This window comes from Pseudophryne corroboree, chromosome 5, assembly GCF_028390025.1.
Source record: "Pseudophryne corroboree isolate aPseCor3 chromosome 5, aPseCor3.hap2, whole genome shotgun sequence".
Taxonomy (NCBI): Eukaryota; Metazoa; Chordata; class Amphibia; order Anura; family Myobatrachidae; genus Pseudophryne; species Pseudophryne corroboree.
In genome coordinates, this window is record NC_086448.1 from 184358321 (window position 1) to 184430409 (window position 72089).

Here is a 72089-nt window from a genome sequence, read left to right on the forward strand (position 1 = left end):
CGACTCTTGCGCATGATATGTGTATTTACGGCGGAGTTTGTGAGCGTGTAGCGTGCGACTCGAACGTAGCATATTTAACCCAAATAGTGCATTTTGTGGATAATATTCCCCTAGACCATGTCAGTGAGTATGATTAGTTTAAACAGTTCCTGGACAGAGAGATTCCTCTTTGCATGATAGGAAGGGTCAGATAAAGGTTGAAAGGTGGTGTCTAGTATCCAGCTGTAGGGTATTTTAAGGGTAACATACCGGTGTTAGTTAGGAAAGGATTGCTCGCTCCTGCGTATAGTTATGTACAGAAGTAGATTATGAACATTAACTGTATTTGCTGTAAATTACACATGCGGCGGGAATCCTGAGGATACCTCCCACCAGAGCAGTTGGGGAAAGACACAGCCCACCTGTTCAAATCCACCTATGACCTTTGCTGTAATGTAGAGACACATCCCCGTGTCCAATGAACAATGAGATTACAGGGACCATTGTATTGTGTATGCATGTTGTGTATAAAAAGACCACTGTTGCCTGGCCAGCCTTAAGACTCTGAAGGCTTTCTACCTGAATAGCTGAGGACTTGACATTATCATGGTGTATTTAGATTTTCCAAAAGCCTTCGATACAGTGCCTCACAGGAGACTGATCATCAAAGTAAGGGAACTTGGCCTAGCATATACTATTTGTACATGGATAAGTAATTGGCTGGATAACAGAGTACAATGAGTAGTGGTCAATGGTATGTTCTCCAGCTGGGCACCAGTAGTCAGCGGAATACCGCAAGGGTACTGTCATGGCTGAGGTTATTTGTGAACCCGGACTAGTACTGGATACTGGGTTTAGTTTTGAGCGCAGTGAACAGAATCAGGCTGGCTTAGTGAACGATCCGCTCATCCAGACATGGTAGTCAGGCAGTATACTTTATGGGAAAGGTGACCAGCTATGGGTACTGGAACACTGGTGGTGTAAGCCACCAGTGCAATGGGTAGCTGGGTTGACACCTAATGGAGAGTCACGTGAGAACTGGCGAGTTGACGGAATGCTGGGAGGATCAGCAATGCAGGAAAGTCACAGATCACTGGCTGGAACCAGTGTGATAGCTGTCGACGAGGCTGAGGACAACAGCAGTACTTGAAGACGAAGCTGAGGATGTCAGCGATACTTGTACACGAAGCTGAGAATGTTGGCAATGCTTGTAGCAGAAGCTGAGGACGTCAGCAATACTTGTAACCAAAGCCGAGGACATCGGCAATGCTTGTAGCAGAAGCTGAGGATGTCAGCAACACAGGTTTTCAGATGCTGAGCAGTTGAGGTAGCGCAATGGGGATTCCGTATGCTGAACAGTGCCGTGTTGGCACTGCTTGTTTCCCAGTAGCTGTGATGCGGTGGTTCTACATAATGGATACTGCAATGTTGAAGACAGCAGCGGCAGGTTTTCCGGAAACTATGGTGCGCTACCTTGCTCAGAAGCTGGCAAGAACCAGCAAAGTCTCTAAGGGCACTAGGGATATAGGATTGTCCCTCTGGTTCACTGGAGGACTTCCAGTGAATCTGGAGCTGCCAGGATATAGTGGCAGCGATGGCCCTTTAAATAATCCGGGGAGTCAGACAGTACGGGGGATGGTAACTTGCATAAAGTCTATTACCAGCAGGAGATTCTGGAGCTCACTCCAGGCTGAGAGACACCAAAGCACTGACAGCTTGCTGGTGCTTGAGACCCGGAACTTATAGCCAGTGCTTACAGCTGAGTGGATGAGTGGCTCACATGATGAGGAAGTGAATCCGGATTGGACCCTAGAAGGTCAGCTGACCAGGAACTGTCATAGCGACGTCCATAGCTGGTTTTAGAGGGAACTCCGGCGTGGTGTGTGCATAGACAGGAAATAATGGCCACAGGTCCTGAGAGCATAGGAAGGTATATCTGGTAACCACTGGACTTGTGGATGCAGGCACGGAAGTATAGGACAGCATGAGAATCCTTAGTGATTGCTATGCAGGCACACCATGCAGAGACTTGCTGAGTTCTGAATTCACACTGAAGGTTAATCAATACAGATGCATTCGTTAGCAGAGAGTGAGCTCAGCACACAGAGAACTCATGATACTGGTGAGCTGTTTATCCCAGCCAGCAAAACACATGCAGGTTACAGGACAGATGGCAGAGGTAAGTCACCAAATGATATGATTTTAGTCAGGATTGTGACAGATACGTACTTGGCCCGCTACTGTTCAATATATTTATCAATGATCTAGGAATAGGCATGAAAAACACAGTGTCAATCATTACTAAACTGTGTAAGGTAATTAATTCTGAAAGCGATGTGGAGCCTCTCCAGAATGACTTATTTAAACTTGAAACCTGGGCAGCTAAATAGAGAATGAGGTTCAATATCGCAAAATGCAAAGTTATGCATTTTGGGACAAAAACACACTTCTATCCTACACTCTAAATGGGGAAAATATAGGGGTAACTGTGGTGGAAATTTTTTTTGGGGTGCTCATAGATAATAGGTTTAATAACAGTACACAATGGGGTCAATTCTATTCGGCAACTAAAGAATAGCGCCGGGAATTAGCTCCCGACGCTATTCAATTCAGCTAAAGTTAAGTCGGCGATGTCCCGTTCTCGCCGACTTAACAGGTAGTTTTGTCGGGAGAACGGGCATTCTCCGACTTAACTACCCGGCGCGAGGCTGATTCCCGACAGAATCAGCCTCGCGCCGGCCGCGAGGCAGCACTTTTGTCGGGTTTCTTCTCTCATCCCCCGGGGATGAGAGAAGAATTCCCGACAATTGCGGGCAACTAGTAGCAGAATTGAATAGCGTCGGGAGCTAATTCCCGGCGCTATTCTTTAGTTGCCGAATAGAATTGACCCCAATGTCAAAATGCAGCAAAGAAGGCAAGTAAAGTGCTTGCGTGCATTAAACGGGGCATTTAGACAAGGGACCAGGATGTAATCCTGCCGCTGTACAAATCATTGGTACATTTGCACCTGGAATATTGTGTTCAATTATGGGCACCATATTATAAAAAAGACATCGGGAACTAGAAAGAGTCCAAAGGCAAGCTAGTAAATTGATTAAAATGTTAGAGACACTGTAGTATGAGGAAAGGCTTACTAGGTTAAATATGTATACACTACAAAAGAGGCGTCTAAGAGGAGACATTAGAGGTCATTCCGAGTCGTTCGCTCGGAAAATTTCTTCGCATCGCAGCGTTTTTCCGCTTAGTGCGCATGCGCAATGTCCGCACTGCGACTGCGCCAAGTAAATTTGCTATGAAGTTTGGATTTTTACTCACCGCTTTTTCTTCGCTCAGGCAATCGTAGTGTGATTGACAGGAAATGGGTGTTACTGGGCGGAAACAGGCCGTTTTATGGGCGTGTGGGAAAAAACGCTACCGTTTCCGGAAAAAACGCGGGAGTGGCTGGAGAAACGGAGGAGTGTCTGGGCGAACGCTGGGTGTGTTTGTGACGTCAAACCAGGAACGATAAGCACTGAACTGATCGCAGATGCCGAGTAAGTCTGAAGCTACTCTGAAACTGCTACGAGATGTGTAATCGCAATATTGCGAATCTTTCGTTCGCAATTTTAAGAAGCTAAGATTCACTCCCAGTAGGCGGCGGCTTAGCATGTGCAATACTGCTAAAATCGCCTTGCGAGCGAACAACTCGGAATGAGGGCCATAATATCTTCAAATATGTAAAGGGTCATTACAAGGAGTTAGCAGGGGATCTGTTTATTAAAAGAACTCTGTATAGGACACGTGGGCACTCGCTGAGGCTAGAGGAGAGAAAAATTCCATACACAACGTAGAAAAGGGTTCTTCACTGTTAGGGCAATAAAGATTTGGAACTCCCTGCCAGAGAAGATAATATAATGGCAGATTCTATAAATGCATTTAAAAACGGATAGGACAAATTTCTAACTGGAAAAAGAATCCAGGGCTATAGCCAGAGCCGGCGCTACCACTAGGGATCTGATGGGGCGGCCTGGAAGGAAAAAGAAAGATGTCTCTGAAAGACCAGAATTTTATTGGCAGGTATAATGCAGAGCAGTGTGTGTGACCAGACAGCTACTCAGGGAGTCAGGCAGACGTGACTCCTCAGCACTACGGAGACAGGGCGCAATGCTGACAACTTGTGTGGAGGACAGAGTGCTGAGTGAGGACAGAGCGCATGCACAGAAGCTGTACCCGGCTGGCGCTGTCAGCTTGTAGTTTGCTGAGTTCTCGGCAGTTACCACCAAACAAACATGGTGAAACCGCCCTGACCGGAGCCTCCTACATAGCACGGGATAAGAGCCAGAGCAACCTTGCTGAGGAGAAACTACTCAGAGGTGAGGAAAGACCCCAATCTCCCCCCCCCCCCATGGCTCATACAGTGCTTGACCGCCGGCACAGTGCAGAAGCAGAATCCTATACCCCCCCTCCCTCTGATTTCCCCAGGTCCTCCTGTGTCACCCCCCTCATGTCCCCAGGTACTGTATCCAACCTCCCCCTCTCCACCACCCTCATGTCCCCATGTCCCGTGACAGCCCCTCCACCTTCATGTTCCCAGGTCCTGTGCCTCTCCATCCCCCTCATGTCCCCAGGTCCAGTGCCCCTACTCCCTTCTTCACCCGCCTCATGCCCCCAGGTGTTGTGTACCTCCTCCTCCCAATTTCCCATGTCCGCCTCTTCCCCCCTCATATGCCCCCACCTTATATACAGTGCGTATGTTCATGGGAATAATGCTTCTGTTTTATCTATCAATTTTTATTTATCATTGATATTTTATTCTAAATTCTGAATTTAATTCTTAGAAATGCACAAAGTTACACATTCTAAAGGTTATGCTTATACAGTTCTTGTATGTACTTACTTGTCCATACCATGATCCTGTTATTATTTTAAAGAATACCTTTTTTGTAAGAATGGAATGGGCTGCACCACGCACCACTGCTGCCTTATATTCCCCTTCACACACCGTTACCACTCTATCCTTTCCTGGCTGAAAAATGAGTAGGGGGGGTAGAAGGTTTGGGGCAGTCGACCGAAGTTTTGCAAACCATGCACTGATCCTGGCTATAGCATTTAACATATTGACAATAAATATCTGGGAGTGGTAAGAATCATAGTCGTCAATTGGTACTAAACCATTACTTCAGCAGCCGCATTATAATATGAACCGCTTAACACAGAATACAGGTAGAACCCGATGGGCATTTTGCCTCTTTTCAACCTCACTAACTATGTAACTATGTAATGAACAATCCTATTTCCTTCACAGCAGGTCGTATTTGCTTTCTGCAAATATCTGGAACACATAATTGTAAAACCATACTTACAGTGTTACTTTTGATAAGGATTGTACATTTAGTTTGAGTCTTTGGGGGTCATTGGGGTTTTTGGCAGTCCTGCGTTCGCCGCCAACCAAGGAGTGTATTTTAGCTGTTCAAGTGTGCGATCGCATGTGCAGCCGAGCAGTACAAAAAAAAAACTTTGTGCAGTTTCTGAGTTGCCCAGAATTTACTCAGCCTGTCTGGTCCCGGAATTGACGTCAGACACCCGCCCTGCAAACGCTTGGACACGCCTGCATTTTTACAAGCACTCACTGAAAACGGTCAGTTTCCACCCACAAACTCCTTCTTCCTGTCAATCTCCTTGAGATCGGCTGTGCGAATGGATTCTTCGTAAAACCCAATGCACAGTGCAGTGCTGCAAAAAACGCTAGCAATCGTTCAGGTCTGAATGACCCCCTAAGTCACCTTCTTTGCTTTGTTTAGTTACGATTTAGTTAGTGGATCTAAGTTTTCATATTAGTCAAAATTTTCGTCAACAAAATTTACAATGTGTGGGATCTCCCTTCTAAGATCTCTCTGATTGTAAACTATGGTATTTATATGCACACAAGACAGAAGCAGATTCCGCAAAACGCTATAGTATTGTAAATAGTGTAAAACCCCACCTACAGTATGGAAGCTTTAGTTTAGAAGAAATTAAAGGACTTGTTTTGGAAGATTTGAAATCTCTCAAAATATTCACACCAAACCAAATTCTTTCATCTTTCCATGTACAGTATCTGTCTCCTATATAATAGCCCAGATCTGTGACTCTGTGCCTGTGTGTATAATGCTGGGCGTGGCTAGGAGCTTTCATTGGGTTAGCAGCAGGTCTATCACACCCAGTCTACAGCTGATTGGGCAAGAAACGCCCTCCCACACAGGTTATATCCAATGGCTACTGTGTGTTCCCAGAGCAGGATTAACAATGGGGCTGATGGAGCTGCAGCTCCAGGTCCACACTCCAAAATAGGCCTACTGCATCTGCAGCAACATATCCTACAACAATTTACACATAAAAATCATTACAAATTCTAAAAGGGGGCATGGCCACGGGTAAAGTGGTGCGGCTACGCCCCTTTTCCTATACTTTCAATGGAAGTTTGGAGAGCCAAACATCGGTACAGACCTTAAAAAAAAGGTACTGTACCTGCCAAAAAGGTACAGTTGGAGGATATGCCACTGCATCTGCAGCAAGTCTCTGCGCTGTAGATAGGGAGGGGGAATCCTTTTACTGCAGTGTCCTATGTCCTGCTGCCAGTCCGCCTTTCCCCTCCGGCATCAACAATCCCCACTCCCTAGCCGCGCCGCAGGTGGAACAAAAACTGCTGCGGCCACCACCATAGATGTGTATGAAAGCGCCGCAGAGGAAGGCTTTCATAGTCCTCCCTGCGCCGCATACTCTTTGAGCCCTGGAGCCTCCTCTGCGCGTGATGTCACAGAAGTGCCTCCCCACCACAGCCACGCCCAGATCCCCAGAGGCCCTGACTCTGCAGCACAGCAACTGGGCTGCTGGCCTGGAAGCCCCGAGATGGCTAATGTAACAGATAGAGTGGGTGATATCGCAGAGTGTAATGTCTGGTCGCTGAATCAATGTAAAAGGTGATAGTGCTGTGCAGTGCAGTGGGTGTGCAGTGTCACTGACACTGCACAGCACTCACCTTTTACATTGATTCAGCCAGTTAGCCAGATCAGCCATCCAGTCACTATTGTTAGCGCCGGTGTCCCAACGTGCCGCATTACAGGGAAGTTGATGCAGTAAATAAACTACAGCTTCCTGCAGCCCTTAGCGCTGAAGCATTCCGGCGCTAAGGGCTGCTGGGAGCTGTAGTTTATTGAGTGCATCTTCTTCCCTGTAATGCGGCGCATTGGGACACCGGCGCTAACAATTGTGATTGGCTGCTTGACTGCTGTGCGAGTCTCCGGGAGAGCCACTGCCGAAGGGAGGCCAGCAGCTTAGCTGCTTCCAGGAGGAGAAGCATTAACCACCCCTCCCCCACTCACAGTACCTCCGGGCCCCATCCGCGACACCCCCACACCCCTCCTCCACCACCCATGGTGGCTCCAAACCCCCTCCCCCACCCGCAGCACCGCCAAAACCACACCTCCCTCACCTGCGGTGGCTCTGGACCCCCTTCCCACCCGCGGCACCACTGCACCAACCACTCCCCCACCCACAGCTCCCCCGCAAAACGCCCCTTCCCCACGCGCATCTCCCGTGAACCCCCTCCCTCATCCACATCTCCCCCGCACTCACCGCTCCCCAAACCACAGCACCTACTAGGAGATTCATCAGGCCCTGCATGTGCTGTTCATGCCGTTGCAAGGGGCTATGACCCCTTAACTATCAAACGCCCTTTGTCCATGCAATATTTAACCACTCACACAATTATGATTGGAGGTAATACTCCATATAATAAAAATATTGCATGCCACAAGGGCATGCAAGGGTTAAGGGGGCGTAGCCCCTTATGATGATGTGAAAAGCGCTCTTAGAGCACTATGAATCACCTAGTAGTATATATTGCCCTAGTTCAGAGAAAATAGTCATTCTTCTTGGGCAGTGATATATATGCTCAGATCTACCCAAACCGCACCCACACCACTACAAGGTCATGTCCTTTTCCAGGTCAGATATTCTAGCTAAAATAAGCACTGTTGGGAGATAAGCTTAACTGTAACTATCATTCTATGGGCGGTATTCAATTCTTTTCACCCCATTCCATACCCATTCTGTTTCTGCTGACAGGTGTGGGGTAGCAAGGTGCCCTAACCTTTTACGCAGCTAAAGCTGCTTAGTATGAGTGAGATATGCACGATAACGGGGATCACTTTAGAAAGGAGATTGGGCGTGATATATCATTTGAATACCACCCTATATGTTCTCTGCACACGTTTCACTGTCAAACTTCTGTGTTTAAGTTGGCTGCCACAACTTGTCCTGACATAGGAGAGCTTAGGTTAGCATTACATCAAGGAATTCACCCACTACATTTTATAATCTACAGTCTGATAGTGCTTTATTAACAATCCCAAAAATATTTTGAAGAGAAAGTAAGAGTCACTACACACAGGGTGAGGGATATACTGTATTACTCATATTTTAGGATTCAGTATGATTGACACCCGAACAGGAAGCCGGCGGTGAAAATAAAGACGCTGGACAGATGGGATGCCGGCGGTCCCAATACCAACGCCGGAATCCCAAAGTTTTAAATCCCGACTGGAGGGAGGTAAGTATGGTCCTCCCTCTCCCCTATACCAACTCCTCATTTCCCGCAGCCTAACCCTAATCTCCCCCCCTTAGTGCCTAAACCTAACCTCCACCAGTTGTGCCTAACCCCCAAGTCTCTTCAGCCTAACCCTAACTTCCCCATCCCACCTCCCGCATCCTAAACCCCCTCCCGGGTGGCACCTAATCCTAACCCTCCTGCTATACTTATGTTTGGGATGCAGAATGTCGGATTCCAGCGCTGGTCTCCTAACCTTGTCGGGATTCCGTGGTCTGCATTTTGATGGGTTTGGGGATTCCGTGGTCAGCATTCCAACTGCTGGGATCTCGACAGCCGGCATCTTCTAACGCATCCCATATTTTATATATACAAATGGAGATTAGTTGGCAGATGTAGGATAAAAGCTTGGGATCTAGCGATCAAGCAAGCGTCTTCATTATTTAAAGTATGCTCAAAATTATTCTGTGGAACAGTTGCCATAATTGCACCACCATTTTAATTTTATTATACTTACTGTATATATACAGTAGGGTTTTTATTCATTGCACACATGTTATGGTGGCTACATGCTGATTATATGTGTGTGACGATTTTTATGCAGAGTTGCCTCATCTCATGACAGATTTTCATTTGGATAGTCTAACCTTAATCTAACCAGGTAAAGGAGAGACCATCATTCTCAGTGGAGAGGTTAGAGAATATACACAACATCCCCAGTGGGGAGGTTGCAGGGGCCAGCACCACCAGCAGAGACATCAGAAAGCCCAGCAACCCCAGCAGAGGAATGCACTTTATTTGGACAGGCTGGAGAGACCAAATACCCCTATGCTCCTAGTGGAGACGCAGGAGAAGCCAATGTCCCCATTGCAAATGGTGGAGAAGCTAGCACCCCCTGCAGAGATGCTGGAGAGCCCAGCAACACCAACAGAGAGGCTGCAGTGTAAAGCACTTCCTTTAGACAGACTGGAGAGATCCAGTGTTCCAGGTGCAGAGCCAAGAAAAGCCAGAATTCCAAGTGGAGATGTTGGAGAGGGCAGAAAGATCAACTGAGAGACCAGTACCCCAGCAGAGTGGCTAGAGAGGCTAGGAGCCCCCACTGAGAGGCCACAGCAGCAAACATTCTGCTCAGTCAAAAGTCAACATCACTTGGTCAATATGATTCATGGTTAGATACTTGTTTAAGCGAAGAAGTAGTCCGGGTGAGACTAAGCAAAATTAAGATTAATAAATCACCTGGTCCTGATGGACTTCACCCAAGGGTTCTTATGGAGCTTAGTTCACAACTAGCACGACCCCTATACTTGATTTTCAATAGTTCAATTGAAGATCAGGCATGGTACCGAAGGATTGGCGTATAGCTGAGGTAGTGCCATTATTTAAAAAGGTATCCAAAAATCTTTCGGGAAACTACAGACCAGTTAGTTTAACATCTATAGTGGGGAAAATATTGGAAGGAATTCTAAGGGACGTCATACAGGAGTATCTAAAGTCCGCTAGGATTATTAGCAAGAACCAGCATGGGTTTGTGAGGGACAGGTCATGTCAGACTAACTTAATTAGCTTCTACGAGGAAGTGAGAAATAATCTTGATCAGGGAAAAGCAGTAGATGTGGTCTTCCTAGATTTTGCAAAAGCCTTCGATACAGTTCCTCACAGAAGACTGATGATCAAATTAAAGGAGATTGGCCTAGGAAAAACTATTTGCACATGGATAAGCAGCTGGTTGGATAGCAGGGTACAGCGAGTCGTGGTCAACGGGAAGTCCTCAACCTGGTCCCCAGTAGTCAGCGGAATACCACAAGGGTCCGTACTCGGACCACTACTGTTCAACATATTTATCAATGACCTAGAAATAGGCCTGGAAAGCACAGTGTCAATCTTTGCAGATGATACTAAACTGTGTAAGGTAATTAATTCAGAATTGGATGTGGAGTCCTTGCAGAATGATCTATCTAAACTTGAACTCTGGGCGTCTAAATGGAAAATGAGGTTCAATACAGACAAATGCAAGGTTATGCATTTTGGGACTAAAAACAAACTTGCATCCTACATATTAAATGGGGAACGCCTAGGGGAAACAGAGTTGGAAAAAGATTTGGGGGTATTCATTGATAATAGTCTTAATAACCGTACACAATGTCAAAACGCAGTAAAGAAGGCAAGTAAGGTGCTAGCGTGCATAAAAAGGGGAAGTGAGACAAGGGACTCGGATGTAATCATGCCGCTGTATAAGGCATTGGTACGTCCGCACCTGGAAAATTGTGTTCAATTTTGGGCACCACTGTATAAAAAAAACATCAGTGAACTCGAAAGTGTTCAAAGGCGAGCTACTAAATTGATTAAAGGCCTAGAAGGACTGGACTATAAGGAAAGACTTACTAGGTTGAATATGTATACACTAGAAAAGAGGCGCCTAAGAGGAGATATTATTAATATCTTCAAATATGTAAAGGGACATCACAAAGAGTTATCAGAGGAATTATTTATTAAAAGAACACAGTTTAGGACACGTGAGCACTCGCTGCGACTGGAGGAGAGAAAGTTCTGAACGCAACGGAGGAAAGGGTTCTTCACTGTTAGGGCAATCAGGATGTGGAATTCCCTGCCAGGGAAGGTGGTAATGGCGGACTCTGTAATTGGATTTAAAAAAGGAATGGATACATTTCTGAATAAAAAGCTATCCAAGGTTATAATACTTAAAATATCAACGTGGTTAATCCGGGGGTAACATGAGTTATAGTAGCTAACTAGTCATAAAACATTATTTAGCAAGTATGTAGAATCATCACAACTTAAAACAGGTTGAACTTGATGGGCAATTTGCCTCTATTCAACCCCAAATACTATGTAAGTCACTATGTAAATATGCACTAGGGACAAAACTTTGACAGAGTTAAAGGATCGACAGATGAATGGCCGACAGTGCTTAAAGTCAACAGGTTTGACAGGTCAACATGGAAATGGCAGCTAGCGTTTGTGGGCAGTAATGGGGGTGTGTCACGGCCATTACGTGAGCTTGTCATATCTTGCAACTATGATCCCATATGCAGTTACAATGGCTGCGGCGTCTTACTTCCAACGGCCATGCTGCACCATCATAAGGTTACTCAGAAGGTTTATGACCAACCAATGTGCGTTCAATGCTTACGTCTAAATAGAGAAGAAGACAGATCACAGACTCCTCCAGTAGGCGTCTGAATACAAAGCCTGACGGCTGTAACATTTGCTTTTTTCACCCAGCTGCTGCTTACCGAATTACAGCTGTGAAGGCATTTGTATACATCTCTACTTACATCTCTGCAAACATACAGTACTGTGCAACAGTTTTAGGCAGGTTTGTAAAAAATGCTGAAAGTAAGAATGCTTTCTAATTTAGAAGTGTTAATGGCTTATTTGATCAATTAACAAAATGCAAAGTGAATGAACAGAAGAGAAATCTAAAATTAAAATTTAGTGTGACCACACTTTGCCTTCAAAACAGCATATCAGCATCAATTCTTCTAGGTACACTTGCATACAGTTTTTGAAGGAACTCAGCAGGGAGGTTGTTCCAAACATTTTGGAGAACTAACCACAGATCTTCTATGGATGTAGGTTTGCTCAAATCCTTCTGTGTCTTCATGTAATTCCAGACAGCCTCAATTATGTTGAGATCAGGGCTCTGTGGGGCCATATAATCACTTTTACAGTTTCACTCTTTGTTCTTCTTTATGCTGAAGATAATTCTTACTTCTTAGTGACACTGGCTCTATGTTTGGGACATTGTCCTGCTGCAGAATAAATTTGGACCCTATCAGACGCCTCCCTGATGGCATTGCATGGATAAGTACCTGCCTTTTATTTCTAAGCATTGAGGACACCATTAATCCTGACCAAATCCCTAACTCCATTTGCTGAAATGCAGCCCCAAACTTGCAAGGAACCTCCACCATGCTTCAATGTTGCCTGCAGACATTCATTAATGTACGGCTCTCCAGCCCCTCAGCGAACAAACTGCCTTCTGCTACAGCCAAAATTTTCACATTTTGACTCATCAGTCTAGAGCACCTGCTGCCATTTTTCTGAACCCCGCTTCCTATGTTTTCATGCATAGTTGAGTCGAAACAAGACCAAGCGACTCATTTATGCACAATAACATTCATTGATCAAAATAAACTGTTGACACTTCAATTTTTTTTTAAATTCTTACTTTGCAGCATTTTTTCCACACCTGCCTAAATCCTTTGCACAGTACTATACATCTTTGCGTCCATCTCTGCATACATCTCTCTATTTCTCTGCGTTCATCTCTGCTTACATCTCTCCATACATATCTACATTTATCTCTGTGTACATCCTTGCTTACATCTCTGCATACATTTCTGCATACATCTCAGTGTACATCTCTGCTTACATCTACGAATATCTGTGCGTACATCTCTGTTTATATCTCTGTGTACTTCTCTCCGTACATCTCTGCATACATCTCTGCATACATGTCTGCGTACATCTCCGAGTACACGTCTGCTTACATTTTCATGTACATTTCTGCATACATCTCTGCTTACGGCTCCGCATACATCTCTCTGGCATAAATCTCTGCGTACATTTCTGTGTACATCTAGGCATACATTTCTACGTACATCTCTGCATATATCTCTGCGTACAGCTCTGCATACAGCTCTGAATCAGGGCCTTTGATCCAGTAATTTATATTCTATTAATAGCCCTTAATAGCCCCATTTCCAAATGACAACTCCACCATAAGGTGAAAGCACATAACTGTTCTTTGTAAAGCTTTATACCCAAAATATTTCATAGGCAAACTTTGACTCATATTTATAACAAATATCCCAATTTTGGTTAATATTTGTTTTGGATTTTTTTATGCGCAGAAATATAGTTTCCAATATTATTCTTGTATTTCAACCGTACACAACATTACCATTTCTGACCACTATACCCAACTACCACAATAATATTACGACAAATCAACACTTGCATACCTGCAAGGAGCAGTTAATATATGGTTTAATTAAGATAATTATACCATTTGTTTTAGTATTAATATAAACTTAAAAGCACTCGTAGAGTTACAGTCTCTTTATTAATAGTTTAATATGTGTTTTTAACCAATGTTTACTGCCTATATATCTACTAGAGCACCAACATTTGAATAAGGACTACTCCAATATAAGTAGATGTCTCTGCTTCGCCTTTAGTATGCTTTTTGAAGCCTTAATGCTCCACTGTATCATCTATATATTTAGTTGTGAAGCTGAATTAATTCTTATAACCAGATTTAGGGAGAAAGCAGCAAACTCATATAAGAAATTAATAAAATAGACATCTCTCAAAGTTTTCAACGCATTTCCAGGATGTGCTGTTCACTTCCTCAGGCAAGTACTAGTCCTCTATGTCCTGGAAGTGCACAGCACACTGCGAGCAAATGAAGATTATATTATAACCTTCTTTCATGTTTTTCCATACTTTCCAGTCCTGTATGCATTCATTGTTTTGTTTTGTTTTTTAAGTTTTATTTTGGAATAAATAATTATATTTTTTATATATGTCATAAATCCTGTTTTTTGCTCTATGAATACTTAAATATTTGATACTTTATTTGGAGGTGTTATAACTTTATGGGAATTTATTGCTTAAAAGCACAACACATAACTCTAATTTTCTTTCTGCATACACAAAGATATGCAGATAAAAATATATGCAATCTGCCTGGGTGAACCTCTCTTAATCAGGCTCAATAATGATCCATATCACAGATACCCACTACTGACTGACATAGGGAGTACAAATCAATGTTCAATACACATTTCAATCTATTTAATGGTTAATGTAATACTATACTTACAACCCACACTCATACCCGTGGAAGTTAGGATAACAATATGTTTCCCCCCTTTAATTTGTATATCTGGGATTCAGAGGATATACCCACCAGAAGAACAGACACCAATAAACTATCCTTCAAATCCAGTAATGGTGGACAGCAGTGTTAAAGCTGTTCACTTATAATAGGTAAATTTGACTATATAATAATGATACATATTGACTTTCAAATATTTTTTATCTAATACATACAGTTTACCTTTTTTCTTTCATTTTTGGTACATGCTTGGAGACAAAACCCCTAACTTACTTTAAGATTCAGACAATGCCAGATCTAAACCACTTTGCCATGCATTAAACAGAATAAATTGTTTCCTGTTAAAAATACATAAATAAATAATATATTATGTATAATTTGGCTTGGACAAATAGGAAAGATATACTAAATATGGCAACTGCATGGTAGAACTCACCAGACACTCCACATCTGGCCAAGATCATGAAGACCTATGGAAAGTATAATTTGTATGAGCATAGAATGGCAGTGTCAAATGCAGTAGACAAGCCAAGGTGAATTGGAAGTGGGCAGGGTAGAGACTAGATCCCCCTCTGTTTCAGTAACTGAAGAGGAACTAGACTATTTAGTATGAGCCTTCTATTTCCTCATCTGTTTATGTAAGTTTTTACGAAAGGGGAACTAGACACTATTAAAGTAAAGACTAGATCCCCCTCTGTTTCAGTAACTGAAGAGGAACTAGATTATTTATTATAAACCCTCTATTTCCCCTTCTGTTTATGTAAATTTTTGCTCCCTGCTGTTCAGATAGGTTATTTCTTTTTGTCTGTGCACCAATGGACTCTCGCGGGCTCGCTTCACTCGCCACGCTTCGGGCTCGGTGTCTCACTCCGCTCTGCTTCGCTCGCCACAGGTTACTATTCCAAATAGTTTGTGACATGGCTTATGGGAAAGGTCCTCTCCACGAAGGGAAACTAGAAGCTGCCATGTTGAAGTACACGCGTAAAACAGACCATCACATGGTCTGGTCACATGGCCTGTGATGTCACTGGCTAACATTTACGGAAGGGGAACTAGACACTACCAAGTGGGCAGGGGTTAAAGTGAGCTGGAACGGGGCGGAACTGCGTTCCGTCAGTTCCACTTGGAGATGGAACGCAGTTCCGTCTCCCCCGGCTCACATAACCTGATGTCCCGGCACTGCAGGGAGATACCGGGCGCCCGCTGAGATTGCGCCCGTCTCCCTCTCCACAGTGGCAGCCGGAGCCAGGAGCTCACTACTGAGCTCCTGCTTCCGGCTCTGTCAGTGCGCGCTATGGGAGAGATGTCATGACGTCTCTCCCATATTGCCGAGGAGCGGACGCCCAGAGAGGACTGTGGCAGGAGCGGGGCTTGGTAAGTATTGTGCCTCCCCCCCCCTCCCATGTGTACCACTAGCGGCGCTTCTACTGGGGGCTAGTTACTGGGGGGCTTTACTACTGGGGCAAACTACAGAGGGGCAAATTACTGGGGGGCTTTACTACTGGGGCAAGCTACAGAGGGGCAAACTACTGGGGGGCTTTAGTACTGGGGCAAACTACATGGTGCAAAGCTACAAAGGGGTAAGCTACTGGGGGCATTACTACAAGGCGGAAAACTACAGGGGGGCTAAACTACTGGCAGCATTACTACTGGGGGCTAAACTACAAGGGGGCATAACTACAGGAGCTAAACTACTTCTACTACTACTTCTACTATTGTCTTCCGGAAGACAATCGGGTCAGCCTCGTTAAAGCTATACAGCGAAACGTGCACGTCAGCGTTTCAGCGGTTTACCACACTCCATAATAATGTATACAATGGTGTAGATTTTAAATAGATAGAAAGTTTGAACGGACATCCACTGTCACCCTCTTATATTGAGGTCATTTGAATTAAGTCATAGTGACAGCGGCGGTCATTAAGGAGCAACATGAGAGTGATAGGGGAATGCATATAATCTACCCAGATATCACATCTTTTGAATAATTGACCTCCACGTGGCGTTGTCATTAGCAACAGCATTGTGTGGCTGCTTGATGGTTATCAGTTAATGTGTCAGAATTAGCAGACAATTCAGTGTCATAATAATTCTACTCTGCTTAATGATAGCTGCATACGAATACTGTGGTCTGTTTATTAATTCAATCAGTGATAAGTAATACAATTGCCAGCTCTCGAACACAAGTCAGTGACACGCAAGAGAAGGGAACTGGCCAGTATAACTTGGATACATTGTATGAAGCTGAGCACAGATGTAGCCAGAGAAAGAATACTAATGTAGCTCAAGAAAGAACTTTAATGTAACAAACACTATCCTCACATCACAGTAAGGCAAATACAGGCCGCTACAGCAATACAGTGGGAATAATAGTGTTCAACAATTACTGGCAATTGTATGACTGATTGATTTGTTACTCTTACAACTAAGGGCTGCAAGATAATTATGTGACCTATCTCCTGATTATCAACAAATTTTATAGTAGGGATATTAACCTTTGGTTCCCTCAATAAACATCAGTGATACTCAGTGTTTGATGAATATGCGGAGTATACCAGTGTAATAAACTCCTTACTGTTTATTACTTTCACAGTGGGGACATTAACCCTTGGTTTATGAATATGTGGAGTTGACTAAAACAATAAACAATAAAGATCTGTATTATATATGAACACACCGGAGAAAAAAACACACATTATTTTTGCAGTAGCAATTTATTTTGAATAACAAATCTTCAGATTTGCACTGTATAACATCAGGCAATTATAAATACAAATATAATATATGAAATGACAACTCTTTGAATTGGGAATATTAACCTTGAGTGACAATAGCCTAAGTGAATTGGTGGATTTGGTTAATTGATACATCCCAGACTCCCAGGGGCTCCATCAAATATCATATTTCTACACCTGGTTGGAGTAATCAGTGGTAGTACCGCCTTTTAAATCTATTTACACTTATATCTATTTCTTCTCACTTATATGTTTGTATATGTCCAAAAAACTTTTTAACCTCTATGTTTTGCTGTGTAATCCCCAGATAAGGGGGAGTTTTAGAAGGTATAAGCAATAAAAGCTAAGTTTTAAAAGTATCACATCAATAAAAATTTCATTAGTGCGCCCAACTAGGAAACTACTTTTTGGTTCTCTTTTGTTATATATTAGATTAGAGTTGCAATCGGGCCGCACCCCCGCAAAGTTATTCCTACTATTAGACTGAGAAATTTCAATGGGGTTTAACTGCTTGATCAAACCTTAGTAGTTCATTGACTCGAGAAGTGTGCAGATACATCTCCTTTTTCTATCCATCTAGGAGTGGCACTGCAGTGTCAGACAGGGTGGCACTTCCAAAAATAGTCCCCAAACAGCACATGATGCAAAGAAAAATGAAAGAAAAAAGAGGTGCAGGCATCGCAACCGACACAATTGGACTCTCCTTGGGGATTTGTGATTTAGAAGAACGCACAGTTCTTTGCTGTGCCTTTGCCATCTTAACTCTTTTAAGTTTTCTAGCAGGAGGATGAGTGCTTCCATCCTCACGTGAAGCTGAACCACTAGCCTTGAACATAGGCCAGGCCCTCAGCCGTTCCTTGCCACTCCGTGTCGTAAATGGCACATTGGCAAGTTTACGCTTCTCCTCAGACGATTTTGATTTAGATTTTTGGGTCATTTTACTGAGCTTTATTTTTTTGGATTTTACATGCTCTCTACTATGACATTGGGCATCGGCCTTGGCAGACGACGTTGATGGCATTTCATCGTCTCGGCCATGACTAGTGGCAGCAGCTTCAGCACGAGGTGGAAGTGGATCTTGATCATTCCCTATTTTAACCTCCACATTTTTGTTCTCCATTTTTTAATGTGTGGAATTATATGCCAGTAATATATCAATAGCAATGGCCTACTACTATATACACTGCGCACAACTGAAATGCACCACAGGTATGGATGGATAGTATACTTTACGACACAGAGGTAGTTAGAGCAGTGGCCCACTGTACCGTACTGCTATATATTATATACTGGTGGTCAGCAAACTGTGCAAAATTGAAATGCACCACAGGTATGGATGGATAGTATACTTGACGACACAGAGGTAGGTAGAGCAGTGGCCTACTGTACCGTATTGCTATATAGTATATACTGGTGGTCAGCAAACTGTGCAAAACTGAAATGCACCACAGGTATGGATGGATAGTATACTTGACGACACAGAGGTAGGTAGAGTAGTGGCCTACTGTACCGTACTGCTATATAGTATATACTGGTGGTCAGCAAACTGTGCAAAACTGAAATGCACCACAGGTATGGATGGATAGTATACTTGACGACACAGAGGTAGGTAGAGCAGTGGCCTACTGTACCGTACTGCTATATAGTATATACTGGTGGTCAGCAAACTGTGCAAAACTGAAATGCACCACAGGTATGGATAGATAGTATACTTGACGACACAGAGGTAGGTAGAGCAGTGGCCTACTGTACCGTACTGCTATATATATAGTTATACTGGTGGTCAGCAACATTCTGCACTGTCCTCCTACTATATACTACAATGCAGCACAGATATGGAGCGTTTTTCAGGCAGAGAACGTATAATACTGGTGGTCACTGGTCAGCAAAACTCTGCACTGACCTCCTACTATATAATACTGCTGGTCCCCAGTCCCCACAATAAAGCAATTAGCACACTGAGCACAGATATTTGCAGCACACTAAGCACATTCAGATATGGAGCGTTTTTCAGGCAGAGAACGTATAATACTGGTGGTCACTGGTCACTGGTCAGCAAAACTCTGCACTGTCCTCCTACTATATAATACTGCTGGTCCCCAGTCCCCACAATAAAGCAATTAACACACTGAGCACAGATATTTGCAGCACTCTGAGCACAGTCATATATGGAGCGTTTTTCAGGCAGAGAACGTAGATATTTGCACTTGCAGCACACTGAGCACAGATATTTGCAGCACACTGAGCACAGATATTTGCAGCACAATTTGCAGCCCACTGAACATAGAAACTGAGAGGACGCCAGCCACGTCCTCTCACGGTCATCTCCAATGCATGAGTGAAAAATGGCCGCGACGCGCGGCTCCTTATATAGAATACGAATCTCGCGAGAATCCGACCGCGGGATGATGACGTTCAGGCGTGCTCGGGTTAACCGAGCAAGGCGGGAGGATCCGAGTCTGCCTCAGACCCGTGTAAATTGGGTGAAGTTCGGGGGGGTTCGGATCCCGAGGGTCCAAACCCGCTCATCACTACTCAGAATATGAAGGATTAAACTGCCATCCTCCGTATATGAAGGTGTAACCTAAAGCAAGAAGTACGAGATGTTACATTGAAAGGGGAGGTATCCTCATTTATTTAGTAAGAAAATTTGTAGAATCTGTAATATATTATAATAAGAGTAAAAACCTGTATCCAACTACAATTTTCCATAGTGAAAAGGATTGGTAACTAGGATATCACTTATCATTCAGACAAAAGGCTTAGTGTTGGCAAGTATTATACGGCTCCTATAACTGTTAGGTTCCAATATGAAATCTTCTGATGAAAAGTCTAATGGATTAAATGTGTTCTGTGCCAACTGTTTCCTTACTTCCAGGTGTCATTGTGCTGCTGAGAAACAGCCCAACTTCATTATTGCCTAACAGCTGCGTATAAATAACAAGATGGCTCCCTAGTAAGCCTGATGAAGAGCAATCAGTAAGCAGCTTCTTATGTGAAGTTTTTACATATTTTGGGGTATTTGTGCTTATTGATGTTACTAAATTTTTAATCTCTGCACTGGAAAGATGGATTAGCATGAAACTAAATACTGTTCAATGTATATAGGAGGTCTTCTATTATTAGTTAGTTTTTGGCATGCATTGCTGGAAAATGGAAAAGTTCATTGTTTTAGTCAATTAATAATGGGCCTGATTAGGTTTGTAAGCAAAGCAAAAAGACACACATCTGGGCAAAACCATGTTGCGCTGCAGGTGGAGCAGATCTAACATGGGCATAGAGATTTAGATTTGGGTGGGGTATGTTCAAACTGAAATCTAGCTTGCAGTGTAAAAATAAAGCTGTTGAACATTTGTGGGCTTCATGCAAAAGCAGACAGTATTATTTACCCTGCACAGAAACAATATAACCCACCCAAATCAAAATCTCTGTGCACATATATCTGCCCCACCTGCAGTGCAGCATGGACTTGCCAGTTGTGTGCTTTTTTGCTTTGCTTAAGGCCAGTACTCACGGCCCGATTAGGGAGAGATGTATGCTGAGCGAACCGCTCAGCACCCATCTCTCCCACCGCTCAGCACAGGGCGATGTGTGCTGAGCGTGCAGGGGGATACGGGGGGGGGGGGGGGGCGCTCATTTCACCCAGCGGGTGAAATGAGTGACCTGCTAGATTGGTCTGCACGGCAGGCCAATCTAGCACCAGTGATAGCGATGCGCTGGGCTGCGCATCGCTATCGCTGTGGGGGGTACACACGGAGCGATCATGCTTAAAATCTAAGCGATCTAGTCAGATTGCTTAGATTTTAAGCAGCGATCGCTCCGTGAGTACCCCCCTTAACAAACCTGAATGAGGCCCAATGTGTTCAATGTATGAATTTTTGTTCCTCCAGTAACACATACATACTTTAAATATCATCATATCTTTAGTCTGGAGAATGTGATCAGCGGGTATAGGAGTAAAATGACTTACACTTGTAATTTGGTACTTCCAAATGACCTGGGACAAAAGTCTAAATTTAGTTTCAGAGAAATATAAAGTAATAATGGATTTACTGGAGTGTAGCAAATAAAATCAATGTTAACTGAAGAAAAAGTTAAATCAATTGAAGGATTAATTAGAACAAAACTTCATAGCACTTTTAATTGTAAAAAAAATACAGGAACCACAGAGTAAAAGGTGTATACTGACACATGAAAGAAGGCCACTTAGGATAATGGTCATTATAACCCATTCAGCTTCCAATCAGATAATCAATTTTGAGATTTTGAAATACTTTAATTAAAGTAAATATCATACTGGAGCATGGGTAGTTTTAGTACTATAGACAGTCAATAGGTCAACAGATGAAAGGTTGATGTGCTTAAGGTCAACAGGTACTAAAGTTCAATGGGTTCAAAAGGTCGACATGACAATCGTCGACACACAAATGGTCTACACATTTTTTCAGGTTTTTTTCATGGTTTCCCAACATTTTCTTATCTGAGAACGAATTAACCATTTTGTGTGCATTACTACATTTTAGGTACCATAGAGAAATAAATATTATTTTAAGTGCATATTACATTTAGAAAAGGCAGAGGTAGCAAAAAAGATAACTTTTCCATTACTCATTTATTAAATGGCTACTTCTCCCAAGCTATTTGATACAAAATATGAGTACAGTATGTTATGATGCTATAAGTTTATTAGTATACCTGTTAGTTACCCATAAACTGTTGGATACTCCTGGTGCTCACCCAATCACGTTGTAATGCCTGTGCTGTATTTTGCTTGTGGATCCGGAGTTGAGTCTCAGGCTTGAATGGAGTCCAAGACAAGTCGACGTTTAAGCTGGATGGTCTTGGAACACAGGTTCTCAAACTCGGTCCTCATGACCCCACATGGTTCATGTTTTGCAGGTCACCTGTACATGTTTTAAATGTGACAGTTGGTGACACACAGTGCAGCAGCTGGGAGACATGGAAAACGTGAACCGTGTCGAGTTTGAGAACCACTGTCTTAGAATATTCCGTTCTAGTACCGGAAACGTGAGTACTTTAAAACAGTGGATGCTCAGTGGCCTTGGATGGGACACTGTAGAATCGATGGAGCAGTAACTAGACTTTTGGTGGAAGCTGAATGCTATAGGAGTAGCGGTACTACAATTAGGCTTTGGACTGACACAGTAATTCTGGACACTGTGATAGCAGTGGAACTGTGGCTTGCCTTTGAACTGGTAATGGAGTTTCCAGACACTGTGATAGCAACAAGATACGTAGTATTAGACTGTACTGAGGCCAGGCTAGAGCTAGTGTTAACAGAATCCGTCCTGGTACCGCAATGCTCAAGAATCGGACTTGAGCTGACAGGAACTGACAGTGCAGCTTGGATGATAACTGCACTGGAATGTACTATTGAGGTTAGCACTGCGTATCTCAGGTAATACTGGACACAGTAAGAACTGTGATAGATTTTATTCAGACTGATTATAGCTGACTCTAGAAAGAACTGGAATGATTGCTGAATACAGGTGGTAGGAGTTAAGACTTGCTGGACGCTGAAACAATGGCTGGAAATATAGATGAGTACTTGTTGTATCGAATGTAACTGCTGGGAATCCATGAGTTAACAGCATGCCAGGGTTCAAGATCTTGCTACATGCACTTGCTTGAAGGTCTGTAATTAACACTGCAGTTAGGATCAGTCAGGCTGGAGGCACAGATGCATTCACTGGAAGATAATTAGACTGAAGTGAGAGTGGGGCCCTACACATTTTACGATGCGCCGCCGAGGTGCCCGACGGCCGATACGGCCGACGAGCGACCCGGCGGCGGGGGGGGGGGGCAGTGACGGGGGGAGTGAAGTTTCTTCACTCCCCCCGTCACGCGGCTGCATTGAAGTGCAGGCAAATATGGACGAGATCGTCCATATTGGCCTGCATGCACAGCCGACGGGAGACCAGCGATGAACGAGCGCGGGGCCGCGCATCGTTCATCGCTGGAGTCTCCACACTGAAAGATATGAACGAGTTCTCGTTCATTTATGAACGAGATCGTTCATATCTTTCAGAAAATCGGCCAGTGTGTAGGGCCTATAAGCAGAAAAGACACAGGCACAGGCTAGGGCCCAGCTTACTGCAGATTTGGAACTTTGGTGAACTCTGCAGGTTACTGAATTCAGAGAGTAATGATTGAAGTCAGAATACAATACTGTTGCTGAAGCAGGATCCTGTGGTTTCAGGGAACTGAAAAACCACATTCAGGAGACAAGGTTTGCTGAACAGCTTGCAGTGAGCAGAAGCTGGGTAGTAGGATATCCATACTTGCCTACCTGACCCTCTCCATGAGGGAGAAAATGCTCTGTTCCTGGACTTTCCTGGTAATGTATGATTGCCATCACCTGTGGTGAAACACCTTTCTTATCAATTAACTAGCTCACCACAGGTGATGGCAATCATACATTACCAGGAAAGTCCAGGAACAGAGCATTTTCTCCCTCATGGAGAGGGTCAGGTATCTCTCTCAGGGAAGATACTTGTTGCTTTGGCATGGGTTGATTTTAGGAAAGAGTCCTTACAAAAGAAATTTCAGGTCACCGATTGGTTTTTGATGTCAGATGGGGTGAGAAGCACTCTAACTGGAGGATTGCAGTCAGCTGACATGCTGCAAGCTGGTGATTTATGTGCATCAGACTCTCAAATAGGAATAAGCAGGAATCCTGACCTGCAAGACGGGTGGCAGAGGCAAATCACAAGACAATTACTTAGTACCTGAGAGAAATACTGTAAGTCAGGATCGTGACACATGTGTCTTTTATTTAACAAAGAGCAGCAAATCACCATGTGCTCCTTGGGAAGAGCATATTCTGGGAGAGGTCTTGGCTCTAGACCTGGGAGCCTTAGGAGTATAATAGTCTTGGGAGTAGCATCAAATAAAAACGAATGTGAAAATTCTACTTTTATCAGAGTACACCTTATCAAAAATAATAATGGTTTGCCAACCATCTCTTTGTCATTTCAGGGATAGAAATAAAAATGTGTGGGATTCCCACAAAGTGGTACATAATGTAATATTGCAGAATAGACACATACAGTATTTATGAGAACATACGTAAGATGTCTATTTATGAGCTACAAACCTACAACAAAGCATATATTCTAATATATAAGAAAAAGTACAAAAGATAAAAAAAATTGCTTTTCTAGTAGAAAAAAGAAACAGATTTTAATGTTTATTTTGTAAATCTAAGATTAAATACTGTATGCCAAGAGTTTTAAAGGATGGTAATCCAAGCTTTCATAAAAATCTATGTGGCATTGTGACAACCTTACACATGTGAGGAAGGACAGTGACAAAAATATTGTACTTATGAACCTCAGATATACTGTGTAAACTGAACACTGACAATCAAATACACAAAAAAATGTATCATGATTTAAATCTAGCCTATTTAATAGATTTATATCTCTTCTCAATCCTCCCACCCCAAATCTCCTGACCACCATCACTAATCAAAATATTGCTTCCTATAATACCTCTTGGAAAAGATTAACAAGATCTGACACAAAGTGGTGTCCCCTACCCTGCTCAACAACCTATTATAATTCCTTTACCACACCTACTGGCACCTCCTCTATATTTTATCCAAGGGAAGAATAGAAAAATAGGATTTTAAATACCTACCGGTAAATCCTTTTCTCGTAGTCCATAAAGGATATTGAAGACAGATTAGTACGATAGGGTATAGATGGGTCCAAAGGAGCCAGTGCAATCTAAATTTCTTCAACTGGATGTGCTGGCTCCTCCCCTCTATGCCTCCTCCTACAGGTCAGTTATAGCATTGGCGGAACTAGTGAGCGGTGGGCTCATGTGCGACAAAATGCTTTGCCCCCCCCCCCCCCATCTAAGTCCACCGCCTCACCCCTGGAGAGGATCTGGTGAGGGGGACCTGTTCAGGGCCAGGGAAATGGATACCTAGCAACAGTGCCATAATTAGTCATTTTAGTGCTGTGTGCAAGAAATGGCATCGGAGCCCCGCCCCTCTATGTAAAACAGGGGCAGTGTGCGCCGCAGGCTCGCGCAAAAAATAGGGGCGTGGCTTCATGGGGAAGGGGTGTGGCCACAAAATAATACCAATTCATATAACGGTGCACAGTAGTGTCGATTATTCAAATTACGCCGCACGGTAGTACCACTACACCAGGTAGAGACCCTTTTACACATTATGGCGGACAGCTTCCCCTTTTTTACACATTACGGCAGACAGCGTCCCCCTTTTTACACATTACGGCAGACAGTGTCCCCTTTTTACACATTACGACAGACAGTGTGCCCTTTTTACACATTACGACAGACAGCGTCCCCTTTTTTACACATTACGGCAGACAGCGTCCCTTTTTTACACATTACAGCAGACAGCGTCCCCTTTTTACACATTACGGCAGACAGCTTCCCATTTTTTCCACATTACGGCAGACAGCGTCCCATTTATTACACATTACGGCAGGCAGCGTCCCATTTTTTGCATATTACGGCAGACAGCGTCCCATTTTTTGCATATTACGGCAGACAACGTCCCATTTTTTGCATATTATGGCAGACAGCGTCCCATTTATTACACATTACGGCAGACAGCGTCCCATTTATTACACATTACGGCAGACAGCGTCCCATTTTTTACACATTACGGCAGACAGCGTCCCATTTATTATACATTACGGCAGACAGCGTCCCATGTTTTGCACATTATGGCAAACAGGATAGATAGATAGATAGATAGATAGATAGATAGATAGATAGATAGATAGATAGATAGATAGATAGATAGATAGAATAGGTATACTTACTGTTTCCGCTGGCTCAGGCTCCTCATGCAGCTTCTGTTCTGGCAGGGGAGAAGAAGGAGGAGGGGGGTGGAGGAGGGAGCCGCAGCAGCGCTATGTCATTGGTAGAAGCGCTGCTGCTGCTGCTGGACCTCTCCTTTACCATAGGCTGCCCTCGGCCGCTGTGAATGCTGGGATGCGGAGGGCAGCCTATGGTAAAGGAGAGGGCCAGCAGCTGCAGCGCTTCTACCAATTACACAGCGCTGCTGCGGCTCCATCCCCCCCCCCCCCCCCCGTAGCCGGTGCGCATCCTCTCCTCGGCGGCGGCGGAACACAGCGGCAGACAGGCGGCATGTAATGAGTCAGTTTGACTCTTTACATGACGTTCTGGCTGCGGGCCCATTGACAGTTGCGGGCCACAGTGCAAGGCACTGCCTGCACTGGCGCTAGTTCCGCCTCTGAGTTATAGGTAAAACAGTGCGTGAAGGAGAATGACATACTTGAGAAAAGGAACATAACAATAAGTGTGGTGATATTTACACACCAGCACACCATAACATAACCGGGCCAGTAACGGCTGACAACAGGAACAGCAACAGCTGAACAGGTAACACATAACAGAGAACCTGCAGAAAGCCATTGCACAGAGGCGGGCGCCCAATATCCCTTATGGACTACGAGAAAAGGATTTACCGGTAGATATTTAAAATCCTATTTTCTCTAGCATCCATAAGGGATATTGGGGACAAATTAGTACGCAGGGGATGTCCCAAAGCTTCCAGAATGGGCGGGAACATGCAGAGACATCTGCAGCACTGCCTGCACAAACTGGGTATCCTCTTTGGACAGGGTATCAAACTTGTAGAACTTCACAAAAGTGTTCTTCCCCGACCAGGTAGCAGCTTGGCATAGTTGCAGGGCCGAGACTCCACGGGCTGCCGCCCAGGAAGACCCCACTGATCTCGTAGAGTGGGCCTTCAGAGACTGTGGAACAGGTAAGGCTGCCAACACATATACCTGTTGGATTTTAAGCCGAATTCAATGAGCGATAGACTTCTTTGAGGCAGGGGAACCGTTTTTATGCGCATCATACAGCACTAACAAGGAATCAGTCTTTCTGATCCGAGCCGTCCTCTTGACATATATTTTCAAGGCTCGCACTGCATCCAATGCCTCTGGAGGAGCAGAAGTGCCAGAACTGGATGGAATCACAATAGGTTGATTCAAGTGAAACGCGGAGACCACCTTCGGCAGGAACTGCTGTCTAGTCCAGAGCTCCGCTCTGTTCTCGTAAAAGACCAAGTAGGGACTTTTACACTATAAGGTCCCCAATTCTGAGACACGTGTAGCAGAAGGCAGGGCCAATAACATCACCATCTTCCACGTGAGGTACTTGTCTTCTACCATCATTAGAGGTTTAAACCAGGAGGACTGTAGAAAGCGTAACACCACATCCAAATCCCAAGGTTCCGTAGGCGGCACAAACGGAGGTTGTATGTGAAGCCCCCCTTGCAAGAAGGTCGGAACTTCTGGCAGCATAGCCAACTTCTTCTGGAAGAACACAGAAAGAGCTGATATTTGGACCTTAAGGGATCCAAGATGTAAGCCTTTATCCACTCCAGTCTTCAGGAAATGAAGGAATCTTGCCAAGTAGAATTCTGCAGACAGATATGTGTGTTCCTTGCACCAAGAGACATATCTCCGTCAGATATGATGATAGTGTTTTGACGTCACAGGTTTTCTGGCTTGCACCATAGTGGCAATGACCTTTTTGGAAAGCCCTTTGTGAGCTAGGATGTTCCGCTCAACTTACACGCCATCAAACGAAGCCGCCGTATGTCTGGGTAGACGAACTGTCCTTGCTGAAGATCTCTTCTTAGCGGTAGAAGCCAAGGGTCCTCTATGGACATGTCCAGTAGAGCTATGTACCACACTCTTCGGGGCCAATCTGAGGCAATCAAAATTGCTTGCACTCTTTGATGCCTGATCTGCTTGAGCACCCTTAGGATCAACGGAATCGGAGGAAATAGGTAGACCAGCTGGTAAGGCCAAGGTGACGTCAGCGCATCCACTGCACTTGCCTGGGGGTCCCTGGTTCATGAGCAATAGCAGCAAAGCTTCTTGTTGAGGCGAGAGGCCATCATGTCGATCTGTGGGCAGCCCCACCTTTCGATCACCTGTTGAAACACCTGAGAGTGTAGTCCCCACTCCCCTGGATGGAGATCGTGGCGACTCAGGTCCGCTTCCCAGTTGTCCACTCCTGGAAGATTGCGGACAGTGCTCTTGCATGTCTTTCTGCCCAGAAGAGTATTCTTGACACTTCTTGCATGCAGGCTCTGCTTTTTGTCCCTCCTTGTCGATTGATGTACGCCACAGCCGTGGCGTTGTCCGACTGAACCTGGATCACCCGATCCTGGAGCATAGGGGAGGCCTGAATGAGAGGATTGTAGATGGCCCAAAGTTCCAGGATGTTGATGAGAAGTAGGGCCTCCTGGGCAGCCCATCTGCCCTGGAACTGCGCACCCTGGGTGACAGCTCCCCATCCTCTCAAACTCGCATCTGACGTGATAAGGATCCAATCCTGAATCCTAAAGCATCAACCTTCCAGCAGGTTGGAAGACTGTAGCCACCACAGGAGTGAAATCCTGGCCTGGGGTTACAGCCGAATAATTCGGTACATCTAAAGATGGGAACCAGACCACTTGTTCAGGATGTCCAATTGGAAAGGTCTGGCATGAAACCTTCCAAACTGTATCACCTCGTATGAGGCCACCATATTTCCCAACAATTTTATGCAAAGATGAATGGATACTCGAGCAGGTTAGAGAACCATGTGAACCATCTCTTGAAGTGTTCTCACTTTGTCCTCTGGGAGGAACACTTTCTGTGCTACCGTATCTAGTGACATCCCCAGAAACAGGATCCACTGAGACGGTTCTAGTTGGGACTTCTGCAGATTGAGGATCCATCTGTGGTGAGTCAGAAGTTGGATAGTGCAATCTATGTGGAGCAATAGAAGCTCCCTGGAACTCGCTTTTATCAGGAGGTCGTCCAGGTATGGAATTACGTTGACCCCCTGGACCCTGAGCTGAAACATCATTTCTGCCATCACCTTCGTGAACACCCTTGGAGCTGTAGACAGGCCAAAGGGTAACGCCTGAAACTGGTAGTGATCGTTCAGTAGGGCAAAGTGCAGATAGGCCTGATGAGGAGGCCAAATGGGGATATGGAAGTAAGTGTCCTTGATAGCCAGGGACACCAGGAATTCCTGTTGCTCCAGGCCCGTGATCACTGCTCTCAAAGATTACATCTTGATTTGAAAACCTTCAGGTAAGGATTCAAGGACTTCAAATTCAGATTGGGTCTCACAGACCCGTCTGGTTTTGGTACCACGAACAGACTGGAGTAGTAACCTTATCCTTGTTGTTGCAGGGGTACTGGAACAATGACCTGGGACTGGAACAACTTGTTTATGGCCAGTAGTAGTGTACCACGCATATTTTCCAAAGCTGGTAAGCCTGATTTGAAAAATCGTTGGGGAGGAGCACCATCGAACTCCAGCTTGTAACCCTGAGAGATAAGGTCCCTTACCCATGCATCTTGGCAGGAACTGTCCCAGATGTGGCTGTAGTAACCAAGCTCCCACCACGACATCCCCTCGGGGTGGGTGGGCACGTCATGCTGAAGTGTTTGTGGAAGCCAAACTGGTGCTCTGTTCCTGGGAACCGGTAATGGCTGGTTGTTTAGGCTTACCACTGGTGCCTCTAGCTGCATTGGAGGCCCCCCTGGCCCTAGGTCAAAAGCCCCCGAAGGGAGAAACATGGATTTCCCAGCAGTAGCAATGGAGATGTATGCATCCAATTCACCTACAAAAAGCCAGTCACCTGTGAAAGGAAGAGATTCCACATTACATTTGGAGTCAGCATCAGCAATCCACTGACACAACCATATGGCTCTGCGCGCAGACACAGCCATAGCCATGGTCCTAGCATTAATATTGACAATCTCTTTAAGGGAGTCACAGAGGACCCTAGCCCTGTCCTGAATGTGTTTTAGGAAAGTTACAGTAGTAACTAAGGTCACATCACCCGAAAGACCTTCCTGAATTTGAGTAGCCCAGGAATGAATGGCATGTGTCATCCAGCAACCTGCAATGACTGGTCTTTGAGCTACACCTGCAGCAGTGTATATAGATTTCAGAGTGATCTCAATTTTCCTATCTGCCGCATCCTTTACCGTAAAGGAGCCCGGAGTGGGAATTACCACCTTTTTAGAAAGGTGAGAGACTGAGACGTCTACTGCTGGAGATTCTTCCCAGAATTTCTTGCCTTCGATGGCAAAGGGGAATGTATGCAAAAACCGTTTGGACACCTGATATTTTTTTATCTGGATTTTCCAGCCTATTTTAAATAAATCATCCAACTCCTTGGAGTCAGGAAATGTGACTGTCAGTTTGTCTTGTGGGAGGAGAAATGACTGCTGATTATTAGCATCATCCAGGGGGAGCTTTAACACATACCGAATAGCCAATATGAGGGGTTCAATACCCTGTGTAGGGGTGGAGTCCCGCTTATGGGGTCCCCATCATCCCCATCATCCTGTATATCATCATCAGTATCTGATAGAAGTGCAGGTAAAGCACATTTTTGTGCACCTGTAGTGGACAGGGGGTGATGTTTAGCAGCTAGATTTGCCACTGCTTGTTGCAGTTCCTGAGTTTTATTGGCATTTGCAGTGAGCTGAGATGACATATCATAGACTTGATAGCTCCCAGCCAGAAGGGCTCTGGACTCTTCCCCCATAGTGTTATCAGCATTTTGTGATGACTAACTACACTGCTCACATGATATTGAGCCAGATGAGCTAGGGGAAAATCTAGCATTACACACACTGCATAACTTCTGTTTTACCATTGTGAAGAAGAAAAACAGGTATAATACACATACAACTAGAGATGAGCGGGTTCGGTTCTCAGAGAACCGAACCCTACCGGACTTTGCCTTCCGAGTTCAGTTCCGAGCCTGGCTTGGGTTTTCCCGCCTGACTCGGAAACCCGAACGCGGCAAAACATCATCATCCCGCTGTCGGTTTCTTGCGGGATTTGGATTCCATATAAGGAGCCGCGCGTTGCGGCCATTTTCACTCCAGTCTCGGAGAGTGTATTGAGAGGACGTGTCCTCAGTGGTCAGTGTCTGTGTGGGGGCGGGAAAGTGGGGTGGCGAGTCTTGTGCTGTGTTGTGCTGCTCAGTCCAGTCCAGTGTAGACAGTGTATTGTGCTGCATCAGTCACAGTGTTGGTGTCCTCTCCTGCCAGTGTAGCTGTATAAAGTGGTGCTGTGTTGTGCTGTCCAGTCCAGTGTAGTCAGTTTATTGTGCTGCATCAGTCCAGCCAGTCATAGTGTTGGTGTTCTCTGCTGCCATATATCCAGTGTAGCTGTATAAAGTGGTGCTGTGTTGTGCTGTCCAGTCCAGTGTAGTCAGTGAATTGTGCTACATCAGTCCAGCCAGTCACAGTGTTGTTGTTCTGTGCTGCCATATATCCAGTGCATAAAGTGTTGTTGTGTTGTGCTGCATCAGAACAGTGGTAGTGTCCTGTTCATCAGTCATTCCAGTGACGATATACGCTGCTACTATATGTCCACTGCTGCCGTATAATAATTATAACAACAACCACAAGTCCCTTACAGTGTTGTTGTGCTTTGCTGCATCAGACCAGTGGCAGTATCTTGTCTCATCAGTCATTCCAGTGACGATATACGCTGCTGCTATATGTCCACTGCGGCCGTATAATAATAATAACAACCACCACAAGTCCCTTACAGTGTTGTTGTGTTGTGCTGCATCAGACCAGTGGTAGTGTCCTGTCTCATCAGTCGTTCCAGTGACGATATACACTGCTGCTATACGTCCACTGCTGACGTATAATAATAATAATAATAATAACAACAACCACAAGTCCCTTACAGTGTTGTTGTGTTGTGCTGCATCAGACCAGTGGTAGTGTTCTGTCCATCAGTCATTCCAGTCATTCCTGTGCCGCATATTGGGGGTAATTCCAAGTTGATCGCAGCAGGAAATTTATTAGCAGATGGGCAAAACCATGTGCACTGCAGGGAACGCAGATTTAACATGAGCAGAGAGAGTTAGATTTGGGTGGGGTGTGTTCAATCTGCAATCTAATTTGCAGTGTAAAAATAAAGCAGCCAGTATTTACCCTGCACAGAAATAAAATAACCCACCCAAATCTAACTCTTTTTGCACATGTTATATCTGCCTCCCCTGCAGTGCACATGGTTTTGCTCTACTGCTAAAAAAAAATTCCTGCTGCGATCAACTTGGAATTACCCCCATTGTCTCATAATTGAGACAAAAATTTGGAGGATAAAATAGGGAAAGATCAAGAAGAACCACTTCCTCCTAGTGCTGAAGCTGCTGCCACTAGCCATGACATAGATGATGAATGCCATCAACGTAGTCTGCCAAGGCCGATGCCCAATGTGATAGTAGAGGGCATGTAAAATCCAAAAAGCCAAAATTCAGTAAAAAGAACCAAAAAAAAAGAAATTTAAATCATCTGAGGAGAAACGTAAACTTGCCAATATGCCATTTATGACACGGAGTGGCAAGGAACGGCTGAGGTCCTGGTCTATGTTCATGGCTAGTGGTTCAGCTTCACATGACGATGGAAGCGCTCATCCTCCAGCTAGAAAAATTAAAAGAGTTAAGCTGGAAAAAGCACAGAAAAGAACTGTGCATTCTGAGATGGTATCACAAATTTCCAAGGAGAGTCCAAGTGTGTCGGCAGTTGCAATGCCTGACTTTCCCAACACTGGACGGGAAGAGGTGGCTCCTTCCACCATTTGCACACCCCCTGCAAGTGCTGGAAGGAGCACCCACAGTCCAGTTCCTGATGTTCAAATTGAAGATGTCACTGTTGAAGTACACCAGGATGAGGATATGGGTGTTGCTGGCACTGAGGAGGAAGTTGACGATGAGGATTCTGATGGTGATGTGGTTTAAGTCAGGCACCGGGGGGAGACACCTGTTGTCCTTGGGACGAAGAAGCCCATTGTGATGCCTGGGCAAACTACCAAAAAAGCCACCTCTTTGGTTTAAAATTATTTCTCCACAAATCCGGACAACAGGTGTCAAGCCATCTGTTGCCTCTGTCAATCTGTAATAAGTAGGAGTAAGGATGTTAACCACCTAGGAACATCCTCCCTTATAAGTCACCTGCTGCGTATTCATCAGAAGTCAGTGTCAAGTTGTGAAACTTTGGGTAAGAGCGTAAGCAGTCCACTGACACCTAAATCCCTTCTTCCTCCTGTACCTAAGCTCCTGCAAGCCACACCACCAACTCCCTCAACGTCAACTTCCTCCTCAGTCAGGAACGTCCGTAGTCCTGCAGGCCATGTCACTGTCAAGACTGAGGAGTCCTCTCCTAACCAGGATTCCTCCGTAGGATTCTTGAGTGGTACGCCTGCTGTTGCTGCCGCTGCTGTTGTTGCTGCTGGGAGTCGATCGTCATCCCAGAGGGGAAGTCGGAAGACCACTTGTACTACTTCCAGTAAGCAATTGACTGTCCAACAGTCCTTTGTGAGGAAGATGAAATATGACCGCAGTCATCCTTTTGCACACTTTAACAAACCAATCATATCAGCGACAGGGTCTGCCACACGACTGTGGCTGAAATTACTGGTTTGTTTGGGCCCCCACCAAAAAAGAAGCAATCAATCTCTCCTTGCACAGACTGGCTCTACAGAGGCAAGATGTCCACCTCATCCTCATCCTCCGATTCCTCACCCCTTTCACTGTGTACATCCTCCTCACAGAGTATTAATTCGTCCCCACTGGAATCCACCATCACAGGTCCCTGTGTACTTTCTGGAGGCAATTGCTAGGAAAGGTCTTCCCGGAGGAATTTGTAATTAATTTTGATGAACATCATCTTCTCCACATTTAGTGGAAGTAACCTCCCACGCCGATCGCTGACAAGGTTACCGGCTGCACTAAACACTCTTTCGGAGTACACACTGGAGGGGGGGCAACTTAGGTAAAATTAAGCCAGTTTGTGCAAGGGCCTCCAAATTGCCTCTTTTTCCTGCCAGTATACATACGGACTGTCTGACATGCCTACTTGGATGCTGTCACCCATATAATCCTCCACCATTCTTTCAATGGTGACAGAATCATATGCAGTGACAGTAGACATATCAGTAATCGTTGGCAGGTCCTTCAGTCCGGACCAGATGTCAGCTTTCGCTCCAGACTGCCCTGCATCACTGCCAGTGGATGGACTAGGAAATCTTATCCTTTGCCTTGCCGCCCCGGTGGCGGGAGAAATTGAAGGAGGAGCTGTTGACGAGTCACGTTCCGCTTGAGTTGACCATTTACTAACCAGCAGGTCTTTGCACTTCTGCACACTTGTGTCTGCTGGAAAGAGAGATACAATGTAGGCTTTAAACCTAGGATTGAGCATGGTGGCCAAAATGTAGTGCTCTGATTTCAACAGATTGACCACCCTTGAATCCTGGCATCCACAAGTCCCTCATACTTTGTTGAATTGCTCCATCTTAGCTACTCCTTCAATTTATCCAGCTGGCAGTGTCTGAACTGACTTCACGTGTGGCAAGTTCGAAGGGTTGGAGAACCTTGCACAAGACAGAAATCATTCTCCACTACGCTTGAGTCAGGTGCATTACCCCTCCTTTGCCTATATCGTAGGTGGATGTATAGGCTTGAATGGCCTTTTGCTGCTCCTCCATCCTCTGAAGCATATAGAGTGTTGAATTCCACCACGTTACCACCTCTTGCTTCAGTTGATGGCGGGGCAGGTTCAGGAGTGTTTGCTGGCGCTCCAGTCTTTGGCACGCAGTGGCAGAATGCCGAAAGTGGCCCGCAATTTTTCGTGCCACCGACAGCATCTCCTGCACACCCCTGTCATTTTAAAAAAAATAATGCACCACCAAATTAATTGTATGTGCAAAACATGGAACATGCTGGAATTTGCCCAGATGTAATGCACGCACAATATTGGTGGCGCCGTCCGATATCTCAAATCCCCAGGAGAGTCCAATTGGGCTAAGCCATTCTGCGATGATGTTCCTCAGTTTCCGTAAGAGGTTGTCAGCTGTGTGCCTCTTAAGGAAAGCGGGGCTACATAACGTAGCCTGCCTAGGAAGAAGTTGCTACTGGTGCCGCTGCTGTTGTTGCTGCGGGAAGCCATACATCTACCCAGTGGGCTGTTACAGTCATATAGTCCTTAGTCTGCCCTTTTCCTCTTGTCCACATGTCCGTGGTTAAGTGGACACTGGATACAACTGCATTTTGTAGGACACTGGTGACTCTTTTTCTGACGTCTGTGTACATTCTCTGTATCACCTGCCTATAGAGAAGTGAAACCTAGATAGGATTTGATACCGGGGACACAGTACCTCAAAGAATTCTCTAAGTCCCACTAAACTAATGGTGGATACCGGACACACGTCTAACACCAACATAGCTGTCAAGGCCTCAGTTATCCGCTTTGCAAAAGGATGACTGTTGTTATATTTCATCTTCTTCACAAAGGACTGTTGGACAGTCAATTGCTTACTGGAAGTAGTACAAGTGGTCTTCCAACTTCCCCTCTGGGATGACAATCATCGACTCCCAGCAGCAACAACAGCAGCAACAGCAGGTGTACCACTCAAGGATCCTACGGAGGAATCCCAGTTAGGAGAGGACTCCTTAGTCTTGACAGTGACATGGCCTGCAGGACTACGGACTTTCCTGACTGAGGAGGAAGTTGACATTGAGGGAGTTGGTGGTGTGGCTTGCAGGAGCTTGGGTACAGGAGGAAGAAGGGATTTAGGTGTCAGTGGACTGCTTACGCTCTTACCCAAAGTTTCACAACTTGACACTGACTTCTGATGAATGCGCAGCAGGTGACGTATAAGGGAGGATGTTCCTAGGTGGTTAACATCCTTACCCCTACTTATTACAGATTGACAGAGGCAACAGATGGCTTGACACCTGTTGTCTGGATTTGTGGAGAAATAATTCCACACCAAAGAGGTGGCTTTTTTGGTAGTTTGCCAAGGCATCACAATGGGCTTCTTCGTTCCAAGGACAACAGGTGTCTCCCCTGGTGCCTGACTTAAATAAACCACATCACCATCAGAATCCTCATCGTCAACTTCCTCCTCAGCGCCAGCAACACCCATATCCTCATCCTGGTGTACTTATATTTGAATATCAGGAACTGGATTGTGGGTACTCCTTCCATCACTTGCAGGGGGCGTGCAAATGGTGGAAGGAACCACCTCTTCCTGTCCAGTGTTGGGAAGGTCATGCATCGCAACTGCTGACACACTTGGACTCTCCTTGGGGATTTGTGATACCATCTCAGAACGCAGTTCTTTTCTGTGCTTTTCCAGCTTAACTCATTTAATTTTTCTAGCGGGAGGATGAGGGCTTCCATCGTCATGTGAAGCTGAACCACTAGCCATGAACATAGGCCAGGGCCTCAGCCGTACCTTGCCACTCCGTGTCGTAAATGGCATATTGGCAAGTTTACGTTTCTCCTCAGAGGATTTAAATTATTTTTTTTGGTTCTTCTTACTGAACTTTGGCTTTTTGGATTTTACATGCCCTCTATCACATTGGGCATCGGCCTTGGTAGACGACGTTGATAGCATTTCATCGTCGATGTCATGGCTAGTGGCAGCAGCTTCAGCACTAGGAGGAAGTGGTTCTTCTTGATCTTTCACTATTTTATCCTCAAAATTTTTGTTCTCCGTTATTTTTTGGGAGTTATACAAGACAATGGTGGTCATTCCGAGTTGTTCGCTCGTTGCGGTTTTTCGCAACGGAGTGATTAGGTGGAAAATGCGCATGCGCATGGTACGCAGCGCGCATGCGTTCACTAATTTAACATAAAACTTTGGAGATTTGCACAAGCTCAAGCGACGTTTTTTCATCGCTCAAGTGATCGTAGTGTGATTGACAGGAAGTGGGTGTTTCTGGGCGGAAACTGGCCGTTTTCAGGGAGTGTGCTAAAAACGCAGGCGTTCCAGGTATAAAACGCAGGAGTGGCTGGAGAAACGGGGGAGTGGCAGGCCGAACGCAGGGCGTATTTGTGACGTCAAACCAGGAACTAAATGGACTGAGGTGATCGCAATCTAGGAGTAGGTCTGGAGCTACTCAGAAACTGCAAGGAATTATTTAGTAGCAGTTCTGCTAATCTTTCGTTCGCTATTCTGCTAAGCTAAAATACACTCCCAGAGGGCGGCGGCCTAGCGTTTGCAATGCTGCTAAAAGCAGCTAGCGAGCGAACAACTCGGAATGACCACCTATATGCGGCACAGGAATGACTGGAATTACTGATGGACAGGACACTACCACTGGTCTGATGCAGCACAACACAACAACACTGTAAGGGGCTTGTAGTTGTTGTTGTTGTTATTATTATTATTATACGTCAGCAGTGGACATATAGCAGCAGCGTATATCGTCACTTGAATGACTGATGGACAGGACACCACCACTGGTCTGATGCAGCACAACACAACAACAACACTGTAAGGGGCTTGTGGTTGTTGTTATTATAAGTATACGGCAGCACTGGACGTATAGCAGCAGCATATATCGTCACTGGAATGACTTATGAACAGGAAACTACCACTGGTCTGATGCAGCACAACACAACAACACTGTAAGGGACTTGTGGTTGTTGTTATAATTATTATACGGCAGTAGTGGACATATAACAGCAGCGTATATCGTCACTGGAATGACTGATGAACAGGACACTACCACTGGTCTGATGCAGCACAACACAACAACACTTTATACAGCTACACTGGATATATGGCAGCAGAGTACACGAACACTGGGACTGGCTGGACTGATGCAGCACAATACACTGACTTCACTGGACTGGACAGCACAACACAGCACCACTTTATACAGCTACACTGGATATATGGCAGCAGAGAACACCAATACTGTGACTGGCTGGACTGATGCAGCACAATACACTGACTACACTGGACTGGACAGCACAACACAGCACCACTTTATACAGCTACACTGGCAGGAGAGGACAGTGGACACCAACACTGTGACTGGCTGGACTGATGCAGCACAATACACTGACTACACTGGACTGGACTGAGCAGCACAACACAGCACAAGACTCGCCATCCCACTTTCCCACCCCCACACAGACACTGAACACTAAGGACACATCCTCTCAATACACACTCCGAGACTGGAGTGAAAAACGAGTTTTATGGTAAGAACTTACCTTTATTAAAACTCTATCTGCGAGGTACACTGGGTTCCACAAGGATTGGACAATGGGGTGTAGAGTAGGATCTTGATCCGAGGCACCAACATTCTCAAAGCTTTGACTGTTCCCAGAATGCACAGCGCCGCCTCCTATATCACCCAGCCTCCCAGCACAGGAGCTCAGTTTTTAGTTATCCAGTCCAATGCAGTAGCAGGAAAAGAGACGACAACAGTTAGTAGCCACATACACCACACTCTCATGACAAGAGAAGTGTCAGCGGCTAATGCCATACCAACCCAAAGAAGCTAAGTGCGTCAGGGTGGGCGCCTTGTAGAGCCCAGTGTACCTCACAGAAAGAGTTTTAACAAAGGTAAGTTCTTACCATAAAACTCGTTTTCTGCTGCGGGGTACACTGGGCTCCACAAGGATTGGACAATGGGGATGTCCTAAAGCAGTTCCTTACGGGAGGGGATGCACTGTAGTGGGCACAAGAACCCGGCGTCCAAAGGAAGCATCCAGGTAAGCAGCAGTATCGAAGGCATAGAACCTCATGAACGTGGTCCCGGAAGACCACGTAGCCGCCTTGCACAATTGTTCAAGGGTCGCACCACGTTGGGCCGCCCAAGAAGGTCCAACAGACCGAGTAGAATTGGCCTTAATGTGAACAGGAGCAGAGAGACCAGCCTTCACATAAGCATGTGCAATCACCATTTTAAGCCATCTGGCCAGGGTCTGCTTGTGAGCAGGCCAGCCACGTTTGTGAAATCCAAACAAAACAAAGAGAGAATCGGATTTTCGGATAGAAGCAGTTCTCTTCACATAGATACGGAAAGCCCGTACCACATCCAAAGACCGCTCTTTGGGAGACAAATCAGGAGAGACAAAGGCCGGAACCATAATCTCCTGATTAAGGTGAAACGAAGAAACCACCTTAGGTAAATATCCGGGACGAGTCCTAAGAACCGCCCGATAACGGTGAAAAATCAGATATGGGGAACTACAAGACAAGGCACCCAGATCCGACACTCTTCTAGCTGAGGCAATAGCCAGCAAGAACACCACCTTAAGGGTAAGCCACTTAAGGTCAGCTGAACCAAGGGGTTCAAACGGAGGCTCTGTAACGCCTCCAAAACCACCAACAAGTCCCAAGGAGCCACAGGCGGGACATAGGGAAGTTGGATACGCAACACACCCTGAGTGAAAGTATGAACATCAGGCAAAGTCACAATTTTTCTCTGAAACCACACCGACAAGGCAGAAATATGAACCTTTAGGGAGGCCAGACGCAGGCCCAACTCTAGGCCTTGCTGCAGAAAAGCCAAAAGCTTGGCTGTACTAAACTTGGAAGCGTCATAATTGTTAGATGCGCACCAAACAAAGTAGGAATGCCAGACCTTATGGTAAATCCGAGCAGAAGCCGGTTTGCGGGCCCGCAACATAGTTTTAATGACCTCTTCAGAAAAACCCTTAGCCCTCAAGACGGAAGCTTCAAGAGCCATGCCGTCAAAGACAGCCGGGCTAGGTCCTGGTAGACACAGTGGCCCTGAACGAGGAGGTCTGGGCGTTATGGAAGAAGAATTGGACGCTCTGACGATAGGCCCTGCAGGTCTGAGAACCAGTGTCGTCTGGGCCACGCTGGAGCTATGAGAAGCAGATTTCCTTTTTTTTGCTTGAACTTCCGAATTACCCTGGGCAGGAGTGACACCGGAGGGAACACGTACGGCAGCCGAAACCTCCACGGCACTGCCAGCACATCCACGAATGCTGCTTGAGGATCCCTTGTCCTTGCTCCAAAGACCGGAACCTTGTGATTGTGTCGAGACGCCATTAGATCCACGTCTGGAAGACCCCACTTTTCCACGAGGCGTTGAAACACTTCTGGATGGAGGCCCCACTCACCGGCATGCACGTCCTGACGACTGAGAAAGTCCGCTTCCCAATTCAGGACTCCCGGAATGAATATTGCCAATATGGCCGGTAGATGGCGTTCCGCCCAACGTAGAATCCGTGAGACTTCCTTCATTGCCAAACGGCTTCGAGTGCCACCTTGATGATTTATGTAAGCGGCGTTGTCCAACTGTACTTGAACAGGATGGTTCTGAATTAAATGCTGGGCCAGGTTCAACGCATTGAAGACCGCCCGCAATTCCAGAATGTTGATCGAGAGGAGAGATTCCTCCTTGGTCCACCGACCCTGAAGGAAGTGTTGCTCCAGCACCGCTCCCCAACCTCTTAGACTGGCATCTGTCGTCAACAGGACCAAGTTGGATATCCAGAAGGGACAACCCCTGCACAATTATTGGTTCCGGAGCCACCGGTGTAGCGACAGACGGACCTCCAGAGTCAAGAAGATCATTTGAGATCTGATCCGGTGAGGCAGGCTGTCCCACTTGGCTAGAATCAGCCTCTGGAGCGGGCGAGAATGAAATTGAGCATACTCCACCATGTCGAATGCTGATACCATTAAGCCCAGCACCTGCATTGCCGAATGTATCGACACTTGCGGACGAGAAAAGAAGCAACGAATCCTGTCCTGAATCTTCAGGACTTTCTCCTGAGACAAGAACAACCTCTGGTTGTGAGTGTCCAACAACGCACCCAGGTGCACCATGCTCTGAGCAGTGACCAGGGAGGATTTCTTCAAGTTGATGAGCCACCCGTGGGCTTGTAGAAACTGGACCGTCATATCCAGATGACGCAGGAGAAGATCTGGGGAATTTGCCAGGATTAACAAGTCGTCCAGATACGGTAGTATTCTGACCCCTTGACGGCGGAGTACCACCGTCATCACCGCCATAACTTTGGTGAAGACTCGCGGAGCCGTTGTTAAACAAAAAGGTAATGCCCGAAACTGATAATGTAGGTTGCCAATAGCGAACCTCAGGTATTGTTGATGTGACACTGCTATAGGAATATGCAGGTAAGCATCCTGTATGTCCAGGGAGACCATGTAGTCCCCAGGTTCCAAGGCCAGAACTATAGAGCAAAGGGTTTCCATGCGGAACTTGGAAACCTTCACAAACCTGTTCAATGCCTTGAGGTTGAGAATGGGCCGGGAGGACCCATTCGGTTTCGGGACTAGAAACAGCAGAGAATAGTACCCCCGGCTCCTCTGAGCAAGAGGCACCTGTACGACGACTCCTGTATCCAGGAGGGTCTGTACCACCGAGTATAGAGTTTTTGCCTTTGTCTGGTCCAAAGGGACGTCTGTCTGGCAAAATCGATGAGGGGGTCGGTATTTGAAGGCTATGGCATAACCTCGAGTGACGACTTCCCGTACCCAGGCATCTGAAGTGGTCTTCAACCATTCCTGGGTATACCCTAGAAGCTGGCCTCCCACCCTGGGATCCCCCAGGGGGAGGCCCACCCGTCATGTGGCAGGCTTATCGGTCTTGGCAGCTGGCTGACAGGCAGCCCAGGCTCTTTTGGGCTTCGGCTTACCAGGTTTGGAAGTGCGGGCCTGCTTATGGTACGCCTGACCTTTTGCTTTACCTGAAGGACGAAAGGACGAACCTTTAGCCTTCGACACAGAAGGAGCGGTATTAGGCAGACATGCAGTTTTGGCAGTAGCCAAGTCAGCCACAATCTTATTTAAGTCCTCCCCAAACAGAATATCTCCCTTGATAGGGAGTACTTCCAGGGTTTTTCTAGAGTCCAGATCCACAGACCAGGATCTCAGCCACAATATCCGGCGAGCCAGAACTGACGTAGTAGAGGCCTTGGCTGCTAGGATACCGGCATCAGAAGCTGCCTCTTTAATATATTGAGAAGCTGTGACAATATATGACAAGCATTGTCTAGCATGGTCAGAAGAGATTTCAGCTTGTAACTTCAAGGCCCATGCTTCAATAGCCTCTGCAGCCCATGTAGCTGCAATAGTGGGCCTTTGTGCAGCACCCGTGAGGGTGTAAATCGCTTTTAGACAACCCTCCACATGTTTATCCGTAGGCTCTTTTAGAGACGTGACGGTAGTGACAGGTAGAGCTGAGGAAACCACCATTCTAGCCACATGTGAGTCCACTGGAGGAGGCGTTTCCCAATTTTTAGACAGCTCTGGCGCGAGGGGATAGCGAGCCAGCATCTTCTTTTGAGGCACAAACTTCGTACCCGGGTTTTCCCAGGGTTCCTGACGTATATCCACTAGGTGGTAAGAGTGAGGTAAAACTTGCTTAACCACCTTCTGACGCTTGAACCTATCTGGTTTCTTAGGAGGGACGGATGTCTCGGGATCATCCGTAATCTGCAGAATTAACTTAATAGCCACCAAAAGATCAGGAACATCCACATGTGAACTACCCTCCCCATCAGCCGTATCTGAGTCAGAACCTGAGGGGTCAGTATATGTGCCGTCTTCATCAGACGAGGTGTCAGTGACAGCAGTGGATTGTGAGGAGATAAGCGCTCGCTTAGAGGACCTCTTGGACTTAGGCGAGCGTTGGTCAGACTTTTTAGTAGTCAAGGACTGGTTCAACTTCTTTAATTGAGCAGATAAATTGTCCGCCCACGGCGGGTTAGCTGCAGGGACCACATACGATTGGACCGGCATTGGGGGTCCCATAGGGGGAGTTAGTTTATGAACTAGCATATGCAGAAGCGTGGAAAAAGCGGCCCACGGTGGGTCAGTATGTGCCTCCGTTGCCACAGTCCCACTAGGGGGCAAGGAGCCCCCAGAACCAGAGCCCACAGCTGCTATATTCTCCTCATATGGCCCCGTGGTGTCAGCAACACCGGCAGTGTGTTCAGCCCCAGAACCGTTACCCTCAGAAGCAGACATGATATAACTTGCAGTATGAGGTTAACACAGTACAATTATCAGCAGCACTATACCTCTAAACCCAAACCCCTGCGCAGTGTAGTCAGCACTAGCAGAAATAAAGGAGAGATATGGTCAGGGCTGTTTCTAGCCAATTTGGCTCCCAGTGCGAGATTTAAAAAATGCGCCCCCCCATGACATTAAAAAATCCTCCCCCCACACACACCTAGATAAAAAAACAAACTTGCGCGCGCACCCGGCAAGGGTGCGTGGCCTCATCTAAATGGGTGTGGCCTCGTCTGTAAAGACTACCTCTCAATCCAATTTTTGACCCTGCTCCAACAGATCACGACCACCACAGGAAAAAAAAATTCTACCATATTATGCCACACACCGCAATGCCCTTGATACATTAAATCCCCACACTACGGCAGGCAAGAGTCCCCATTTCACACATTACGGCAGGTGTCCCCATTTTACACATTGAGAGAGAGAGAGAGAGAGAGAGAATACTTACAGAGGCGTTTACCGCTTTTCGGCCCGCCTCACCAATCGCTCCTCGCGCCGGCCTTTCCCTCTTCCTAACTTGGATCCCCCTCTGTACTCCGCTCGGGGGAGGGGTGAGTTTCGCGGAGTGACGTGGTTGAGTCGTGACGTAACGACGCAACCGAGTCATTCCGTGAAACTCCGCCCCCGAACGGGTTACTCGGGGAGAAATAGGAGCGGGAAGCAGGGAGCCACAGTTAGTGCCGCGACGGGCGCCCAGTGCGGTTGCACTGCTCGCCTGCCCCAAGAAACGGCCCTGGATATGGTGACTAAATCACAGAGAAAAATACGTAATACAGTATATCTTTGTGAAAATCCTATATTAGATAACACCTGACGAACCAAGCCCCCTCAGGTTATGGAATATAGGGATAGCAGGTTGAGTGAAAGACACGAAATGGACACCACTCAGCTATCAAATGCACACACAGAAAGTCACAGTTTGTACAATTCAGAGGTTATTACTGACAATAATACTGGACTGGACTAGCTTACACAGCTATATAACAATAGATATAACAGTACACAGTAAGAACTGGATGTATATCACAGGGTAATTGTACTATAAAACTAGAGATGAGCGGGTTCGGTTTCTCTGAATCCGAACCCGCACGAACTTCATGTTTTTTTTCACGGGTCCGAGCGACTCGGATCTTCCCGCCTTGCTCGGTTAACCCGAGCGCGCCCGAACGTCATCATGACGCTGTCGGATTCTCGCGAGACTCGGATTCTATATAAGGAGCCGCGCGTCGCCGCCATTTTCACACGTGCATTGAGATTGATAGGGAGAGGACGTGGCTGGCGTCCTCTCCATTTAGATTAGGAGAGAGAGAGAGAGATTGACCTGAGGCTGATACTGTAGAAGAGAGTGCAGAGTTTAGTGACTGACCACAGTGACCACCAGCAGTGCAGTTGTTTTATTTAATATATCCGTTCTCTGCCTGAAAAAAACGGTACACACAGTGACTCAGTCACATACCATATCTGTGTGCACTGCTCAGCCCAGTGTGCTGCATGCCTGCATCATCTATGTATATATTATATATCTGACTGTGCTCAGCTCACACAGCTTATAATTGTGGGGGAGACTGGGGAGCACTGCAGTGCCAGTTATAGGTTATAGCAGGAGCCATGAGTACAAGACAGTCACATACCATATCTGTGTGCACTGCTCAGCCCAGTGTGCTGCATCATCTATGTATATATTATATATCTGACTGTGCTCAGCTCACACAGCTTATAATTGTGGGGGAGACTGGGGAGCACTGCAGTGCCAGTTATAGGTTATAGCAGGAGCCAGGAGTACATATTATATTAAAATTAAACAGTGCACACTTTTGCTGCAGGAGTGCCACTGCCAGTGTGACTGACCAGTGACCTGACCACACTGACCACCAGTATAGTTAGTAGTATACTATATTGTGATTGCCTGAAAAAGTTAAACACTCGTCGTGTGACTTCACTTGTGTGGTGTTTTTTTTTTTATTCTATAAAAAACTCATTCTGCTGACAGACAGTGTCCAGCAGGTCCGTCATTATATAATATATATACCTGTCCGGCTGCAGTAGTGATATATATATATTTTTTATATCATTATTTATCATCCAGTCGCAGCAGACACAGTACGGTAGTTCATGGCTGTAGCTACCTCTGTGTCGGCACTCGGCAGTCCATCCATAATTGTATACCACCTACCCGTGGTTTTTTTTTCTTTCTTCTTTATACATACATACTACTACATCTCTTTATCAACCAGTCTATATTAGCAGCAGACACAGTACAGTACGGTAGTTCACGGCTGTGGCTACCTCTGTGTCGGCACTCGGCAGTCCGTCCATAATTGTATACCACCTAACCGTGGGTTTTTTTTCTTTCTTCTTTATACATACATACTACGACATCTCTTTATCAACCAGTCTATATTAGCAGCAGACACAGTACAGTACGGTAGTTCACGGCTGTGGCTACCTCTGTGTCGGCACTCGGCAGTCCGTCCATAATTGTATACCACCTAACCGTGGTTTTTTTTTCTTTCTTCTTCATACATACATACTACGACATCTCTTTATCAACCAGTCTATATTAGCAGCAGACACAGTACAGTACGGTAGTTCACGGCTGTGGCTACCTCTGTGTCGGCACTCGGCAGTCCGTCCATAATTGTATACCACCTAACCGTGGTTTTTTTTTCTTTCTTCTTTATACATACATACTACGACATCTCTTTATCAACCAGTCTATATTAGCAGCAGACACAGTACAGTACGGTAGTTCATGGCTGTGGCTACCTCTTTGTCGGCACTCGGCAGTCCGTCCATAATTGTATACCACCTAACCGTGGTTTTTTTTTCTTTCTTCTTCATACATACATACTACGACATCTCTTTATCAACCAGTCTATATTAGCAGCAGACACAGTACAGTACGGTAGTTCACGGCTGTGGCTACCTCTGTGTCGGCACTCGGCAGTCCGTCCATAATTGTATACCACCTACCCGTGGTTTTTTTTTCTTTCTTCTTTATACATACATACTACTACATCTCTTTATCAACCAGTCTATATTAGCAGCAGACACAGTACAGTACGGTAGTTCACGGCTGTGGCTACCTCTGTGTCGGCACTCGGCAGTCCGTCCATAATTGTATACCACCTACCCGTGGTTTTTTTTTCTTTCTTCTTCATACATACATACTACGACATCTCTTTATCAACCAGTCTATATTAGCAGCAGACACAGTACAGTACGGTAGTTCACGGCTGTGGCTACCTCTGTGTCGGCACTCGGCAGTCCGTCCATAATTGTATACCACCTAACCGTGGTTTTTTTTTTCTTTCTTCTTCATACATACATACTACGACATCTCTTTATCAACCAGTCTATATTAGCAGCAGACACAGTACGGTAGTTCATGGCTGTAGCTACCTCTGTGTCGGCACTCGGCAGTCCGTCCATAATTGTATACTAGTATCCATCCATCTCCATTGTTTACCTGAGGTGCCTTTTAGTTGTGCCTATTAAAATATGGAGAACAAAAATGTTGAGGTTCCAAAATTAGGGAAAGATCAAGATCCACTTCCACCTCGTGCTGAAGCTGCTGCCACTAGTCATGGCCGAGACGATGAAATGCCAGCAACGTCGTCTGCCAAGGCCGATGCCCAATGTCATAGTACAGAGCATGTCAAATCCAAAACACCAAATATCAGTAAAAAAAGGACTCCAAAACCTAAAATAAAATTGTCGGAGGAGAAGCGTAAACTTGCCAATATGCCATTTACCACACGGAGTGGCAAGGAACGGCTGAGGCCCTGGCCTATGTTCATGGCTAGTGGTTCAGCTTCACATGAGGATGGAGGCACTCAGCCTCTCGCTAGAAAAATGAAAAGACTCAAGCTGGCAAAAGCAGTAGCACCGCAAAGAACTGTGCGTTCTTCGAAATCCCAAATCCACAAGGAGAGTCCAATTGTGTCGGTTGCGATGCCTGACCTTCCCAACACTGGACGTGAAGAGCATGCGCCTTCCGCCATTTGCACGCCCCCTGCAAGTGCTGGAAGGAGCACCCGCAGTCCAGTTCCTGATAGTCAGATTGAAGATGTCAGTGTTGAAGTACACCAGGATGAGGAGGATATGGGTGTTGCTGGCGCTGGGGAGGAAATTGACCAGGAGTATTCTGATGGTGAGGTGGCTTGTTTAAGTCAGGCACCCGGGGAGACACCTGTTGTCCGTGGGAGGAATATGGCCGTTGACATGCCTGGTGAAAATACCAAAAAAATCAGCTCTTCGGTGTGGAACTATTTCACCAGAAATGCGGACAACAGGTGTCAAGCCGTGTGTTCCCTTTGTCAAGCTGTAATAAGTAGGGGTAAGGACGTTAACCACCTCGGAACATCCTCCCTTATACGTCACCTGCAGCGCATTCATAATAAGTCAGTGACAAGTTCAAAAACTTTGGGTGACAGCGGAAGCAGTCCACTGACCAGTAAATCCCATCCTCTTGTAACCAAGCTCACGCAAACCACCCCACCAACTCCCTCAGTGTCAATTTCCTCCTTCCCCAGGAATGCCAATAGTCCTGCAGGCAATGTCACTGGCAATTCTGATGAGTCCTCTCCTGCCTGGGATTCCTCCGATGCATCCTTGCGTGTAACGCCTACTGCTGCTGGCGCTGCTGTTGTTGCTGCTGGGAGTCGATGGTCATCCCAGAGGGGAAGTCGTAAGCCCACTTGTACTACTTCCAGTAAGCAATTGACTGTTCAACAGTCCTTTGCGAGGAAGATTAAATATCACAGCAGTCATCCTGCTGCAAAGCGGATAACTGAGGCCTTAACAACTATGTTGGTGTTAGACGTGCGTCCGGTATCCGCCGTTAGTTCACAGGGAACTAGACAATTTATTGAGGCAGTGTGCCCCCGTTACCAAATACCATCTAGGTTCCACTTCTCTAGGCAGGCGATACCGAGAATGTACACGGACGTCAGAAAAAGACTCACCAGTGTCCTAAAAAATGCATTTGTACCCAATGTCCACTTAACCACGGACATGTGGACAAGTGGAGCAGGGCAGGGTCAGGACTATATGACTGTGACAGCCCACTGGGTAGATGTATGGACTCCCGCCGCAAGAACAGCAGCGGCGGCACCAGTAGCAGCATCTCGCAAACGCCAACTCTTTCCTAGGCAGGCTACGCTTTGTATCACCGGTTTCCAGAATACGCACACAGCTGAAAACCTCTTACGGCAACTGAGGAAGATCATCGCGGAATGGCTTACCCCAATTGGACTCTCCTGTGGATTTGTGGCATCGGACAACGCCAGCAATATTGTGTGTGCATTAAATATGGGCAAATTCCAGCACGTCCCATGTTTTGCACATACCTTGAATTTGGTGGTGCAGAATTATTTAAAAAACGACAGGGGCGTGCAAGAGATGCTGTCGGTGGCCAGAAAAATTGCGGGACACTTTCGGCGTACAGGCACCACGTACAGAAGACTGGAGCACCACCAAAAACTACTGAACCTGCCCTGCCATCATCTGAAGCAAGAAGTGGTAACGAGGTGGAATTCAACCCTCTATATGCTTCAGAGGTTGGAGGAGCAGCAAAAGGCCATTCAAGCCTATACAATTGAGCACGATATAGGAGGTGGAATGCACCTGTCTCAAGCGCAGTGGAGAATGATTTCAACGTTGTGCAAGGTTCTGATGCCCTTTGAACTTGCCACACGTGAAGTCAGTTCAGACACTGCCAGCCTGAGTCAGGTCATTCCCCTCATCAGGCTTTTGCAGAAGAAGCTGGAGACATTGAAGGAGGAGCTAACACGGAGCGATTCCGCTAGGCATGTGGGACTTGTGGATGGAGCCCTTAATTCGCTTAACAAGGATTCACAGGTGGTCAATCTGTTGAAATCAGAGCACTACATTTTGGCCACCGTGCTCGATCCTAGATTTAAAGCCTACCTTGGATCTCTCTTTCCGGCAGACACAAGTCTGCTGGGGTTGAAAGACCTGCTGGTGAGAAAATTGTCAAGTCAAGCGGAACGCGACCTGTCAACATCTCCTCCTTCACATTCTCCCGCAACTGGGGGTGCGAGGAAAAGGCTCAGAATTCCGAGCCCACCCGCTGGCGGTGATGCAGGGCAGTCTGGAGCAACTGCTGATGCTGACATCTGGTCCGGACTGAAGGACCTGACAACGATTACGGACATGTCGTCTACTGTCACTGCATATGATTCTCTCACCATTGAAAGAATGGTGGAGGATTATATGAGTGACCGCATCCAAGTAGGCACGTCACACAGTCCATACTTATACTGGCAGGAAAAAGAGGCAATTTGGAGGCCATTGCACAAACTGGCTTTATTCTACCTAAGTTGCCCTCCCACAAGTGTGTACTCCGAAAGAGTGTTTAGTGCCGCCGCTCACCTTGTCAGCAATCGGCGTACGAGGTTACATCCAGAAAATGTGGAGAAGATGATGTTCATTAAAATGAATTATAATCAATTCCTCCGCGGAGACATTGACCAGCAGCAATTGCCTCCACAAAGTACACAGGGAGCTGAGATGGTGGATTCCAGTGGGGACGAATTGATAATCTGTGAGGAGGGGGATGTACACGGTGATATATCGGAGGGTGATGATGAGGTGGACATCTTGCCTCTGTAGAGCCAGTTTGTGCAAGGAGAGATTAATTGCTTCTTTTTTGGGGGGGTCCAAACCAACCCGTCATATCAGTCACAGTCGTGTGGCAGACCCTGTCACTGAAATGATGGGTTGGTTAAAGTGTGCATGTCCTGTTTTGTTTATACAACATAAGGGTGGGTGGGAGGGCCCAAGGACAATTCCATCTTGCACCTCTTTTTTCTTTTATTTTTCTTTGCGTCATGTGCTGTTTGGGGAGGGTTTTTTGGAAGGGACATCCTGCGTGACACTGCAGTGCCACTCCTAAATGGGCCCGGTGTTTGTGTCGGCCACTAGGGTCGCTAATCTTACTCACACAGTCAGCTACCTCATTGCGCCTCTTTTTTTCTTTGCGTCATGTGCTGATTGGGGAGGGTTTTTTGGAAGGGACATCCTGCGTGACACTGCAGTGCCACTCCTAAATGGGCCCGGTGTTTGTGTCGGCCACTAGGGTCGCTAATCTTACTCACACAGTCAGCTACCTCATTGCGCCTCTTTTTTTCTTTGCGTCATGTGCTGATTGGGGAGGGTTTTTTGGAAGGGACATCCTGCGTGACACTGCAGTGCCACTCCTAAATGGGCCCGGTGTTTGTGTCGGCCACTAGGGTCGCTAATCTTACTCACACAGTCAGCTACCTCATTGCGCCTCTTTTTTTCTTTGCGTCATGTGCTGATTGGGGAGGGTTTTTTGGAAGGGACATCCTGCGTGACACTGCAGTGCCACTCCTAAATGGGCCCGGTGTTTGTGTCGGCCACTAGGGTCGCTTATCTTACTCACACAGTCAGCTACCTCATTGCGCCTCTTTTTTTCTTTGCGTCATGTGCTGATTGGGGAGGGTTTTTTGGAAGGGACATCCTGCGTGACACTGCAGTGCCACTCCTAGATGGGCCAGGTGTTTGTGTCGGCCACTAGTGTCGCTTAGCTTAGTCATCCAGCGACCTTGGTGCAAATTTTAGGACTAAAAATAATATTGTGAGGTGTGAGGTATTCAGAATAGACTGAAAATGAGTGGAAATTATGGTTTTTGAGGTTAATAATAATATGGGATCAAAATGCCCCCCAAATTCTATGATTTAAGCTGTTTTTTAGTGTTTTTTTTAAAAAAACACCCGAATCCAAAACACACCCGAATCCGACAAAAAAAATTCGGTGAGGTTTTGCCAAAACGCGGTCGAACCCAAAACACGGCCGCGGAACCGAACCCAAAACCAAAACACAAAACCCGAAAAATTTCAGGCGCTCATCTCTGTATAAAACCCTGACTAAGTGCACTCTTTCTTAACTATCACTGTCTAAAAAGGCAGGTAAAATACTTAAGTTTCATGTAAAGGCACAGCGCTGACAACCAGGCGGCTTTACATAGGAGGATTTGTCCAAGCAGTCCCAGGAACAGTGAGCTGAGGGATAATGGCGCCGCAGACACTGACAGGGAGTGAGGAAAAGACAGATATGCAGCTCCAGGGTGGGAACACTTGCTAGAAATGGCGCCCTGGGGCTGGGGGAGGGGCTTCAGGTCTAAGCCTTATCCCCTCTGCTGACAAAACCACCGGGTGCTGTGGGCGATATAAGAATTGGTTTAGAGAGAAAACTGACCTGCACCCATGCCCTGGTGATCTAGTGGGATTGCCTGTACTGCCACAGTGTCCACCGCCAGCGTGCGCGGCCCGCCTCCCACTGACCGCACCGGATCGCAATAAAGACCGGGTCCCGCAAGCGGGACCCACTTACCACCTCCTGAAGTGCGGCCACGCGATCCTGGAGAGCCCCAGCCGTGTGTGTCTAACGTGAAGAAAACCGGAGACTCCGCTGTAGGTACCCGGCAACCAGGGCTCGGAAGTGTACAGCGCCGCTAGGGAGAGCTGGAGCTGCAGCAGTGAATGTCACAAGACATTTACCACTGCTGCTGCCCTTGAAGTCTTCACTTTTTACCTCATAAAAAGCTTTTCTAAGGGCTGCTTGGAGCAGCCCCTCTGTTCAGTGCCTGCTTACTGCAGCACCAACTTACAAAACTGAGCTCCTGTGCTGGGAGGCGGGGTGATATAGGAGGCGGCGCTGTGAATTCTGGGAACAGTCAAAGCTTTGAGCCTGTTGGTGCCTCGGATCAAGATCCTACTCTACACCCCATTGTCCAATCCTTGTGGAGCCCAGTGTACCCCGCAGCAGAAATGGCCGTGACCCGCGGCTCCTTATGTGGATTCCAAATACCGCTAGAGTCCGACAGCGGGACAATAACGTTTTGCCACTTTCGGGTTTCTGAGTCAGGCGGGAAAACCCGAGCCTGGCTCGGAACCAAACTCGGAAGGTAAAGTCCAGTAGGGTTCGGTTCTCTGAGAACCGAACCCGCTCATCTCTAACTATAATTGTGTCCTGTGATTTGCACAGTATGGGGACAATCCTATTACCTGCAAATACATTGCTGTACTTCACACTTACAGTACTGCTGACTCACAGGCTTTATTCCCCAGCTCCATAGGGCTGTGAGCAAAAATCTGAGAGCTGGGCACTAAAAGGGGGCCATGAGGAGCGTGAGATGAAGTGCCGTAGCCGACATTTACACCCCGCGGTAACAGCACTTTGCACCCTTTTTCACGTTACACTGTACAGTATTGTCCGTCAGTCACATTACACCACTCAGTAGTGTCTGCCAGTCACAGTATAGTGAAGGTACTGATTATCTGCGCTCACCTTGTGCTTTAATGTTAAGTATGCAATGAGAGTGTCACCACTGAATTTAAATGCGATATGTTTATTGCCTTTGAATGAGACACAATGCTCAGGCTACAAACAATACAGGTACTGTATGTGCAAATACAATGTGATATTATCTTTGCACTAACCACATAAGTTAATTGGAATGAACATGTAGAAATCGGACTTGTGCGGTATTGTAAACAGTTCAAACAGATATTTTGAAGATGCCTGGTTCGGATATCCGTATCAGTACCCGATCACTGATTAGTCTCTGTTGTGGTGATCCTGTGAACCAGGGTCCCTCTTGTTGTGGTCCATATAAGTCCGCCTTTAATGGGTACAGTGCAATGGTAGGTATGTGGTGTTGTGTAGGAGGGCTGCGTGTGGGGGTCCGGCATCCTGACACTCCCGGGGCACTTTACTTACCATCCATAGTCTCAACCCTGGGAGCTCCCGCTCTTCGTCACAATCCTCGTGGCGCCTGATGTTTCTAGTGTGCGATTGCCAGTCACAGTACACTGCACCGTAATGTCTGCCAGTTACATTACACAGCACAGTAGTGTCTGTCAGTCACATTACACTGTACAGTGGTTTCCGTCAGTCACATTGCACAGTACAGTAATGTCCGTCAGTCACATTAAACCACACAGCAGTACCACATTAAGCCAGGCATGTCCAAACTGCGGCCCTCCAACTGTTGTGAAACTACATATCCCAGCATGCCCTGACACAGTTTTGCAGTCAGAGAATGCTAAAGCTGTGTCAGGGCATGCTGGGATATGTAGTTTCTCAACAGCTGGAGGGCCGCAGTTTGGACATGCCTGCATTAAGCCATGTTAGAGCCCCTTACAAACATTATATCATAGTAGAGCAGAGTTCCTTATACACATCACGGCCAGGTAGAGCCCCTTATACATGTTACATCAGGTAAAGCCCCTTTTATACACATTATGCCAGGTAGAGCCCCTTATACGCGTTATGCCAGGTAGAGCCCCTTTTATATGCATTACACCAGGTAGAGTCTTTTTATATGTATTACGCCAGGTAGAACCCCTTTTATTCGCGTTACGCCAGGTAGATCCCCTTCTATACATGTAACACCAGTTAGAGCCCCTTATACGCATTATGGGGTCATTTCGAGTTGATCGCTTGCTAGCTACTTTTTGCAGCGCTGCAATCAGATAGTTGCAGCCTATAGGGAAGTGTATTTTCACTTTGCAGGTGTGCGAACGCCTGGGCAGCTGAGCTCTACAAAAACATTTTGTGCAGTTTCTGATAGTGATGAGCGGGTTTGGTTCCTCGGAAACCGAACCCCCCCGAACTTCACCCATTTTACACGGGTCCGAGGCATACTCGGATTCTCCCGTATGGCTCGGTTAATCCGAGCGCGCCCGAACGTCATCATCCCGCTGTCGGATTCTCGCGAGATTGGGATTCTATATAAGGAGCCGCGCGTCGCCGCCATTTTCACTCGTGCATTGGAAATGTTAGGGAGAGGACGTGGCTAGCGTCCTCTCCGTTTATTAATGTTAATGCAAATATTTGTGCTTATTGCTTAATTGTGGGGACTGGGGACCAGCAGTATTATATAGGAGGAGTACAGTGCAGAGTTTTGCTGATCAGTGACCACCAGTTTTATCCGTTCTCTGCCTGAAAAACGCTCCATATCTGTGATCAGTGTGCTGCATATATCTGTGCTCACACTGCTTAATTGTGGGGACTGGGGATCAGCTGTATTATATAGGAGGAGTACAGTGCAGAGTTTTGCTGATCAGTGACCACCAGTTTTATCCGTTCTCTGCCTGAAAAACGCTCCATATCTGTGCTCAGTGTGCTGCATATATCTGTGCTCACACTGCTTTATTGTGTGGGGACTGGGGACCAGCAGTATTATATAGGACAGAAGAAAAGAAACAACAAATGAAGCGCTGTACTACCAGAATCTTTAAATTAAAATTAAATTTATTTATCCCACCACATCCTATAACAAAAAATACATACAATAAAAACAAAAAAGACAAAAAACACACACGGCCGGTGTCAATAATTAAAATGTTACAATAAAACACCAACAATGAATTATTAGTCATATAGTTGGGGAATTACAGACTTCTATATAGGAAATAATTAATTTATATTTAATCAGGGTAAAATGATCACCCCAAATTCAACCATTGAAAAAGAATCCAATCTTAATGACTAATATTCACTGCCACCATTTCAAATCTAGGATACTTAATTGAGCTTTTAAGCGTAATTAATGTCAGACAAGTTAAAAATACATAATACCCCTACTGTTATTGGTCAAATTACGATTCTTAGAACAGTGATTCATCCAAAATTGAACTGCAATATTAATCTTTATTGATTATTTTAATCCTCCGTTTAGCCTGATACTTCCTTAGCTCAAGCTCAATTTACTTCAGAGTATTGTGTTGGTATATATACTTTTGCCACTGTTCTAATTAGTGACTGTGATCCTTAATTAATTCCAGCAATCTTCTCCAATTGGACTTTTTGAAGCACAGTCCCTTCATTAAAATCCAGTCAGCTCTCGCTGGTGGATTTAATCAACACTGATATAATCAGCTCTCACTCAGGTAATTATTGGTCATAAATTAACCTTATTTCATGAGTCCCACAGATGTTAATAAATCATTGATGAGAGTCCATGATTACTGTGTTAGTATTCAATGTATTCAACATTTTCAGCAATTATTATCCATGGTGTTAATGGCTAAGTCTCAAGCAAATCATCACCTCTTAAATAGGGTGTGGGGCACAACAATTCAACGGACCTTATTTTCTTGCCAATGCAGTTAGAGCACTCCCAATGGAACTGGCTGTTCTCACCGTAAGATGTTCCCTCCTTGGAGCCTCAATAAATACGTGCTGCAAGTTAGTCCATCGTGTCCCCTCAGAGTCTTAGCCGTCAGATCCGGACCCGTGTATCCCTTCTCAACGCGTTTCTCCGCCTGTATTCTCGGCGGCTTCCTCAGGAGAAAATAAGGTCCGTTGAATTGTTGTGCCCCACACCCTATTTAAGAGGTGATGATTTGCTTGAGACTTAGCCATTAACAGTTACAGTTCACAGTTACTAATTAGAACAGTGGCAAAAGTATATATACCAACACAATACTCTGAAGTAAATTGAGCTTGAGCTAAGGAAGTATCAGGCTAAACGGAGGATTAAAATAATCAATAAAGATTAATATTGCAGTTTAATTTTGGATGAATCACTGTTCTAAGAATCGTAATTTGACCAATAACAGTAGGGGTATTATGTATTTTTAACTTGTCTGACATTAATTACGCTTAAAAGCTCAATTAAGTATCCTAGATTTGAAATGGTGGCAGTGAATATTAGTCATTAAGATTGGATTCTTTTTCAATGGTTGAATTTGGGGTGATCATTTTACCCTGATTAAATATAAATTAATTATTTCCTATATAGAAGTCTGTAATTCCCCAACTATATGACTAATAATTCATTGTTGGTGTTTTTATTGTAACATTTTAATTATTGACACCGGCCGTGTGTTTTTTGTCTTTTTTGTTTTTATTGTATGTATTTTTTGTTAAAGGATGTGGTGGGATAAATAAATTTAATTTTAATTTAAAGATTCTGGTAGTACAGCACTTCATTTGTTGTTTCTTTTCTTCTGTCTTCTGTGGAGATACAGTGATCTCCTTAGGAAGCAGCAGTACTCTAGAATCGATTAAATCCTAAAGAGAAAGACCAGACTGTCCCTGAAATAGTCAGCGCCCGGCACTTGTTTATATTTTTTGTATTATATAGGAGGAGTACAGTGCAGAGTTTTGCTGACAGTGACCACCAGTATATACAGCAGTATGGTACGGAAGGCCACTGCTCTACCTACCTCTGTGTCGTCAAGTATACTATCCATCTAGATTCTATACCTGTGGTGCATTTTAGTTTTGCAGTTTGCTGACAGTGACCACCAGTATATATAGCAGTACGGTACGGAAGGCCACTGCTCTACCTACCTCTGTGTCGTCAAGTATACTATCCATCCATACCTGTGGTGCATTTCAGTTGTGCGCAGTATATATAGTAGTAGGCCATTGCTATTGATACTGGCATATAATTCCACACATTAAAAAATGGAGAACAAAAATGTGGAGGTTAAAATAGGGAAAGATCAAGATCCACTTCCACCTCGTGCTGAAGCTGCTGCCACTAGTCATGGCCGAGATGATAAAATGCCAGCAACGTCGTCTGCCAAGGCCGATGCCCAATGTCATGACCCAAAAATCAAAATTGAAAGCGTCTGATGAGAAGCGTAAACTTGCCAATATGCCATTTACGACACGGAGTGGCAAGGAACGGCTGAGGCCCTGGCCTATGTTCATGGCTAGTGGCTCAGATTCACATGAGGATGGAAGCACTCATCCTCTCGCTAGAAAAATGAAAAGACTTAAGCTGGCAAAAGCACAGCAAAGAACTGTGCGTTCTTCTAAATCACAAATCCCCAAGGAGAGTCCAATTGTGTCGGTTGCGATGCCTGACCTTCCCAACACTGGACGGGAAGAGCTTGCGCCTTCCACCATTTGCACGCCCCCTGCAAGTTCTGGAAGGAGCACCCGCAGTCCAGTTCCTGATAGTCAAATTGAAGATGTCACTGTTGAAGTACACCAGGATGAGGATATGGGTGTTGCTGGCGCTGGGAAGGAAATTGACAAGGAGGATTCTGATGGTGAGGTGGTTTGTTTAAGTCAGGCACCCAGGGAGACACCTGTTGTCCGTGGGACGAATATGGCCATTGACATGCCTGGTCAAAATACAAAGAAAATCACCTCTTCGGTGTGGAATTATTTCAACACAAATGCGGACAACAGGTGTCAAGCCGTGTGTTGCCTTTGTCAAGCTGTAATAAGTAGGGGTAAGGACGTTAACCACCTAGGAACATCCTCCCTTATACGTCACCTGGTCCGAATTCATCAGAAGTCAGTGACAAGTTCAAAAACTTTGGATGACAGCGGAAGCAGTCCACTGACCACTAAATCCCTTCCTCTTGTAACCAAGCTCCTGCAAACCACACCACCAACTCCCTCAGTGTCAATTTCCACCTTACACAGGAAAGCCAATAGTCCTGCAGGCCATGTCACTGGCAAGTCTGACGAGTCCTCTCCTGCCTGGGATTCCTCCGATGCATCCTTGAGTGTAACGCCTACTGCTGCTGGCACTGCTGTTGTTGCTGCTGAGAGTCGATTGTCATCCCAGAGGGGAAGTCGGAAGACCACTTGTACTACTTCCAGTAAGCAATTGACTGTCCAACAGTCCTTTGCGAGGAAGATGAAATATCACAGCAGTCATCCTGCTGCAAAGCGGATAACTCACGTCTTGTCAGCCTGGGTGGTGAGAAACGTGGTTCCGGTATCCACCGTTAATTCAGAGGCAACAAGAGACTTGTTTGAGGTACTGTGTCCCCGGTACCAAATACCATCTAGGTTCCATTTCTCTAGGCAGGCGATACCGAAAATGTACACAGGCGTCAGAAAAAGAGTCACCAGTGTCCTAAAAAATGCAGTTGTACCCAATGTCCACTTAACCACGGACATGTGGACAAGTGGAGCAGGGCAGACTCAGGACTATATGACTATGTGACAGCCCACTGGGTAGATGTATTGCCTCCCGCAGCAAGAACAGCAGCGGCGGCACCAGTAGCAGCATCTCGCAAACGTCAACTCGTTCCTAGGCTGGCTACGCTTTGTATCACCGCTTTCCATAAGAGGCACACAGCTGACAACCTCTTACGGAAACTGAGGAACATCATCGCAGAATGGCTTACCCCAATTGGACTCTCCTGGGGATTTGTGACATCGGACAACGCCAGCAATATTGTGCGTGCATTACATCTGGGCAAATTCCAGCACGTCCCATGTTTTGCACATACATTGAATTTGGTGGTGCAGAATTATTTAAAAAACAACAGGGGCGTGCAAGAGATGCTGTCGGTGGCCCGAAGAATTGCGGGCCACTTTCGGCATTCAGCCACCGCCTGCCGAAGACTGGAGCACCAGCAAACAGTCCTGAACCTGCCCTGCCATCATCTGAAGCAAGAGGTGGTAACGAGGTGGAATTCAACCCTCCATATGCTTCAGAGGATGGAGGAGCAGCAAAAGGCCATTCAAGCCTATACATCTGCCCACGATATAGGCAAAGGAGGGGGAATGCACCTGACTCAAGCGCAGTGGAGAATGATTTCAACGTTGTGTAAGGTTCTGCAACCCTTTGAACTTGCCACACGTGAAGTCAGTTCAGACACTGCCAGCCTGAGTCAGGTCATTCCCCTCATCAGGCTTTTGCAGAAGAAGCTGGAGACATTGAAGGAGGAGCTAAAATAGAGCGATTCCGCTAGGCATGTGGGACTTGTGGATGGAGCCCTTAATTCGCTTAACCAGGATTCACGGGTGGTCAATCTGTTGAAATCAGAGCACTACATTTTGGCCAACGTGCTCGATCCTAGATTTAAAACCTACGTTGTATCTCTCTTTCCAGCAGACACAAGTCTGCAGAGGTTCAAAGACCTGCTGGTGAGAAAATTGTCAAGTCAAGCGGAACGTGACCCGTCAACAGCTCCTCCTTCACATTCTCCCGCAACTGGGGGTGCGAGGAAAAGGCTAAGAATTCCGAGCCCACCCACTGGCGGTGATGCAGGGCAGTCTGGAGCGAGTGCTGACATCTAGTCCGGACTGAAGGACCTGTCAACGATTACTGACATGTCGTCTACTGTCACTACATATTATTCTGTCACCATTGAAAGAATGGTGGAGGATTATTTGAGTGACCGCATCCAAGTAGGCACGTCAGACAGTCCGTACGTATACTGGCAGGAAAAAGAGGAAATTTGGAGGCCCTTGCACAAACTGGCTTTATTCTACCTAAGTTGCCCTCCCTCCAGTGTGTACTCCGAAAGATTGTTTAGTGCAGCCGCTCACCTTGTCAGCAATCGGTGTACGAGGTTACTTCCAGAAAATGTGGAGAAGATGATGTTCATCAAAATTAATTATAATCAATTCCTCCGTGGAGACATTCACCAGCAGCAATTGCCTCCAGAACGTACACAGGGATCTGAGATGGTGGATTCCAGTGGGGACGAATTAATAATCTGTGAGGAGGGGGATGTACACAGTGAAAGGGGTGAGGAATCAGAGGATGATGATGAGGTGGACATCTTGCCTCTGTAGAGCCAGTTTGTGCAAGGAGAGATTGATTGCTTCTTTTTTGGTGGGGGCCCAAACCAACCAGTCATTTCAGTCACAGTCGTGTGGCAGACCCTGTCGCTGAAATGATGGTTTCATTAAAGTGTGCATGTCCTGTTTATACAACATAAGGGTGGGTGGGAGGGCTCAAGGACAATTCCATCTTGCACCTCTTTTTTCTTTCATTTTTCTTTGCATCATGTGCTGTTTGGGGACAATTTTTTTGAATTGCCATCCTGCCTGACACTGCAGTGCCACTCCTAGATGGGCCAGGTGTTTGTGTCGGCCACTTGGGTCGCTTAGCTTAGTCACACAGCTACCTCATCACACATCTTTTTTTCTTTGCATCATGTGCTGTTTGTGGACTTATTTTTTGAAGTGCCATCCTGTCTGACACTGCAGTGCCACTCCTAGATGGGCCAGGTGTTTGTGCCACTTGGGTCGCTTAACTTAGTCATCCAGCGACCTCGGTGCAAATTTTAGGACTAAAAATAATATTGTGAGGTGTGAGGTGTTCAGAATAGACTGGAAATGAGTGGAAATTATGGTTATTGAGGTTAATAATACTATGGGATCAAAATGACCCCCAAATTCTATGATTTAAGCTGTTTTTGAAGGTTTTTTGTAAAAAACACCCGAATCCAAAACACACCCGAATCCGACAAAAAATTTTCAGGGAGGTTTTGCCAAAACGCGTCCGAATCCAAAACACGGCCGCGGAACCGAATCCAAAACAAAAACACAAAACCCGAAAAATTCCCGGTGCACATCACTAGTCCCAGTACAGAATAACAATGGCTCTCACTATTGAAAGAATTCCATCCTACTGCCATCACTCCGGTGAAATGGCAAAGACAATCCTCGATGTCAACCCAGGTAAGCTGAATGCGGAGAAAAATGCATTTAAACCCCTTTCTACCTTTACGTGCTGGAGCTCCCTGGCCTGAGAGATTCCATCCTGTAGTTCAACTTCGTAAGGAGAAATCTTTGTTTTCCCTTTTTTTTTTATTTATTTTTTAACAGGGACAACAGGACAATGCCCTGAACCTGACGCAACTCTGGTATGGCGTCGCGTACTACCTCCCCTTCCAGAGGCGAAATGGCTAGATCTATATGAAAAATCAGTGATGGAAACCATCTGTAAATGCCAGTATGTCCCCCTTTGGATTCTATAATTGACTCACAGGTCCCAGTCCATTCCCGGACTACCTGAAGAGTAGTAGACGAGTTCCCACCGGAGTGGGCTCCAGCCAGATAGACCCAGCGACATGCGGTGGATGTGGTAGAAACTGAAAACGACATCCGCTTCTGCGAACCTAACAAGGCTGCAGAACTCTTACCTTTTAACCTTCCACAATCTGCACTGAAAGGGAAAAAAGAACGGTATCGAACCGGTTAAAATGACTGCATCCCACAACAGAATGCGTCACCAACCGTTGTGAGGGAATCTAACTCATGAAGTTAGACTTACCAGCCCCGTTATTAATATAACTTTTTCTGCTGGCAGGGGTCCGTATACAGTGCCTATGCACTGTATACTTGTTTAGCCATACTCACTATGAGGTATATATTGCTACCCAGGGCGCCCCCCTGCGCCCTGCACCCTTGTAGAGCTGTTGGTGTGTGGGAGCAATGGCGCACAGCGCGACCGCTGCACGGTACCTCTGAGACTCGGAAGTCTTCTGCCGTCACTGAAGTCTTCTATTCTTCTCATACTCACCCGGCTTTTTTCTTCTGGCTTCTGTGAGGGGGGTGACGGCGCGGCTCCGGGAACAAGCAGCTAGGCGCACCAAGTGATCGAACCCTCTGGAGCTAATGGTGTCCAGTAGCTTAAGAAGCAGAGCCTTTAACTCACAGAAGTAGGTCTGACTTCTCTCCCCTCAGTCCCCCTCAGCCTGTTAGGTTCCTGGTGCTCAGAACAAGGGAGATGTTGCGTAGTGAGTCCTGAGCACCAGAACGTGAGGCTGAAATAAGGTGTGGTGTGGAAATAGCCCCTAGCACCCTACCTCCGTTGTCTTACCCGTGTGGTCAATTCACGCCTGAGTGACTATGGTTTCTTGGGCCCAAGGCAGCCGCGTTTGAAGGGCGGATTAGGTCTGCCCAACTCCGATGCCCCCAGGTCTTAAAGTGAGACAAAGCGTGAGCCGAGACAGGATAATAACAAGGGGACCTCTAACTAACACAAACAGAAGGCTAGGGGCTACTAACAACCCTAAAACTAAATATATGTGCGGCACGCCGCCAAAGGAAAAGAACAACCAAGGAAATGCTGTCCACTCGCCGACACAATACTGTTGTGTACCGGCGGTGACCGCATAAGCAGAACCCTCTGCAAAACACCAGTAACCAAATATGACCAAAGAATACTGCGGCCTAGGCCGACGGACGCGGCGAAGCCGCTACTCACGGAACCGGTACAAATACTGGCAAATGGACAGGAACTCCCAACGCAGCCGACACAGACTCTCAGAACCGGAGGACAGACAGAATCCCAAACGACAGACCGGTGGACACCAAGAAGCCAGACACTCGCCCAGGCACAGACAAAGCCACAGGACTCCTGGACAGGAACGCTTCACGGCAGGACACAGGATCAGAAACTGGAATCGACACAGGAACCGACACTCAGGAACCGACACTCAGGAACCGACACTCAGGAACCGACACTGGAAGCAGCTAGACAGATACTGCTAGACAGGAGCTCAGGAACTGGCAGAGACTAGCTCAGAACTCAAGAACTCTGGAACTCAGGAAATATCACCAGCGTCTGTGAATTGCACTGAGCCAGAATATAACAGAGAGTCTTAATTAATTATGTCGTGCAGCTGCCCTGCTGCACAACTGAGAGGTGCAATCAACAGACAGGTGAGGCTGAACACATGGGAACAAGCTGCAATTACACAGACTCACCACTGGCAGCAAACAAGAATCTTCTTAAACCAGAGCAACGGGAAATCCTGGCCTGCAAGACAACTATAAACATAAAATAGGAATGAACCACTACCTGTGGTTCATAACAGTACCCTCTCCTTAAGGGTGAGCTCCGAACACCCCATGACACCCACGGGGAACATAAACAGAAGTATTAACATAAAATGCAAAACAGGAATGAGCCACAGCCGTGGCTCATAACAGTACCCCCCCTTGAGGAGGGGTCAAAGGACCCCAAAATTCAGACTTTCCAAAACAAAGGATACAAAAAAAAATGGACACACTGGTCTAACAGTGTGGCAACAGCTTGTAACGGTGCCCCCCCCCCCCCCCCCCCCCCCTTGACGGTGGCCACTGGACACAAGAAGACAAGGAAGAAAAAAAAATATTTATTTTTTTTTAACAAGGCAAGAGTCAATAATCTTTTCTTTTTCTTCTTCTTCTTATTTTTACAAAGTTCTTGAGGTCTGACCAAGGTAATTCCCCAAACATTGTTTGAACTGATGGAACCTCCCAGCAAGGCTGGGTTCAAATCAGAGATTGGTTTCTTAACCTTGGGAGCTGAACTTTCAGGCAAAGTACTACTATTAGAAGAAGACAGAAAAGCACATCCTGCAGTCAAAACAACGGGCTGAGACTCTTGTGCCGAGTTTACAGTATACGGTGAACTCTCAGCAGATAAGACGGGTGACCTAGAGGAACCTGAACCAATTTCTTTGGAACCATATCTTTTAACAACTGCATCACTAAATGCTGGGGGATCCTGAAGAATGGGATCTTCAGCTTTCATTAGGCTGGTCGCCCACTCAAAAGGCTCTCCTCTAAAGGAATATATCAGATAGAGCACAAGGTTCTCTGAAGTGATGCCCAGAAATGGTCTAGACAACAAAATGGTGTAATAGTGTTTGTAAAGCGCCAGAAATTGGACTAAGTCCCCATCAAAGATTATAGATGTTGAGATATCAACAGAGTCAGGATCTGCTCCCTTCCCATCTGACTGACTAGAGTGCTTTGCTAGGACCTGGTCACTATTGACCTTTCTCGAGGCTGAGACTTTCTGAACCCCACCTGGGGCAGTGACTTTCTGAACCCCACCTGGGGCAGTGGCCCTCGGAACCCCACCCGGGGCAGTGACTTTCTGAACCCCACCTGGGGCAGTGGCCCTCGGAACCCCACCCGGGGCAGTGACTTTCTGAACCCCACCCAGGGCAGTGGCCTTCGGGAACCCCGCTGGGGCAGTGGCCTTTGGGAACCCCGCTGGGGCAGTGGCCTTCTTGAACCCCGCTGGGGCAGTGGCCTTCGGAAACCCCGCTGTGGCAGTGGCCTTCGGGAACCCCGCTGGGGTCAGCACCTCGGATTCTTTTACTGGGACCGGGCCGTTGGCCTCCCTCACTGGGACCGGGCCGTCGGCCTCCCTCTCTGAGTCGATAATTATTGAAACTTCTCCCGGGACTATGACTTCCGGGACTTTTGCTGAAGCTATAACCTTCAGAACCTCCACTAACGCTATGCCTCTTAAGTTCTTTCCTGGGGAAGCGACCTCTAGACCCTTCTTTGGGGCTGCGTCTCTCGAGACCCCACTTGGGGATATTACTTCAAAGATCCCTTCTGGGGTTTTGCTTCTCGAGTTCCCTTCTAGAACTATGGTTTTAGACACCTTCTCTGGAGTTGCGCTTTTCAAGTCTCTACCTGGGGTAACAGCTTCTGAGACCCCTTCTGGTATTGACACCTGAGCTATAATATTCGATGTCCCTCTATAACCTAGAGCATCGGGTACCGCTCCAGGACTCTGGGCACCGGGTACCGCTCCAGGACTCTGGGCACCAGGTACCGCTCCAGAACTCTGGGCATCGGGTACCGCTCCAGGACTCTGGGCATCGGGTATCGCTCCAGAACTCTGGGCATCGGGCACCGCTACAGAACTCTGGGCATTGGGCACTGCTCCAGGACCCTGGGCATCGGGTACAGCTCCAGGACCCTGGGCATCGGGCACCACACCAGGACCCTGGGCATCGGGCACCACTCCAGGACCCTGGGCATCGGGCACCACTCCAGGACCCTGGGCATCGGGCACCGCTCCAGGGGCTTGCACCTCTGCTTCAACAGGAAAATCAAGAGAGGAGAGAAACATTCTCATTTGGTTCCTGAATCTATAATGGGGCTCCCTAGCCCAAGGACCCCAATTATAGGACAGAGTGCTTTTTAGTGTGGGTTGTGTGACAAGTACCTCTGCCACAGTAGAGACAGGAGTAGGTCTTGTATCCTGACTCAACTTGACCAGAGGGCAGGACTTGTCGCCACACTTTGGCTTGCGCAACTCACAGGTCTGCAGATAGTGGCCTAAACCCCCACAATAAAGGCATAAACTTGAGTTTCTGCGACACAGACGCTCCTCTTCTGAGAGCCTGGGCCGCGGAAAACTTTTAAACCTTTTCTCTTTAATTAAACCTGAGGATTCACTTGTCACCATACTGTGAGCAAGAGTCTCTTTATAGGATGAACTCTCAACAACTTCTGGCAAAATAAGCAAAATTTTGGTCAGAAGGTTTTGCAGTTGCTTTAAGGATTGCTGCAAAACTTCCAGCCGCTCAGGTTTCAAAGCACTGAAAGCAGAGTTCAGGGCTGAGAGAGATGCTTGCATAGTAGGCATAGGAGGATTTCAAACTAAACAAGACAAGACTAGACATGATTCTAGACACGATTCTAAGACAAGATTCTAGACAAGATTCTTAGACAAGATTCTAGACATGATTCCAGACATGATTCTAAGACAAGATTCTAAGACAAGATTCTTAGACAAGATTCTAGACAGGACTGGATTCTAGACAAGACACTGGACTGGGCCAAAAAAGAAAAAGTTTTATTTCTTTTTTGTTGTATGGCTGGTGATAATGTTAGGTTCCTGGTGCTCAGAACAAGGGAGATGTTGCGTAGTGAGTCCTGAGCACCAGAACGTGAGGCTGAAATAAGGTGTGGTGTGGAAATAGCCCCTAGCACCCTACCTCCGTTGTCTTACCCGTGTGGTCAATTCACGCCTGAGTGACTATGGTTTCTTGGGCCCACGGCAGCCGCGTTTGAAGGGCGGATTAGGTCTGCCCAACTCCGATGCCCCCAGGTCTTAAAGTGAGACAAAGCGTGAACCGAGACAGGATAATAACAAGGGGACCTCTAACTAAAACAAACAGAAGGCTAGGGGCTACTAACAACCCTAAAACTAAATATATGTGCGGCACGCCGCCAAAGGAAAAGAACAACCAAGGAAATGCTGTCCACTCGCCGACACAATACTGTTGTGTACCGGCGGTGACCGCATAAGCAGAACCCTCTGCAAAACACCAGTAACCAAATATGACCAAAGAATACTGCGGCCTAGGCCGACGGACGCGGCGAAGCCGCTACTCACGGAACCGGTACAAATACTGGCAAACAGACAGGAACTCCCAACGCAGCCGACACAGACTCTCAGAACCGGAGGACAGACAGAATCCCAAACGACAGACCGGTGGACACCAAGAAGCCAGACACTCGCCCAGGCACAGACAAAGCCACAGGACTCCTGGACAGGAACGCTTCACGGCAGGACACAGGATCAGAAACTGGAATCGACACAGGAACCGACACTCAGGAACCGACACTCAGGAACCGACACTGGAAGCAGCTAGACAGATACTGCTAGACAGGAGCTCAGGAACTGGCAGAGACTAGCTCAGAACTCAAGAACTCTGGAACTCAGGAAATATCACCAGCGTCTGTGAATTGCACTGAGCCAGAATATAACAGAGAGTCTTAATTAATTATGTTGTGCAGCTCCCCTGCTGCACAACTGAGAGGTGCAATCAACAGACAGGTGAGGCTGAACACATGGGAACAAGCTGCAATTACACAGACTCACCACTGGCAGCAAACAAGAATCTTCTTAAACCAGAGCAACGGGAAATCCTGGCCTGCAAGACAACTATAAACATAAAATAGGAATGAACCACTACCTGTAGTTCATAACACAGCCAGCAGGTCTCTCTGAAAATAAAAAACCTAACATAAAGTCTTTTAGAGAAACTCAGTAGAGCTCCCCTAGTGTGTGTCCAGTCTGTCCTGGGCACAGAATCTAACTGAGGTCTGGAGGAGGGGCATAGAGGGAGGAGCCAGTTCACATTCATTCAAAGTCTTATAGTGTGCCCATGTCTCCTGTGGAAACCGTCTATACCCCATGGTCCTTACGGAGTCCCCAGCATCCTCTAGGACGTATGAGAAAATGAATTTATTCCATTTTGGAATTAGGCTGTAACATAACAAAATGTGGAAAAAGTGAAGCGATGTGAATACTTTCCAGATGCACTGTACATAATAGACATAAAAACTGGTCACTTCTTCTTATTACCCGGGGGCACTGTGTGAACTGGAGGCCCAGTGTTGCATGACATTAATTAGGGGCATTACAGTGTGGCCTTATGTGAACTGTGTGAAATACAGTGTGGCATAATGTGAACCCTTACCTAATTCACGGAGGATAACTGTGAGAAAAAGTTTTGTGATCTCTGTTCTAAGTAATTTTATTAATACGGCATGTCAAGAAAAAAGTTTGAATGCACTTGCATCGGCTCATAAAAGCATATTCGGCTGCAGCCCATAGAAGCACATTACAGCTGCAATGGAGAACTTGCACATGTGAACTCGCACCCCGTTCTCCTCAGCAGCTTCTACGACCTCATGTGCTGCAGTCCTAGAACCATATTACTGCTAGCAGAAAGGCTTCCTATTGGAAGCTGTATCTGCCAATCAAAGTTGTGCATGTGATTAGTGGTTTGTGCTTCCAATAGGAAACCACTGCAATCACTCGGGGCTCACTGGTGGTAGCGGATTTTTACAAGGGGGGGAGGGGCTGCAGCCCTGCAGCCTCTAGGTTAAATCCACCACTGGCACTAAGCTTGGAGACAGCAGACTCATGGTACGAATCCCAACAACATTCATCTTCCAAGTGCAGGAGTTGATAAAGTGGATCTATGATTTCACTGTAATTAGGCAAGAACATGGAGAGGTAATTTGTCATACCCAGGAAATACTGGAGGCTGAGATTGTCAGTGGGGACAGGCTGTATGTATAGTAGAGATGAGCGCCTGAAATTTTTCGTGTTTTGTGATTTGGTTTTGGGTTCGGTTCCGCGGCCGTGTTTTGGGTTCGAACGCGTTTTGGCAAAACCTCACCGAATTTTTTTTGTCGGATTCGGGTGTGTTTTGGATTCGGGTGTTTTTTTCAAAAAACACTAAAAAACAGCTTAAATCATAGAATTTGGGGGTCATTTTGATCCCAAAGTATTATTAACCTCAAAAACCATAATTTACACTAATTTTCAGTCTATTCTGAATACCTCACACCTCACAATATTATTTTTAGTCCTAAAATTTGCACCGAGGTCGCTGTGTGAGTAAGATAAGCGACCCTAGTGGCCGACACAAACACCGGGCCCATCTAGGAGTGGCACTGCAGTGTCACGCAGGATGTCCCTTCCAAAAAACCCTCCCCAAACAGCACATGACGCAAAGAAAAAAAGAGGCGCAATGAGGTAGCTGTGTGAGTAAGATTAGCGACCCTAGTGGCCGACACAAACACCGGGCCCATCTAGGAGTGGCACTGCAGTGTCACGCAGGATGTCCCTTCCAAAAAACCCTCCCCAAACAGCACATGACGCAAAGAAAAAAAGAGGCGCAATGAGGTAGCTGACTGTGTGAGTAAGATTAGCGACCCTAGTGGCCGACACAAACACCGGGCCCATTTAGGAGTGGCACTGCAGTGTCACGCAGGATGTCCCTTCCAAAAAACCCTCCCCAATCAGCACATGATGCAAAGAAAAAGAAAAGAAAAAAGAGGTGCAAGATGGAATTGTCCTTGGGCCCTCCCACCCACCCTTATGTTGTATAAACAAAACAGGACATGCACACTTTAACCAACCCATCATTTCAGTGACAGGGTCTGCCACACGACTGTGACTGATATGACGGGTTGGTTTGGACCCCCCCCCCAAAAAAGAAGCAATTAATCTCTCCTTGCACAAACTGGCTCTACAGAGGCAATATGTCCACCTCATCATCACCCTCCGATATATCACCGTGTACATCCCCCTCCTCACAGATTATCAATTCGTCCCCACTGGAATCCACCATCTCAGCTCCCTGTGTACTTTGTGGAGGCAATTGCTGCTGGTCAATGTCTCCGCGGAGGAATTGATTATAATTCATTTTAATGAACATCATCTTCTCCACATTTTCTGGATGTAACCTCGTACGCCGATTGCTGACAAGGAGAGCGGCGGCACTAAACACTCTTTCGGAGTACACACTTGTGGGAGGGCAACTTAGGTAGAATAAAGCCAGTTTGTGCAAGGGCCTCCAAATTGCCTCTTTTTCCTGCCAGTATAAGTACGGACTGTGTGACGTGCCTACTTGGATGCGGTCACTCATATAATCCTCCACCATTCTATCAATGTTGAGAGAATCATATGCAGTGACAGTAGACGACATGTCCGTAATCGTTGTCAGGTCCTTCAGTCCGGACCAGATGTCAGCATCAGCAGTCGCTCCAGACTGCCCTGCATCACCGCCAGCGGGTGGGCTCGGAATTCTGAGCCTTTTCCTCGCACCCCCAGTTGCGGGAGAATGTGAAGGAGGAGATGTTGACAGGTCGCGTTCCGCTTGACTTGACAATTTTGTCACCAGCAGGTCTTTCAACCCCAGCAGACTTGTGTCTGCCGGAAAGAGAGATCCAAGGTAGGCTTTAAATCTAGGATCGAGCACGGTGGCCAAAATGTAGTGCTCTGATTTCAACAGATTGACCACCCGTGAATCCTTGTTAAGCGAATTAAGGGCTCCATCCACAAGTCCCACATGCCTAGCGGAATCGCTCCGTGTTAGCTCCTCCTTCAATGTCTCCAGCTTCTTCTGCAAAAGCCTGATGAGGGGAATGACCTGACTCAGGCTGGCAGTGTCTGAACTGACTTCACGTGTGGCAAGTTCAAAGGGCATCAGAACCTTGCACAACGTTGAAATCATTCTCCACTGCGCTTGAGACAGGTGCATTCCACCTACTATATCGTGCTCAATTGTATAGGCTTGAATGGCCTTTTGCTGCTCCTCCAACCTCTGAAGCATATAGAGGGTTGAATTCCACCTCGTTACCACTTCTTGCTTCAGATGATGGCAGGGCAGGTTCAGTAGTTTTTGGTGGTGCTCCAGTCTTCTGTACGTGGTGCCTGTACGCCGAAAGTGTCCCGCAATTCTTCTGGCCACCGACAGCATCTCTTGCACGCCCCTGTCGTTTTTTAAAAAATTCTGCACCACCAAATTCAAGGTATGTGCAAAACATGGGACGTGCTGGAATTTGCCCATATTTAATGCACACACAATATTGCTGGCGTTGTCCGATGCCACAAATCCACAGGAGAGTCCAATTGGGGTAAGCCATTCCGCGATGATCTTCCTCAGTTGCCGTAAGAGGTTTTCAGCTGTGTGCGTATTCTGGAAAGCGGTGATACAAAGCGTAGCCTGCCTAGGAAAGAGTTGGCGTTTGCGAGATGCTGCTACTGGTGCCGCCGCTGCTGTTCTTGCGGCGGGAGTCCATACATCTACCAAGTGGGCTGTCACATAGTCATATAGTCCTGACCCTGCCCTGCTCCACTTGTCCACATGTCCGTGGTTAAGTGGACATTGGGTACAACTGCATTTTTTAGGACACTGGTGAGTCTTTTTCTGACGTCCGTGTACATTCTCGGTATCGCCTGCCTAGAGAAGTGGAACCTAGATGGTATTTGGTAACGGGGGCACACTGCCTCAATAAATTGTCTAGTTCCCTGTGAACTAACGGCGGATACCGGACGCACGTCTAACACCAACATAGTTGTCAAGGCCTCAGTTATCCGCTTTGCAGCAGGATGACTGCTGTGATATTTCATCTTCCTCGCAAAGGACTGTTGAACAGTCAATTGCTTACTGGAAGTAGTACAAGTGGGCTTACGACTTCCCCTCTGGGATGACCATCGACTCCCAGCAGCAACAACAGCAGCGCCAGCAGCAGTAGGCGTTACACGCAAGGATGCATCGGAGGAATCCCAGGCAAGAGAGGAATCGTCAGAATTGCCAGTGACATGGCCTGCAGGACTATTGGCATTCCTGGGGAAGGAGGAAATTGACACTGAGGGAGTTGGTGGGGTGGTTTGCGTGAGCTTGGTTACAAGAGGAAGGGATTTACTGGTCAGTGGACTGCTTCCGCTGTCACCCAAAGTTTTTGAACTTGTCACTGACTTATTATGAATGCGCTGCAGGTGACGTATAAGGGAGGATGTTCCGAGGTGGTTAACGTCCTTACCCCTACTTATTACAGCTTGACAAAGGGAACACACGGCTTGACACCTGTTGTCCGCATTTCTGTTGAAATACCTCCACACCGAAGAGCTGATTTTTTTGGTATTTTCACCTGGCATGTCAACGGCCATATTCCTCCCACGGACAACAGGTGTCTCCCCGGGTGCCTGACTTAAACAAACCACCTCACCATCAGAATCCTCCTGGTCAATTTCCTCCCCAGCGCCAGCAACACCCATATCCTCCTCATCCTGGTGTACTTCAACACTGACATCTTCAATCTGACTATCAGGAACTGGACTGCGGGTGCTCCTTCCAGCACTTGCAGGGGGCGTGCAAATGGTGGAAGGCGCATGCTCTTCACGTCCAGTGTTGGGAAGGTCAGGCATCGCAACCGACACAATTGGACTCTCCTTGTGGATTTGGGATTTCGAAGAATGCACAGTTCTTTGCTGTGCTGCTTTTGCCAGCTTGAGTCTTTTCATTTTTCTAGCGAGAGGCTGAGTGCTTCCATCCTCATGTGAAGCTGAACCACTAGCCATGAACATAGGCCAGGGCCTCAGCCGTTCCTTGCCACTCCGTGTCGTAAATGGCATATTGGCAAGTTTACGCTTCTCCTCCGACAATTTTATTTTAGGTTTTGGAGTCCTTTTTTTTCTGATATTTGGTGTTTTGGATTTGACATGCTCTGTACTATGACATTGGGCATCGGCCTTGGCAGACGACGTTGCTGGCATTTCATCGTCTCGGCCATGACTAGTGGCAGCAGCTTCAGCACGAGGTGGAAGTGGATCTTGATCTTTCCCTAATTTTGGAACCTCAACATTTTTGTTCTCCATATTTTAATAGGCACAACTAAAAGGCACCTCAGGTAAACAATGGAGATGGATACTAGTATACAATTATGGACTGCCTGCCGAGTGCAGACACAGAGGTAGCCACAGCCGTGAACTACCGTACTGTACTGTGTCTGCTGCAAATATAGACTGGTTGATAAAGAGATGTCTATGTAACTATGTATGTATAAAGAAGAAAGAAAAAAAAACCACGGTTAGGTGGTATACAATTATGGACGGACTGCCTGCCGAGTGCAGACACAGAGGTAGCCACAGCCGTGAACTACCGTACTGTACTGTGTCTGCTGCTAATAATATAGACTGGTTGATAAAGAGATGTCGTAGTAGTATGTATGTATAA